This window comes from Strix aluco, chromosome 3 (genome assembly GCF_031877795.1).
Source record: "Strix aluco isolate bStrAlu1 chromosome 3, bStrAlu1.hap1, whole genome shotgun sequence".
NCBI lineage: Eukaryota > Metazoa > Chordata > Aves > Strigiformes > Strigidae > Strix > Strix aluco.
Genome location: NC_133933.1, coordinates 116,772,855 through 116,844,943, shown reverse-complemented (window position 1 = coordinate 116,844,943; position 72,089 = coordinate 116,772,855).

Sequence of the window (72,089 nt, the reverse complement as noted above, 5' to 3'; positions counted from 1 at the left end):
TGACTATCTTGTGTGCCGTGACCTCACAGCTCTTTCCCTGGTTGGCCTTCAAAATCAAAAGAAGGAAATCTACAGTTTATTCAGGAAAAAGCATCAAGTTCATAGCAGTTATTTTGGATTCCAGGCCACAGAGAGTTTCTCTCTCACAAGACAGGTAAAACGCTATCACAGATCTGTTCTGAAACCTTCAAGCTCAACAGCTCCATAAGTCCCATTCTTGGGAAAGAGGGTTACTGTAGAGGAAGTTTGACAGACTTCATCTACAACTTCATCTAAACTATGGACAACAGATTAAACAGATGTATCATACTTGCCTCAGTAAGACTTTCTTCCCATGAAAGAAGTAGGAAAAGTTAGTCCAGCTGTGCAGTGGAGGGCTCCTGTCCGCACTCTTAGTTACTGATCATGGTCACCTCTACTCTGGAAAACATCTGAACACATTTGGGCTACTAATGCCTTGGGGCTCAGCATCACTTACTTGGCATGCAAAACCTGTCTGTAGCTCAGAGGGCCTAATCCCAGCAGCACTACAGGTTGTTCTTCATGCACTGAATAAAAGCAAGATTTGTATTGGGTAGGAAGTTGTATTGTGCAAGTCCTCAGAGATGCACAAGTTTTAAAAACTGACCACACAAATTAAACAGAGAGAGACTGGAAAATATCCATCTTTCTTGTAAAGTTAATGACAATCTTTCCAGCTTCCAAAAACATACTACTGGTTATGTACTTTTCTGCCAATAGCCTGGTTCTGTATTTTTTTGTCTCCATGCTAGATCATAAAGCTGTTCATCCTTAGCTCTTTCTACATCACCCAATGTACATAAAGAAAACAACACAGCAGGTTTTCCCCTTAACCAATCTGTCTTCTGAGTCCTGGTGAACATAAATTAGGATAATCTCCACTGAAGTCAGCAGTGATATATCAGCAAAAGCAGAGATGTGAAGATAAGTTCAGAGGAGAGACAAACAATAGGGGCTGCACCAAAACAGACTCTGAACATTGCTGAGAGTTTAATACCAACATTTCATAAACGTCTCCTTGTTTTAAAAGGCTGGATTGCAGGCCTGGGGAAAGTAGGGTTGGAACAAAATCTCTGGCAGTGTCTGGGCTAATAAGACAGACAAGACTGTGCTAATAAGGCAGACGAAGAGTCTGTTTTCCAGCAATGACAGCCAGTGGCACAAAACTCCTTGTCTCCATAAAAATAAACACCCTTCTGTCCCAAATGTGAACTCATCTATACTGCATAGAGGGATATATATGTCTCATGTTATCCAGAAGTGTATTCTAGGAGTCCGCTCTGGGCACTAAAATAAACTAGTCTAGCATGAACTAGACTAACAATTAAACAATGTGGACAATCTTTTAAATGTTCAGGTTCTTATGTCCTTGTTCCAGCACTATTTAGTTTACAAGCCCAGCTGCAATTTCATAGAGCCCTGCAGTCAATCCCCTGGCCAGTACAAGATCAGCTCTACCACCTATAACATTCCTGAAAAACTGCTGTTTAGCCTTTTCTTTAAAAAAGGTTGTATTGGAAACTCTGCACCTGCTCTAGGCAACCAAGTCCAATGCTCTGTACACACATTAATAGAAATTTTTTTCCTATGGTCCCACCTAAGTCTCCTACTCCCTCAATTTATGCTCATTATTACTCATCCTGTCCACTGAAAGTGCAGATCCAAATATAGACAATTTGCAGCACATATATGCCATGATTCTGGCCCATCATTTGCTTACATTTAAGTGTGGAAATACGATGAAGTAATTCAAATACCATCATAAACACACATTCTCTTACATGCCAAAGGAAAGGAGCAAGTGCTATGCCATTTAATAAAGTCTAGTTCAAAATATTATAATTTAAACAATTCATCCTAAGATAAATAAACTGTGAATGAAAACTCTCCACAGTTCCACCTAGAAAAAAAGATCCAGCACTAGAATGCAGGAATGATCTTTACTTCTGTGAAGCTCAAATGAAACTTTTTGTGACTTTGCTCATTTATAAAGTGCCTGTTGCTATAGCAGTTAAATGCTAGTAACAAACACAGATAAACAAAAATTCTTGTTATCAAAAGTGTGTTGCAATAGTTAATGGCTGATTTTATTCCTATTTCCCAACTAAATATGCATGCCATGATCTGACACATGTGAAAACACTGGCCATTGGGATTGCAAAGGCCATATGTAGGGACATTTTTTTTTATTCCTGTCATTCGCCTGAATTGATATACATAATCCTGTGCAAGTTTCCAATGCTGTTTAGCACTTTAATAGAATAAATATCTGTAAGAATGTTTTGGAAATTTGTTATCTGGATGTATACTGCACTCAGCTCCTGGGATGAAGGACTACGTGCACTATCAGTACAGAACAACTAGTCACAGCCTAATTTGGAAGTGGTGTGTTAAGGAATATAAAAGCATACAGTAATGATCTAGAAGGTCTTCAGGCCAGCATGAGCTTAGGCAAGCAAAATGTCCCAGAAATATGTCCTTCACCCTCCACCCTTGTGTGCATCGAGTCACCTTCTGAACTCCTTCCCAGGGCCATGTCTTTCTGCCAAACTTGTACCTGCACCACTGCAGTGGTGGGAGTACAACCCTGCATAGAAATGACTTCCCAAATGAGTTGCTCATCAGTGCAGACAATTCTGGAAAGAAAAGCAAACAGCATTTGGCAACAAGAAATGGTAATGAACATGGCATTAAGGGATTCAGGGTGCTGTATACCTGACTGACCTCTTTGTTTGACCATCTTTTTAATCAAAATGGTACTTGGGACACTGTCCAAAGCAAAGGCCTTGCAGATCTCCTGTGGCAGATTTTTCAGGAAGCCGCTATCAGCTTCTGACAAAATCAACATGGAAAAATGTCCCATCTGTTCAGATACTGGATGCATAGCTTGAACTGAGCACAGAGCTGAAAGGCAATACAGGCAAGGAGAGGAGTGCAGCAAGGCAGCAGAGACCAGGGGATACGACTCAGTGTCTGACAGCATTTTCTCTGCAAAATAGAAGGTAAAAAGATTTCTGTCTTTTTCTGGCTGTGATTGAAACATAACACTTGGAGCACTCTGGTTTGGCCAGGTTGCTTACACAGCTGTAGGGTACCAGCTCATGACAGTCAGTCACCTCTCTCCTTCACAGGGTCTTTCCACCAACACGTCTGCTTACGCGAGGCTTCCCTTAGCCCTGCGGTGTGACATGGGCTTCACAGTGCCAGCACCCAAGGACACACAAAGCAGGCTGAAGCAAAGCCTGAACACCAAGCCTGTACTCTTGGCTGTGCATCTTGTGAAGCACCCTGCTGTTGCGGTTAAAGGCCCATCTGTGGGTAGCAGAGGGCTTACAGCTGGGCATGGAGTAGGACTGTAGTGACAGCACCTATATTTGCCCATCAGGGGATTGCAAGGCAACTAGTGGGTCTTCTGCTGAGCCTGGTAGCACAGCTGTGCTCAAGAGGAATTCAGCTGCTCAGCACCATAGCTGCAACATAGCTGGGGGACTCTGCTGACAAAATGTTCCTGGTAAGGTGAGAAGTGTCCTGCTGGCACTGGCACCACTCCTCTGACTGCTACTTTCCATGTCACTAATTTGCTCAAGCCACTTCAAATGGGATAGTAGATGTGTGTTGATTTTTATACTATTATACATTATTTTGCATTATGATGTACCAGGCAGGCTGCACCACAGGGACATGAATCCTCAGCTTCTCCTGGATGTGTATCAAAGAGCCAGTAGAGCATGTAACTGGGTACGTTAGATCTTGGATTAGGATACATATCTTTATAGACTATGGTGGGTTGACCCTATCTGGCATCTAATCCCCCACCCAGCTGCTCGCTTACTCCCCCCTGGCAGGATGGGGAAGAGAATTGGAAGAGCAAAAGCTGAAAACTTGTGGGTAGAGATACTAGGTGAGAGTTAATAGTTTAATAGGTAAAACAAAGCTGCATACAGAAGCAAAGCAAAATAAGTGAAAGCACTTTTAAGTGTAAGCACTGCTCAGCAATAACTAAAACATCCCTGTGTTATCAACACTGTTTTAGTCACAAATTCAAAACACAGCACCATATGGGCTGCTGTGAAGAAAATTCGCTGCATCCCAGCCAAACCCAGTACATATCCTCATATATGTTTCTAGCATAAGTCCCTTTGCTTAGTCTCTCTTACTGCTTTTTAGGGCTTTTTTTTTTTTTTTTTTTTTAAACACAGTGATGGTGCTAGTAATGTTGTTAGCTATGGGTTATTAATTCAGCATTTAGTATAGAATAATTAATGCTTTTTCATCAGAAATGCAGAGCTTTTTTCTTACAGAGAGCTAACCAACAAGGGGCTGTCATTCTTTGCAGTATCCCAGCTGAAGACTTATCCACTTACGTCACTTTCCTTTAGTAGCTGAAATTACATGCTATAGAAACATATGGGTAGGAAGGGTTTTGGTTAGGAAGGGCAATGTCTGCAATAGCATCATGTATCAGCTGGGAGAATTAGAGTAAGGTGCACATTATAACAATTAAAGACTCATCACTTAATTTGACCAGATGCACATTGTTTATTTCAAGTGGAAGTGCAAATGAATTAGGTTTGACTCTGATTACTCTGACAGTAGTTTGACAGAGGAATGTTTGTTGATTCATGAAACAACAATGATGTTATTCAGTCTGAACAGTTCGTAGACATACATCAGTAACATATTCCAAGAATAAGGAGTTTAAAATAACTAAATGCAGAACCCAGTCTTAGAGCAGACAGCTGTGGGTAAGGCTGATAGGTTTTTAATCCTTGTATATACAAAAGGGAGAACTTAATTTATTCTTTTTGCTGTCTCTGTAGTGACCCCAAATTCCTTTAATGAGACTTTGGCATATGCAGTTGCATTTCAAGAAGTGAAATACCTGCTGAGGGGGAGCACCAATTAGTGCAATTCTGGAGGAGGACAGTGGTGACAACAGTGCCAAACTCTGTTGCAAGAGGGAAACAATGAGTGGAAAAACCAAAAAATACTCAAAGACCACAGAACATAGGTGATTAATTTTTTGCCAGTTTTGTAGGTCATAGCAGACTTTCTGTTATGGGAAGGTATTCAAGCATTTTGTTGTCCTCAAGAAGATGTTATCAATGGCATTTACTGCCATAATCTAGTCCAAAATATCGTTCATTGCGATAAGATTAATTACTCAGTTGGAGACTACATCTGTAAATGAAGAAGGATCCCAGCGCAGACCTGATCTCTAAAGTGACCACAGAGTCCCTGGTGGCATTTGGGCTCACTGTGGGTATCAGCCCTGCCAGCTGGGTTGGATGGCTGTGTTGGCGAGAAGACATTTGACAGCCAGTCTGTGTCAGCTGGCCCAAAGGCCAAAGCATCTTGTTTCCAAGTCAAGCGGTAGCCAGAGAGTAGCAAACAGAATGTAGCCACCCTTCTCCATGATGGAGACTTGAGTTCATCTCCCTTCACCACTGGTGACTGCCTGAGCTGTGGTGCCTCTTTGGATGCATTTGCCTCCCATTTACGTCATGATGAGACTTTACTATGCTGGGGGATACCAAACAGCACACGGCCTATAGGATTTCCTGCATTGAAACCTCATGTGCTATCACCCCTAAAAAAATACTATTTTTACTGCACTTTGTTATCTGCAAACAGGATTAAGGTCCACTCTAAGTGAAACGAAACCTCCCGCTTCTCTCTGTTGTGTGAAGCTTAAAATATCGAGCTGAGGGTGGTACCTGAGCCAGGGCACAGGGAGAATCTCAGTTCTGCTGTCCACTGAGCAGAGGTGCCCCACGCTGCTGCTCTTGTACAGCATCTGCTCCATCCCCGGGGCTGGGGACTGCATCACACTCACTCCCTTCCCACAGCAGCTCTCTTCTGCCACTGCTCTCCTGAGAGCAAACCTGAGGCTTCATCCCTCCCTGGCTGGTGTGCACAGAGAGCACTGTCACACTGCCCAGCCTTGCTACTCTCCAACTGGCTATTTTGGGTTTGCATGGCAAGGTTTTGGTAGCGGGGGGAGGTAGGGGGGGTGGGCGGTGCTACAGGAATGGCTTCTGTGAGAAGCTGCCAGAAACTTCCCCCATGTCCGATAGAGTTGATGCCAGCCGTCTCCAAGATGAACCCACAGCTGGTCAAGATCAAACCCAACAGAGATGCTGGTTGTGCCTCTGTGATAACATATTTAAGAATTGCAACAGCAATTGAAGCTGGGGAGGGGAGTGAGAATATGTGAGAGAAACAACTGCGCAGACACCAAGGTCAGTGAAGAAGGGGCAGGAGGAGGTGCTCCAGGTGCCAGAGCAGAGATTCCCCTGCAGCCGGTGGTGCAGCCCATGGTGAGGCAGCTGTGCCCTGCACCCATGGAGGTTAACGGTGGAGCAGATCTCCACCTGCAGCCCAGGGAGGACCCCACGCTGGAGCAGGTGGATGCCCAAAGGAGGCTGTGACCCCATGGGGGACCCACGCTGGAGCAGTCTGTTCCTGAAGGACTGCACCCCATGGGAGGGACCCACACTGGAGCAGTTTGTGAAGAACTGCAGCCTGTGGGAAGGACTCATGTTGGAGAAGTTCATGGAGGACTGTCTCCTGTGGGAGGGACCCCACGCTGGAGCAGGGGAAGTGTGAGGAGTCCTCCCCCTGAGGAGGAAGGAGCAGCAGAGACAACGTGTGATGAACTGACCACAACCCCCATTCCTCATCCCTCTGTGTCACTTGGGGGGAGAAGGTAGAGAAATTGGAAGTGAAGTTGAGCCCGGGAAGAAGGGAAGGGAGGAAGGTATTTAAGATTTGTTTTATTTCTCATTACCCTACTCTGATTTGATTGACAATAAGTTAAGTTACTTTTCCCAAGTTGAGTCTGTTTTACCCTTGACAGTAACTGGTGAATGATCTCCTCCTATCCTTATCTCCACCCATAAACCTTTTGTTATATTCTCTCTTTCCTGTCTAGCTGAGAAGGGGGAGTGACAGAGCGGCTTTAATGGGCACCTGGCATCCAGTCAAGGTCAACTCACCACACTGGCGTTTTCCATTATAAACCTAGTAAATCCACAGTGCTGAACCAAAGCAAATGCTGCTGAGTTGATGCCACCTTGGAGTATCCAGATAGCTCAAAGGCCCCCAACACCAATCTTTACTCTCTATATCCTAGCAGGTAAACTCCAGGAAATAGCAAAAGAGTCTGGGAGTCATCATGGGAAAGCAGAGGAAGGAGCTCAAGGAGCAGACTGTTGAGTTTTGCAAAATCCAGGAATTTTACAAGGCCACAGGTTGTGTCCCTTCAGAATGAGCCCAAAAGCGGGATTTCGGCCTGTAATTCAGAGATGCTGTTTCTGTGTCAATATTTTTAAAATGTTTGAGAAAATGGGCAACATCTTCCTAGAATAGTTCATTTCAAAGACTATAGGGGAAAAAAAGAACTGTTCAAACCAAGAGCAGATAAGATTAAGGTGGCAGTTTCTGGTGAGAAAAGAACACCATGAATGAGCAATGCTAGAGTAAAGGATTCAACAGACCGTTTGAAAATCCACAGTGCTGGAAAACCCTTCTTTTCGGTAATTAATCAGAGGTACAGCTTCAGTCTTTCATTTGAAATGGATGTTTGCCTTTTTTTTTTTTTTTTTTTTTTTTGCCTCGTTTGAACAGCTACAAAGAAGTCTGAAGGGTTTTGAATAGTTTATGTTTGTCCTCTTTTCTCCTTTCTTTCCATTTGTGCACATCCCCCTTTTTCTTTCAGATGCTAGGAATATGAAGATTGTTTTTTCCTGGGGCTGCCTGGGGTACTCTGAAATGGTTATTGCAAATTTCACACTTGGGGAGCTGAGGATGCTGAATTCATAACACAGGCTTCTTTTGCTCTTCATTAATTACCAACAACTAAGCAGGCAAACACAAAGACTGAAGTTGATTAAGATCCTTCCTTCTCATTTTCAGTGATTTTGCATGTGCCAGTCACCAAAATATTTCCAGAACAGAGAAGATCCACATTTCTGATGTGAAAAGCAATAGAAGATATTTTGTACAAATCTCTGGGCTGCCTTTGTTCAATTACAAAGGTGAACATAGACACCCTCCACATCCCAAGCCACTTTTCCCTCCTTTTGCAATCCATAACATTGTCCATGCAGCTAACGCATAAAGGGTATAATCTTCTAACAATTGTAGGTAAGAAGGATAAATTAAAGCAAAGTAAGATTTAATTATCATATTTTCCCCTGACCTTTGAAATGGGAAATGTCCTGATACTTCAATCATTCAGCCTATGGTAAAGTGATAAAGCAAGTCCTTCATCTGGGTTCCTGAGGAGTTTAGATATATCAGGAGAGGGGTTAATAACTAAACAAGAGAGAACAATGGTGAATCATGTCCATGTGAGAAGGGAGTGCTGTACTACTCCCAAAGGTTTTTCTCTCCATCTCCAGTGGCTGTCTGGCTGCCCTGGTATTTACATCAGCTAATTTCTGTTCTCATTTGATGCATATATCATGATGTTTTCTGGAGATACAATTTGTTGGGAAAGACCTATAATGTTTGTGAGAGATCCTGCACTGACAGTGTAGGAAATCTTCGTTATTTACTCCAAAAAGCAGGAGTGCTGCAGGGCATTGCAAAGCCAGACCCATCCCTGGCCTTGGCCTCTGTCTGTTATTGTGGAGTGATCAGCATAGGAAAGATGGACATTCAGTCCTTGGGCATGGGAATAGGACATTCAGTAAAGTTCAGTCCTCAGGCTGGTAGCACTAAAAAAGGGATCAGTGAGTGAGGTGGCTTTTTTTAACTTCCATGGCAAGATTATAGAGCAGATCCTCCTGGAAACCATTTGCAAGCACATGAAGGGCAAGAAGGTTTTCGGGAGCAGCCAGTATGGAGCTCCCAAAGGCCAGCCATACCCAACCAACCTGATATTCTGGCATGAGATGGATGCTTCAGCAGATACAGGACAGAAGCAAATGTTGTTTATTTTGACTTTAACAAGGCCTTTGACACACGCGCACAGTATCCTCATAGCCAAATCGGTGACATAAGGGCTGGATTAGCGGGTGATGAGGCTGGTAGAAAATTGTCTGGTCCACCCAGGGTTGTGACCAGCAGGATAAAATCACTTAGGGTATTCCTCAGGGGCCAATGCTGGGTTTAAGACCATCCAATGTACTTATTAATGATCAGAAAGATGGGATGGAGCAAGTCTGTGCATGATCAGAATTGGTTAGTGTTTGATATACTGGAGGAAGTGATGACATTCAGCAAGACCTGGCCAAGCTGGAAAAATGAACTGGCAAAAACCTCCTGAAGTTACGCAGTGGCAAATGCAGAGTTAAGCACTAGGGTTGAAGTACATTATCATTCTGTGATTCTGAGTGAAAGACATACTTAAAAATGAAAAAAAATCCCCAAACCAAAAAAGCACCTTTCTCTGAAAGCTATAAATTGCAGCATTAGGACATCAATTATCTTGCCTGAAATTTCTGCCAGCTCTTCAAGCATCTGATTAATTGTGAGATTTGGTTGTTTTAGTTCGTTGTTAATTAGCTTGTTTTCTGGCAAAAAAAGTAGGATGGCCAGTCTGGTTTAACTGGGGTGCATAGAGGGTTTAGAGAGTTATAGACCTAGGGTGACCAAAGGGGTTTTTTTTAATAGGGGATATGACCTTTTCCTCAGACTAGACAACACAATTTTGCTTGTCTGCACTGAGTTAAGAGATCTCACCACCAAAGCTGGTAATCCACTTCTGTGGCATGATCTTGAAAATGTAACATGTCTTTGAGGGACACAGGGAAAAATCCCATGTCCTGTAAAAAACTGAAACCAGATGGTTTCCCCAAATTTCCCTTGGGTAACTGTGACAGCCATAATATTTTGGCATCCCTTTTTTAGAACTACTTGCTATACTATATCCCTTATGTCATATGATTCAATTGTGGCTGTGTGGTTATAGAAGATCCTTCGAATCATCCACCATTTATCACAAAATAATTTAGGCAGAGGTTTCAGGATTCAAAGCAGGGCCAACTTCTAAATCATGTCAGGTTGCTCCAGGCCTTTTTTTGCTCAACTTCTGAAAATCTCTGCGTATGGTGCAGCTGGCCTTGGTTATAATTTCTAAACACGAAGGCAGGTTTGGGTCAACAGAAATAGAGAACCATATTGGTGCTCCAAGAACTGAACTTCTTGCAAATGCAACAATTTTATATAAATTCATTGCAGTTCAAATATAATACAGATTGTGGGGGGTTTTAATGAATTCATATAACTTCTGCCTGTTGTGCATTTTTTATCCTATTAAGAGTTCTTGTCACCACACCTCTGTGAATTTCATTATTTGGAGCCTAGTAATTTTTCTTTGATAATATAGTTGTATGAGACTAGCTTTATTTTCTTTTTGGATCATTTTCTGTACTGTGATTATTGCTGATGTAACACTTATCGTGCATTGGCACACTGCCCCTAAGTTCTTATAAGGAAAGGTATACAAATATAAACTGGTAAAGCTTTTTCAATGTCCTGTCCTTCCAGGTGGCTGATGGGCTGCAACACTTCAAAGCAGTAGACTCCAGCCAGACTCAGCACAAGGGGACGTTTGGACTGTTAACTCCAGTTATATTGTGTAGTTATATTGTCCAGCTCTTCATATGACTCTTGCTGTGAAGGTGCAAGGCTTTTTGTCGTGTGTCTACAAGTCACTGGAAGGGAAGATGCTCCCTGCTCGTGAGAAGTAGTAGAGAGAGTCCATAGTGAAGAGAAATGGAAGACTTACGTTGCTCACAGCACCACACAGAGATGAGCAAATGCTGGACTGGGCTGGTAATCCACACAGTACAGCGGTGTGCAGAAATGCCAGCTCAGCCCCTTGGTTTGGGTTATTTGCCCAAGCGCTACTTCTAGTTCTGGACCTTGTTGGTCTTGCTAGCTCTGATGTAGACATGACCAGACCAATCTCATGACATGAGATCAAGTACTTTTATTTTCTCTCTAAATGGAATGAAGTTCCCTACACACACATAGGAAAACTAGGCATGCATACACCTATTCTATGGTTTGAGAATATATTTAAATACTCTGAAATGCATTTGTTTGAGCAAATTGTTAGGAGTATCTATCAACTGCTCCCTGAATAGCTGCAGTGCTGTCAGTGAGCTACAGGGATCTGCAGATGGTGGATTTACCTGCCCAGGGCAGATTTCCATATTCTGCCTCAAAATATGTCATTGCTATCAGCCTGAGACATTGCTGGAGAGCCATCACTGATGCCATAGAGTGTGTCCAGCTGATCTGGGACAAATGACAGCTCCCAGACTGTTTTAGAGCATAAGTACAATATAGGAATACAGAAACAGAGGCATTAGACAGAGGCATTAGTGTGCCTCACCTTACCTGGATGTATTTGAATTACACAGCAAAACCCTCCTAAGCCTCCTTGCAGGGTACTTAGCATGCTATAGACTCAGCCAAGACAAGCAAAGGCAGCACTGCATTTATCTTCTTGTGAGGTATCAAATGCAGGAGCTACCATCCTGCTACATTTCAGCACTAGTATTGACAAGGCTGCTGAAAGAAGAAAACGACAACAAAAAATTAATCTTCTCTATAGGGTTTTCCAGTCAATTTCTGGTCCAGCCTGTTTAAGCGGGTCACCTCAGATATGTTTTTCCACATTCAGGCTGAGGACATTGTAACCAGTCACCATGGTGGACATCGCTGTAATACCAGTTCTCCCCGGAGACAGTTGTGGCTGATGGTTATTGCATTTCTCACTGATTTGGGTATCTGTTCTTATGATTAATTCTTTCTTTCACTTCTGGATGGATGACATACTTCAGCCTACCCCTGAGAGTAAGATAAGCAGGTGCTTCATAGCCTGGATAATAGATCTTAGCTGGATGGCAGCAAAACCAGAATCAGGCATCAAGTATGCAGCACTTTGGCACCTCTAAGTAGTGCAGAACACATTTCCTCACCTGTGCAAGTACCAGGACACCACCAAACTGAATTAGCTCCTCACAGAAGGTTGAGACAAGCTCATATTTTCAGCCTGTACTGCTGAAGTGCTTTATGGCTCAAGGCTAAGGATATGCAGAAGGCTGCTTACAGGCTTGTGCAGGCATGCAGATGGCTGTTGCCAGACTTCCTCCTCTGGTACACCACTTTTACGATAAGGAGAAAGCCTATCTGAGCAGAATTCACCAAAAAAATCACTCTGAGACCCTTGAAGCAACTCCCTAAGGGCCAGAGGTGTATCACGGACCTTGTTGCCTCCAACTTTAATGGAAAAGTTCAATTTTTCAGCTGCCTTTTCTGCCTTAGATCATAAATTTGTCTATTTTAGAAAAGTACTTGTAAACCCCACAACACACTCTTTCAAAATAAGTCACTTCACCTCATCTGCTTTTCTCCCCAAGGGAAATCCCAAAAAGGTAAACCCCATATATGAGAAAGATAGTCGTGTTGATTAATGTGCTATGGGAAAACCTTTAGGTAACACAGTGGTGAGTGTGTCAGGAACTTCGATATAGAATGAAACATAAGCTTCTTGTAACCAAATACTTCACGTGCGTTGAAAATATTGTATACAATGGGTTTTTTTTGAATATTCAGACAATTTTACAAACAAATGATTTTAAGAAGCACATTTTGCTCTTACAGAAACTTCCTTTATTATCCATATATACAACAGCACATGGGTATATGTTATATGTATGTTTATTTTTATATCAAAATAGCTCACAAAACAGATAATTTGCAAGTACATAAATACTGTTTTCTGAATGTTTCTATGCCTTTCTTACCAAGATGCTCATGCTTCCCTCTGATTTCTTGTAGAGGAGAAAGGCAACCTGCATCTTCCTCACACTGCTTTGCCCCCTTTCATAAAATAAAAGAAATCAAATACTAACACATAAAAGTAGACCAATTGTATTTTGGACCTCTGGAAGACAATCTTAGCAATATAGACATGCAGATACGTGTAGCTTTTATGGATTTGACTGATTAACCAGCTCACAGAAAAACTTATTTTTCAATGATCTTGTTAACAGATTTGGACAGGGATGGGGGATGGAGGACACATGCTCTGAATAGCAGAGTAATGCAGGTGAAACCACTGGTAAATCTGTCCTGCAAAATTCATATTCCTGGAGATGAGGTTTGGTTGAAGTGAATATTAGTTACTGGGAGAAGAGTTAACTTCACCTTGTACACGTTCTTGTATTTGCTTTCTCGTTATGTATTTGTGAGCTCCTACACCAGTGTTTTTGCAGAACTCCAAAGAGGGTAGAACAGTGTTTTAACAAGTTTTATATCCTGAGAAACAGTCGTGAGCTGTAACAGATTACAAAATGCTGTCAACTGCCTTGGAGTACTGAGTTGGATGGACTCCAGCAAACAGTACAGAGAAAGGCTGTCCCAGCCTCTGATCCTCACCAGGGAAGACTCACACAGAAGATAGCTATTCTCTGCTGTTCCTGGCTCTTTTCTTCTACTGCTATCTACTCACGTATATTGTGAATAAGTAATTTTTTTCAATCTAAATGCTTTGGTTAAAAAAAAAACCCCACAATTATCCCAGGAGAGAAAGATACCAGATTTCCTCTTGTGGCTTCTTTCTTCACAAGTGGATCAAAAATTCCTCACAGAAGATCCCTTGGAGTGACCAGCCAACACACTGGTTGGTTTACCCCAACAAACTGTGTTGGGTTACTCCAAGTTTGCTCCCGAGACGTGCTGAGCACCTGCAGATGAAACTGAAACTAAAGAGTCTTAATTTTTTCACATGTCCTTTTATTTACCAGCAATCTGGTACTTTGTACCCATCTGGTGTTGCTGAAGACGGGGAGTTGTGCTGGAGTGTCTGCAGGGAACACCCTTCCTCTGGAAGGCAGGAGTGGAAGGGGAATCAGGCACTCCAGGCTGCCTCCTGCTTACATCCACTGTCTGCAGAGGGACTTGGAACAGCTCAGGCAGTTGATGGTGCATTGCATTTCTCCACAGCTGTCAAGGTCAGTGAGAATTTGGTGTTTGCTGTGTGAATGCCTCAGACAAGCACTATAAGTAGCTGTATCTTTAAAAAACCTGTCTAAAACATTTATAGTTAATTCTTGGCTGCATGCTGTAACCTTGAATCTTAATCTCATATTTTTCTCTTTCACAGAGTGTAGAAGTCAGAAATGTCCCCCAGGGTGGATGTACAGCTGAGATGGGGTTCCCTCCAGCCCTAACTGCTGATGAGGCGAAGCGAGATTCATGTTCATGTTAGAACAATAAGAGGCTGCTGTAACCTCTCTCCCGGGACCTAGAGAATCCTAGATCCTTGTCCTTTCCCCCTCAAATGGCATCTTTATATCATCAATTGCATTGATGTATACCCGTGGGAAAGTACCTTCTAGCACGCTAGGCTGAAATTGCATAAAACCAGGTTCTGTCTGAGCAACTGGCTCTGTGATATCAGCACCCATGATGGGAGAGGCTCAAAGCTGGTGTCCCTCCTCCAGTTTATGTACTGTGCTGGAAGAGGAGATCAGTGCATGTGACCTTCCCGGTGCGAGAAGAAAGCTGAATCCCAAGTGCTCCTCATCCCCGCTTCTGCTCCTTGCTGAAAAGCAGGTGCTGTTTCCCAGCTGCTCTGGCTCTGGTGTTTGAGTGAAAGCAGCTGTAACATATGGTGGGTCATCTGCAGCACATGAAACGCTCCACAGCATAAGCATGCCTATGATGGCATTGGCCTCCAGGGTGTGTGAGGTTGAAATAGTTCACTTGTGAGTCCCAAAGGGATGGGACACAGGTGGGTGCTGAGCTGGTGGGATCTGCCCCGGTGGTGCTGTGAGGGCTCTTGGAGCTTCCAAGGTCCCACCACCTTCCACTGTGTAGGAAGCTCCTCCAGGTGCTAAGGGCTAGGGAACGGGTATGGGCATGTCAGCAGCAATATAGCACCTCTTTGGCTGTTGCGAGAAGAAAAATCTTGTAGCATCTGAAATACTTTGCTGTTCCTGAGTCAGCGGCTCACAGTACCGACACAACGAATGCCAAGGGTGCAGCTGTATCTTTGTGTGACTAAATACTCTGCCTTTCCCCATGATACTGACACTGCTGAGTCACTATCTGCATCCTACCTCATACCACCTACCAGACCCTTGCCCTGGCCCACTGTTTGTCCTAGAGATAAATATCATCCTTGAGGGTTTTCAGCAGCTGGAGATTCAAAATAGCTGATGGATTAAAAAAGCTGAAGGTATCCAGCATTTTATTTTTTTTTTAACTTCTAGGTAAATTAGCAGAGCAAAATCCATTGCTGCTATGCAATGGCTTAAGTTGCTGTCTTATGCAGTGTGGAAGATATTCCCCTACAACCTGTCAAAGCGACTCTTGAGGAAACCTCAAGGAAAGAGCTATAGTCAGTGGTTATGTATTAGTTCTACAAAGTAAAACAATGAAGTGCAGAGAAACTCTGGGTAAAAGGCCTTGAACTCAACAGAGTTTTAATTTTTCTTTTTTATTTTTTTTTTAATCAACCTTAAAGAAATTGCTGTGAAAGTAAACAAATTGTGCAAAGCTTGTTCCTGGCTGATTTACCATTTAGCGTGTTTTTAACTGTACAATTGCATGTAAATCCAAGAAGAATAAGAAAGACAGTCTAGCCTCAGGCTGAGAGCTGGTTTATAGGCACTTTTGAGGTTTAATGACTGTTGTTATTGCAATGTTTAAACGATTTATGAGATAAATGGCTGAGATAAAATCTAGATATCACTGTTTCTTAAAGCTGTGGGGATACTTACATGCCTAGACAGCAACTTCTTACGGATAGTTTGTGGGGAGTGTTTGCTTTTGAAAACTCACTTAGCGTATCAGATCCTCTGTCTCTGATCCTATTTACCCAAAAAGAGACAACAGAAGTTTGGTGCCCTGAGTAAAACCCTACTATTAATTCATACCCTCTCTACCATGCTAGCTGACTTCTGAAAAAGGTGTTCTTTAGGGTACCATGGAGAACACAATTCATCAAACTTTTCCTCTCACTATACCCCCCTGTAATAAAGGGAAAATGCCACAATGGAAATTTTTCATGAGGTTTCTTTTGGAAGAAATGGTATAATGAGATAATAGGAGAGTTTGCCTCTTGAAATCTCTGTCTAAGATCAGTGCTGTCTTTGAAGCTTCGCTTGGAGAGATGTCACAGTATTGGAACAGGCAACTGCTGTTGTGCTGTCTGCTTTCAAATATATGAGATATAAACAGGTGAAAAATTCCTTTATGACTTTTATCAATGACTTTTCTACAGGAGAAAACCTAAGTTCAAGTTCTATGAATCTTATAGGATTTTGTATGATGGAATTTGCCCAGGAATGATATCTGAGATGTGAAGGACTAGAACTGGGGCTAAGGGCTAACTGCTGATCTGTGTTATTTAATTAAACTGCACTCTGACCCCTGCCCTAGGTCTTGGTTGTTGATTTGGCTCACTTGTGAGACTGATGGTTGCCATTGGTTTGGCCACACCAACTAACTCCCTCCCAAAAATTTCCCAGTCACGGTCTCCAAATAAAAAGATATTTTCCAAGTGCCAGGTAAATAGAGAGTATGAGAAGACTTGGACTATGAGCCCATGAAAGTTGTCATTCAGCTTTGTTCCTGGTGCTAAGGGGGAGGCAGGACTAAGGGTTCATCTTTTTCATGGGAAGCTGTATATCAAAACCACATTAATGTCTGTTACAGTGGTTTCCATTTCTGTCTGTCCAGCTGGGCATTACAGGAAAGACAAAACAGTTTCAAAGGAACCATTTTAGAGGGTCAGCTCTGTTTGAAGAAAATGAAATGACAGCAAAAAATGTGTCTGAGAATCAGCCTGATGCAGCAGTAGTTAGTGAGGCAGACATAGGCTGGAAAAGGAGATGTAGAGCAGCCATGAAAAAGATGCTCTAAAAGACCAGAGGTACTCTTCTCAGCATACAGCAACAGAGCATGGTTATATTGCAGAGTGATGGCAATTTCTGCACCATAGACGGGGTGTTCCCAGCAATAGTGTGCACTTAATGGGGAAATATCTTCCATCAGCCTAAAAATTGGAAGGAAGAAGAAGATTAATGGTGATACAGCAAAGCTATAAAAGGTTATCGAGCAGTGCAACGTTACCATCTTTGGTCTGTCACATGTCGCTGAAAACAACTCTCTAGGGGGTTTTCTCAAGCAATGCAGAGCAACCTGAATGCTGATGACAGCAGCTGAGAGCAGAGAATGCTGTTTTCAACAGTAACTGTCATACTTGAATGAGACACATGAAAACAGTGTGCACTCGCAGCCCAGAAAGCCAACCATATCCTGGGCTGCATCAAGAGAAGTGTGGCCAGCAGGTCGAAGGAGGTGATTCTCCCCCTCTACTCTGCTCTCGTGCAACCCCACCTGCAGTACTGGGTTCAGCTCTGGGCCCCCAGCGTAAGAAAGACACGGAACTGTTGGAGCAGGTCCAGAGGAGGCCATGAAGATGATCAGGGGCTGGAGTGCCTCCCTGATGAGGACAGGCTGAGAGAGTTGGATTTGTTCAGCATGAAGAAGAGAAGCTCTAGGGAGACCTTACAGTGGCCTTCCAATACCTAAAGGGGGCTACAGGAAAGATGGGGAAGGACTTTTTACAAGGGCATGTAGTGATAGGACAAAGGGTAATGGTTTTAAACTGAAAGAGAGTAGATTTAGATTAGATGTAAGGATGAAATTCTTCACTGTGAGTGTGGTGAGGCACTGGAACAGGTTGCCCAGAGAGGCCCCATCTAGGTATGACAAAAGGTGCAGACTTTCTCCAGTAGCTGCAGCTGTTACGATATTACCTCTTTTATGCTGTACTGTATACTAAAGAACTTAGTTAAAAGTGGAAATGGCTCATGCTCTCTGGCTCTGAAGTTGCATTTGATAAGGATCAAGAGGCTTTGGTGATTAAACTATACAGGAGAATTATTCAAAGATAGCATTTCTGATATAAGGTGTGCAAACACTTTCCTGCGTAACTGATGAATTTCAAATGCCACGTGCGCTGGAAAGGAATGTTAGTGTCCGGCCCAGATTCTTCTCAGGAGGAAGATGGAGGGTGAGGCTCTTCAAAGAGCTCTGGTGCACTAGGATGGATGGAGTGTAAAACTCTTACAAACTCTTTTCTTACCTTTGAGAATGCCTTCAGATAATATGTGAACGATAAGAGCTAATACAAACAGATTCTGGCTACAAGAAATGATCCAATTCTGGTGGGTTATGAGCATTGCAAATTACCCATAGAAAAATCAGACTGGAAAATCAGTGAGTATACAGTGACTGTTTCTGAAGTTGTTCCAAATAACCATAATTCCTGTGTAGTTTCTTTGAGCCCAGGTTTTAAAGCATTTTGCAGACATTAATTACTTCCACCTACCATGTGGCAGGGCAAGAGGAAGGATGATGATGCAAGGACAAATAACAGTAAGTGACAGTCTGCATGACTGTTAGAAGATACCCTGGTTAGGCTGAGATATGTCCCTAATGCTTTGTGGCCTTCAGTAAATCAATGCCAACTTCCAATTATTTTCAACTGGATTTCTCAAATGATGTTCACTTCAATGGCACTATATACACATGAATGAGACAAGTACAGAAAATAGAGAGTTCAAAAAGTGTAATTAAAAGCAGTTTTTCTCTTGGAAAATGTATCAACTCTGGGCCCACTTACAGCCAGTTACTTAGCAAGAGTTTAAGTGTTTTGGCTATATGGGACCTGTAGGTCTGAGTAGCCCTAATTACTCTTCATTACCCCTGCCACTGATTATATAATTACCCTTTAAGGGTCATTTATCTACTAAAGTGTCTTCTCACTTTTAAAAACCCCATGTATTAGTGAGTGAAGGGAGAGAAGGGAATATCCCTCTTTACAAAATAACCATGGACAGAATTTCAGTACTGATGGTCTGGGAGCCAAAATGATGTCAAATAAAGCTGTCATGCATCAAAGACACAGCTCTATCCTCCTGCCCAAAGGCAGAGTAACGCCATGTGCCAGGAGCATTGTCCTTGCCCATTTTCTTTCTAGCCTCTTGTAACAGGGCCTGTACAGACCCCCTGTGCAACCTGCTCCCATCCTGCACTAATTTCTCATTCCAGAAAGCTTTTAGCTATTGATAGCCCCCATGCTGCAGTTAAAGCCCATTAAGTTTTCTATGCTGAACACAGAATATGTTCCCTTATGTAAGTGAGCGCTGATATCTCTCCCCTTGGGCCACAAGGTAATAGTAGGTTTCTTTTGGTGTCAAAGCTGTCTAAGAGCAGTTCTGCTCTCCTTCTTGTTGGGTAGTCCCCTCTTCCCTTGCTTGTGCCAGTCCCTGCCTGCCTGAGGCTCTGCAGGGAGCTCAGCACAGTGACTGAGAGCTTCTTCTCTGCTTCCCTTACAGGGGCTTATCTAAAGAAAACCTCAGACCTGGAGCCCACCCCAGCCCTTGAGCCACTGATATCAAACTGCAGTGGAGAGGCCACTTCCAGTGGCTTTACACCTGAGGAAAGCACTACAATATTGATATTCTCTCTTCTCCAGCTTTGAGAGCCCAGCTATGGACTGCATACTCCTTGAAGCACAGAGCCCAAAGCAGTATACGATTTGTCAGTCCCCATAACTCCTCACTGGAGTGCAGATTTTTTCCATGTGTGTTTTCCTAACATGCCCCTAGATATGTCTTTGTCTTCCATAAAAGTGGTATAGACTGAGACACATGCTGTTTGTGACCTACTGTGTTTAAATATGTATCTTGACTGTGTTCCTGTGTTCACCCTACGTGTTCTTGAGTATACAAAGTGTAGTTGTTTTTCTCATATCCTCTGTACAATGGGTTTATTTCTGCCTGAAATGAAACCTGTATACAATACCCCACTATAGTGAAAGAAATGTCCTAAAGAATGCCTGTTTCCTTTTTTAACTAAGTATCTTAAATGTCGAGGCCCGTGTGAATGTTCTACTTGTTTGGGGTTTTTTTCCGGAGTGGGTTTTTGTGGTTTTTGTTTTGTTTTGTTTTCATATGGGGGCAGAGTTTGACTTGGCTTGTTAGACTGCTTAATTATCAGGCACATAATCCATCAACGTCTTTCTGTGAACTAAGTGCAGTCCTGTAGATTCCACTCCTGGAGCTGTGAGGAGCTACCTGGAGACAAGCTCAAAGCCTCTGGCACAGATCTCCCCCTCCTCTGCCCCCCAGTCTAGGAATGATGGGGTGTCACTGGCAGGAGGTACTGCTGTCCGGGGGTGGACAGTGCTGTACAGAAACGGTCCCTCTAAAATCCTGCTGGCCTGTGGCTTACTGCACTCCTGCATCTTAGAGCAAAGCTTAAGAAGAGATACTTGTGTGCTTGGCGAGTCACCCTTGCATTTTGGTGATGTGCTATGAAAGACGAAAAGAAAATCAAAAGCTCTTCTGACAGATCTGTCAAACTGCATTTTTCTCCCAGCAAGAATTTTAGGAGATCCAAGAGCTTCTTGTGGTGTTGATGGTGACTTTATACATTTTCTTTCCTGAACTATATTTGACAGCAGCAGAACAAACTATAAATATCATTTTTTAGAGAAGTGGAAAGATTGTATTCTATTTCTTCGAAGAGATCTACTTGCTACTTGTCAAGACCAAAATACTTTCAGGAATCATGAATCCTCTATCAGGGAAAACTCAAAGCATGTTAGTGCCTGTGATAGTCTGCCTTACCAAGTAAAGTAGAATCACAAAAAGGGGCTTGCTCATATTCTCTGTTGTTGCTAATGCTCGAATCACTTCAAACTGAATTAAGATATACTTCATTTGTGCTTATGTCATTAACAAAATGTTTGTGTGTGCAGGCTGTCATATGAATAAACCTGAGCTTTTGATTCAGGCCTGTCTTTAAGAGGCAGATATATTAAACCTACTTGCCCTGGAGTACTTGAAATCTGATACTTCATTGCCTTGCCTTATATGCCCTTACACAGATATGAAGGTAAATAAGAGACACCTTTTCAATGGAGAGGGTGCTTTGCTTGTAAACCTAAGTCTCACTTCAAATGGCCTGTCTCTTCTACTGTCATTTTATGAAAAGGAATAAAGTCTTAAATATTTTTTGAAATAGTTGAATCATTCCTCTTAACTCACTTAAAGGAGTTTGACAAAGATATTTATAAACGTTTAACCTATTTTCCTTCTGAAACTTATGATCTTGGAGTCTTTGCAAGATGCTTTGAAACTATAGGGTACTAGTAACTTGTACTGGCCATGAAGACTTAATTCTTCACAACAGTAATATGAGTATGTATGCATCCACATATATTCATATCTATATCATTCTGGAGGTTTGGTGTTGTAAGAACTTCAGTGGGAAGCTTTTATTTAAATGAACTGGCTCACATAATTTTGTATACATTCTAGTCTATCAATATTTCTAAAGATGGGCTGAACTGCAAATTTTTGATCTAAGGTTAGGGTGCATATTTGGACCTTCAAATCTAGCTTATTGTTTTAATTTTAGTAACTCAGATATGAGCAGAATAATTCATACACCCTGCTCAATTCACACTACAAAAGTAGCCAAGTATTTAAATAGATCTACTATTCTTTATGCTCTTGTGTAAAGAACTCTCCTCAGTTCTTGGAAGATTAGAAATAAAGCAAAGGACCTAATTTCACAGCAGTGTTCCCTCTCTGAGTTCATTCAGCAAATTCTGATCTTTCACAGCTGACCTACAGCAGTCTTCCCCCTGTAAGTCCATTAAACAATTTGTGATACATATTGTTGTGAGACCAGAACTGAGCTGGGGGTATTTTGCATTCTGTCAAAGAGTTGAAAGCAGGTGAGACTTTGACAGAAGAGGTGGCATCATTCATTAGTGGAAAGCTATCTGAATGAGCCTGATATCTTAAATAATTATAATTGTGTGCCTCTTCAGTGAGACACCTCATATTTTGAAGGCTCGTAACATCAAAATAGAGGCTCATAAAGAATTGTTCTCTATAAAACCGACAAACTTCAAGGATGCATATGAAACAAAGCAGAGGAAATGTCACTCTTCCTCTTTGAGGAGTAACAAACTGATGGAAGATGGTGGCATAAACTTAATGTTCTGGGGTCAAGATGGAATATTTTAGATAATATAAAACATAACATTTAATTATATTAATGCAGGAAAGGTCTTAAACGTGTCCCTTGGACTATGACCATTTCAAGTTAAAAATTGTGGAGAAATTACTAGATCACATTTGATACCTGATCAAAGGCATAAACCAGTGATGACAATTTTGAGACCTGTGGGAAGGATCAGTGCTTATAATAATAAGCACTAATCACTAATAGCAGGGCAAAGTAATGCTCTCTTGACTTGAAACTAGCAGCAGTGAAATAAGAAAATTTTATCAGGTGCCCATCAGTGTATTGCTTGGCAAAATATCCTTAAATTGGTAGAAGAGACAGTGAGTACAGCCACTACTGGCTCTTCAGCAGTTCACTCGCCATGGCCTTCCCCACCTGCCTGTTCCCTTCTCCCACAAAAGAAATTATAGTAGATAAAATATCCCAGATTTCCCAGTGTCATGTGTGAGTGGCCTGGTCATGCAGTTTGACTAGGTCTGTTGTACTAGTAGTTGCCTTGATAGCAGAGAATAGCAAAATGCAGGCTTACGCCTACACCCTTCTTGCCCTCACCCATCCTTTCTAAAAGACATTTCTCCAGAAACTCCTAGTTAGTTTGAGAGTCATTTTTCCACTTTATTTTTCTTAGCTTCATCAATAAGGTCAACAAAACTAACAAGTTTGTATGAGTAAGAGCTGAGAGATTCATCCAGGTATCCCTTGTCACTAATATCCTGGGTAGCAATGAGGAAGGTCAGTTATCAAGTTCAAGTCTGTGCTTTGAAGGAGTACCCCCTGTGTTGACAGCCTGAACGCCACTGAAGCAGGAGAGCAAGAGCCACGTCTTGTATGAGATGGAAGCAGGTTAGTACTGGAAGGCTGAGTTGCTCCAGAGTGTTTCATCCCCCAACTGCTCTTATAGCAGTGCTGTGTGTGCTAAGTTCCTTTCTGTTTCTCACACTGAGCAAACCAGTCATTTTTCTATGAGACTGAGGTTCCCAAGACCTTTAAATCCTATGGATGTTACATGAAATGGACTAAAAAATAAGCCTAATTCTTCTCCCTTTTGAAAAGAATTGGACTCTTATTGACTTGTGAGTGGGATCAGGAGTGGTAGGTGCTTTGTACCAGGCAGAATTCAGCCCATAAGAAATCTGGCTGAAATAAGGGATAAAAGTGTTTGAGTTTGGTCAGAATGTCTGAATGTGCAGTGCAGGCCCTTAACATCCTATCTGGTTTGCTGTATTTCTCTGACAACTTTGAACAATGTTCAACAGGGAAGTAGAGTTGATTTTTGGAGAATAACCAGAAAATTCCTTGGTATTTACAAGACTGAATTCTTAACTATAGTACTTGGTGCTCTTTTCTGTATCTACTGAATTTCTATGGAACAGTCATACTGCAACTTTTTAGACCAGAAACTAATACACAGAATCACAGAACCATAGAATGGTTTCTGTTGGAAGGGACCTTAAAGGCCATCTAGCTCCAACCCCCTTGACATGGGCAGGGACACCTTCCACTAGACCAAGTTGCTCAAAGCCCCATCCAACCTGGCCTTGAACACTTCAAGGGATGGGGCATCCACAACCTCTCTGGGCAACTTGTTCCAGCAACTCACCACCCTCACAGTAAAGAATTTCTTCCTTACATCTAATCTAAATCTACCCTCTTTCAGTTTAAAACCGTTACCCCTCAGCCTATCACTACATTCCCTGATAAAAAGTCTCCACCCATCTTTCCTGTAGCCCCCTTAAGTACTGGAAGGCCACTATAAGGTCTCCCTGGAGCCTTCTCTTCTCCAGGCTGAACAACCCCAACTCTCTCAGCCTGTCTTCATAGGAGAGGTGCTCCACCCCCTGATCACCTTTGTGCCCTCCTCTGAACTTGCTTCAACAGTCTTTCTTATGTTGGAGGCCTCAGAGCTGGACGCAGTATTCCAGGTGGGGTCTCACAAGAGCCAAGCAGAGGAGCAGAATCACCTCCCTCATCCTGCTGTTCACGCTTCTTTTGATGCAGGCCAGGACACGGTTGGCTTTCTGGGCTGCAAACACACATTGCCAGGTCATGTTGAGCTTCTTGTCAACTAAAATCCCCAAGTCCTTCTCCGCAGGGCTGCTCTCAATCCACCCATCACCCAGCCTGTATTTGTGCTTGGCATTGCCCTGACCCATGTGCAGGACCTTGCACTCGACCTTGTTGAACTTCATGAGGTTTGCACAGCCCCACCTCTCCAGCCTGTCCAGGTCCCTCTGGATGGCACATCACTTCCCTCCAGCGTGTCAACTGCTCCACACAGCTTGGTGTCGTTGGCACACTTGTTGAGGGTGCCCTCAGTCCCACTGTCCATGTCACCAACAAAGATGTTAAACAGCACCATGTACAGAATATTATATGAAAGACAATTCCTACTCTTTCTTGTAAAGGTGCTGCTGCATCTGGGGTACTGTGAAAGCTTACTTTTGTGGGGAAAGAAGAAAGAAATCTGCTTGTCTTTTAAGATTATTGGAAGTTCAGCAGTGTGTGAAACCCAGTTTACAATTTGCTGCCATAATTACTTAAATTTAAATTGTAGAAACAATAAATTTTGTTAATATTTGTGAAAAACCTTTCAGATAGGAGCTTTTGCTTTTTAGCAGTTGATTTTGGACTGTCTTGAAACTTTCAGACAAGATTAGGAGCCTGAATGCAGCCAAGTTTCAGAATGCTGTACATCTCCTGTGGCAAACTAGCATTTCTATGAATTTATTCACTTGTCTTGCAGAATTCCAAACAGACTGATAGGCTGTTCTTCTTATGAGCAAAACCATGCTTCTGTGAACTAGAAGTTACTGATGCATAGATGTACCTTCCCTTCTGAAAATCAGCAGTGTGGGAACATATTTATTTTGTTAAGCTCAGGTGTCTGGTGGGAATGACTTAAATGCCTGCTAGCAACTAAATTTCTTAAGTGGGAATAAGATGATGTCTTTGCGTGACTTACCAGTGAAAAGTTATCATCAAACTGTCCTGTAGCAATCAGAAAACCTTTTGAAAATATTTAAATTTTGGTAATAACCTAACAGGAGTTTATTCTCCATTTAGATGCTTAAACAAGGCTTATTTTGAGCAAGTTCTTGGAAGCCTCTTGAACCTCTTCGTTCCCTTAACCAAACTCCCCTTTTTCAGCTCTCCTGTGAGCTGAACTTAAGCCTCCCACATACTCTGCTGTATTACCTGTGATCTCATAGACTCGAGGCAAAGGACTCTTTCTAAAAAAAGGTAAGGAGAGCTAATAAGGAGCAGCATGTTGAAAAATGGGAGGTGCATGCTCTGGGAAGTAAAAGATGATGAATAATGAAGGATTAAACTATAGCCAAGTCCCATTTGATCATGCTGGTTGGGCTTTTTGAGCATCTTCATGTACTGAGATATCTTGAGAAAAAGTGGTGTGGTGAATTGACTCCAGCCAGCAGCTAAGCACCCAACAGCCACTTGCTCACTCCCCTTCCATGTGGGATGGGGAGAGAACAGGAACAGGAAAAGTGAGAAAATTTGTGGGTCAAGATTATGAAAGTTTAAAAATGAAGGAGAGGGGAAAAAGAAAACAAATGATGCAAAAGCAATTATTCATCACCTTCTACAATTAATGTACCAAGCAATGGCTACCTTGGAAGACAAAAGTCCTAACCTTTTTATTGCTGAGCACAGTGTCATATGTCATGGAGCATCCCTTTGGCTAATTTGGGTCAGCTGTCCTGGTTGTGTTTCCTCAACTTCTCGCCCACTCCTGACCTACTCACTGGGGTGACACAGAGTGAGAAACAGAGAAGGCCCTGTTCAGCAATAGCCAAAACACCAGTGTGTTATCAACACTGTTCTGGTCACAAATCCAAAGCACAGCACCATATGGGCTGCTATGAACAAAAGTAATTCCATTCCGGCCAGAGCCAGAACAACAGCAAATTGGGAACTGCATACCTGATAACATAACTTTGGTGAGCAAGCCAGTGCCAGGTGGATTTATTTTTTCATATTCCTCATTTCCAGCAGGCAGTAGATTTTGCATGAACTGAAGCACTCTTGCTCAGCACCCATGCCTTGTAGAAGATAGCATATACAGAATTGCTAGACAAAATGGTCACACTCCTATTTTTCTCTAGAAATCTCACTTTCAAATTACTTTTTTTTTTTTGAGAAAAAACACTGATAGGATTTCTCACACATGTTACTCTAGATCTTTAAAATTTGTTTAGCTTGATTTAAACTCTGTCCCACCTCATTTACACAAGCATGCCCTTAAAATCCCCATGTGCTCCATATAAAGTACTGATGGACTGACAAGGTAAATAGAGTTTGAGTTTTCTATCTGTTGGGGTCAATGTGAAGGGATCATAATATTTTCTTTTAGGAACCATGATAAAGTCCCCATCTCATGGATAATTTGCATTCCTGTTGGTTGCTCTTTGTGGGTTGCCTGTTTAGTGCAGTGATGTTGTAAAATGTGATTGCATTTACTGAAATTACAGTGCTGGCCTCCAGCCCTTTCTGTAAACTCTGGTGCAAGACTTCCAGTTACTGTTTCTTGCCAAGTAGGAATAAAATTAGTTCATAATGTGATGCTCTAAAGCAGTTGGCTCCACAAAGTCATTTGGTTAATCACTCTAACGAAATAAAAAATGGAAGCTTTTCTGTATTTAAAAGTGAATTTGGAAAGCTATTCCCCTTGAGGTAAATGCCCAATGATTAGACATGGATTGAAGTGAAGAACCTGGGGGCAGGACACTCCTGGATTATGGGAGGGCTCTCCCTGCTCCCTAAAGCATAAAGAGATTTCAAGAGGTTTTAAAGGCCAGTGTAATATCCAGCCTCACTGCTAGATCCAGTGCAAAGGACACAGCTTGGACTGAAGTTGCAGGCCTGGAGGAGCACACCAAGTGACTGATGAGGTAAAAGTTGAATAGGTTAATTTTGCGCAGTCTTTGTTTCATAGATGAGGTCCTGGTACTTGGTGAAAGCTTGCCTCTTAAAACCCACAGCTTAAAATCCACAGACAATACAGAGGCTTACCCATAGCCTGCAAACTGAAGCTAACTAAGCGTTCATAAGGTCACTGGATGACTTGTCTTGCTTGTTTTCACCTGGTGTTCTTTTCATTTGTATTGTTGTATCTCCTGCAGTGCTATGGACAACTGCATGGACCTTCTGCCCAGGCAAGGGCTTCTACTGGTGCTACATAAAGTCTGAGAAAAAACAAAGTTTGGAAGGGACTTATCATTCGTTCAGAAGCACTGGAATCCTCCCTTAACAGTGTGTGCAAATAAAAGGTAAATCAGCTTTGACTCTGTGCACCTTACTGTCTTTTTGTCACCTCCAAAATTTGAATAACCCCAAAAGGGCTGTCACTTCCTTTTGGACTTGCCTAAACTCTGTGGGTGTTCAGCACCTCTGCAATTAAATTAGATTAATTTCTTAGGGGTGTAAAAGATGAATTCTGAGTCCAACACAACCCAACTCCTGAAGCAGAGTCTTGAGGAATGTATACATGCTCTCTCTGTGAATATAGCATGGAATGACTGAAAATGAAATTATTGACTTGTCAATCCTACATTAACCCACTATAGAGGGAGTTTTCTGGGATATGAGGAAGAAGTATATTGGATCATTATCCCTGCCTTCTTTGGAAGAGTGGACTATCCTCTGAGTTACTGCCTAAAGGAGTTATCCACCAACAACTTTTCACTTTGTAGAAAGGGTTTGCATAATTCTTTTTTGTGTTGTCTTTGCAGCAATGGACTTTACATGCCTCATGGCAGGAATGAGGCAGAATTTAAGACAAAGCAATTGTCTCATCATCCTGTCATAGCTGCTAGCTGAGAGCGCCTATTGCTCAAATGCTGCGTAAGAACTTACCTTGTGATAAGTATAATATACAAGGTTGACTGACCACTACACATGGCAACATCTCACTGCCAGCTGTTTGATGGAATTTGAGCTCCAGGTCGAGTGCTTGGCTCCTTCACAGCACCGTTGTTAGGCCAGTGCCCAACCGGCTATATCAAACCCAGCCATCAACTGAGTCAGTAGCCATGCTCCTCTAGCAAATGTCTTGGTCATCATTTTCTGCTGAACAATGCTTTGTTCTTGCTTTTCCTTCTGTTTGAGTAAGAGTAAGCAGACTTGTAACTGTAAAAACTTTCAGGAAGAATATGTCTTTGCTATGTGTAATTCCTTTGAAGGTTCATTTTCAGGGTAATTCCTGGTTCTGCAAGTCGTCTTTGGCTCTTATTTATTCCAAGGATACTTTTGAAGTAATCTGGAAGTCATCTGAGACAATGGGTAGGGCTCATGTGTCCTATGTTAATAAGTAGGTGTTTATCAGGTAGACCCCTAACACTTCTGGTGGGAGATCAAGCCTAGGTTAAGTCCCCTAAATACAAGCAACTACACATAAAATGTCTAAGCTCTCATTACCATTAATGAAGATCTAGTAAAAGCATTCAATGAACGATTCAGCTGACCAGCCACTAGGTATCTACTTTATGGTGAGCTGAATTGCTCTTCAGGCTCCAGTGACGGTAATGGGAGCTTAGAAACCTAGTGCACCCAAAAGTATCTAAATTTAGGCTCTTGTGTCAAACTGATTCCTGAACCCAATGTTCCCTAGTCAATGAAGAACAACAGGCAATTTTAAAGAGTGCTTCGTCTGACCCATTTTAGAAATCTGCCTTAGGGAATGCATTAATTTCCTCTTATCTAACAGGAATGTAAGGCTATACCTTTAAGATAGGTATACAGTTAGGCAATCCTAAAACTATCCTGTTGGTTGAATCCCCATATTGCTATGACCAGAACCTAAACTAAGATATAGTTCTTGATACGTGTCAACTATTTCTTCAAAAAACACCTGGAATAGAAAATATATCTCTATCTCTATCTCTATCTCTATCTCTATCTCTATCTCTATCCCTATCTCTATCTATCTATCTATCTATCTATCTATCTATCTATCTATCTATCTCTACAGCTTCAGACTCAATCAAGGGCAGAAAAAACTTTGTTTTTCTCCTATATCCATATTTAGAACAGATTTTCTTTTTTCATAAAATACATTATTAGTGTTGTGCTCATTCCTGTAAGATGTCTAAACTAAAAGTTCAGTAGAATACAAATTGTTGGGTTTCTATGTGTCCTGTACATTTAGAGATAAAAATATGTCTCACTTCTGTATTATTAATCAGAACTGTTTAGTGGTAATATCTCTTTAATTCCTAATGGGAAGGCAAGCCATTACACAAATTAAAGATGTGAGACCTGCATAGAACTCTGAATAGCAGCTGTTAGAAGATGAAGGACTAATAAGTTTCGTGGCTCTGGCCCAATAAGGCAATTCACCTTTTATTGGGAAATCCCTTCTTTTATATATGGAACATAGATAAATGAGCATGGAACAATCTGACTTCTCAATTTTTTGTATATACTAATCTAAAATTACTTTCATTACTCCTTTTGATACAAGTAGTCTTCAAGATATTGTAAAATGTCAATCTCTATTCTTCTGAAATCATGAGCAAAAGGTATGTGATGAATAGGACTTTTGTAAGGCAGTCAATATAAATGAAACAGTTTTTCATTTAATGTAAAACCTGTGTCTATATCAAATGATGCAATGGAAATCAAACATCCTAGAGAAGTAAAAATTCTTCACAGTCTGTCTCTGGTGTTCACTCACAGGACTTCAGTCACTGATGAAATGATGCTGAAGAATCCTTTTAAGCTCTAATTATCAGCATTCACTTAACATTAATTCCTCTTTATTATCTAGTAGATGCATGATTAATTTTACTGCTAGGCATTTGCTTGTCCTTGCAGTTTAACTGTTTCTTCTGGAATGCACATCAGAAAGAATCAGCCAGTGCTGGAAAACAAATTAACAAGCTTTATAGGAGCTTAGATTTAGGGGAGCAGAAGTCAGATCCTCTGGTAGCTGTTTCCCACTGAGAGTGCAAAAGTTTGCCTGAACTGAATAAAGTGGATAACTGAGCTAGAGATGCTCAATTATTTCTTTGAGGAAACTTCCCTGTTCTGACAGAGATCCCAAAACTGATCAGCTGCAGAAACGCTGCTGTCTAACTCTACTGAAGACTGCCTACGGAAACAACCAAGCTCTACTCAAGAAGGAAAATAAGTATTGGCTACCTTCCAAAAACACTGAGTTTTACATTATGTTCTTCTGTAGATTGTATTTCTGGTCACCTTGTGACTAGTAATACGATGTGGACACCTAAATCTTGAGGGTTTCAGACACTCACCAAGAGCTGCAGTGGTACCACTTTTTCTGTCTTAATCTTCATCTTCTATAACACCCTCCTGAATATAAATTCTGACATTTTAAAGTGATAGCCTATCTCACACCTGACTTTCCCACCTTTCAGGACCTCTTAAAAATAATTATTTTGGCTTCATGTCAGGAATGGCAGACTTTGTTCTTAGAGAAATACCTCAACAAGTTCACCTATCTCTTTTTTCCTAATAAAAGGAAAGTGTTGGTAAGAGAGTGCACTTTGGTGCTTGGGGGTTTTTTTCGCTATATATTCAATTTATCAAGACTTGCATGTTTGTATGTTATGCACGCACATACACACAAATCTATTTTGGTAACAAAATAAGTCCCTGATAAACATTTTTAAATGCTTTTTTTAGCGAAGATTCTATTTATATAGCAATGACAATGTGAAGATAAGCCTTAAAGACAAAATGAGACTTCCAGCAGAATAATTAGTTTCCTTGGAACAGCAGGCAAACTACTCAGCAAGAAGGTGTGAACTAGGGTTGCAAAAAAGGGTTGTAAAACGTTGCAAAAAAAGGTTTTAAACTACAGGCCTGCAAAATAAAACAAAATACCCCCTTCCCGGCTAAACTGGTGAGGCAACGAACTCTAGTTCTTCTTGTAATGCGTATGACTCATCAGGACTTTGCATTACCACTACGTATTGTATTTGTCTGCCATTACTTCATAGGTCTTCAATTATGCAGGACCTCTTGGATTCCAAAATCTGCTTTAGGAGTGATGTGATTGCAGGATCTTTTTATAGACCTGGGTTTGCAGTGTTATCAGATGGAGACAGGCTCAGTGCTTGTGCTTCTCAGGTGGGCAGTGTCACCACTACTGAGCTGCACCGGAGCATGTTTTCAGAGTGGAGAATCCTACCAAGCCAAGGTCCACACGATGTGGGGTTAGCAGACTATGGGGAGCTCTGTGAGTATGTGTGTGTGTGCTTAAATGTGGTTGAACAAATTCAGAGTTGCTAAATATGGAAAGAGTAAGTCTCTGCATAAGTTTGGATGTGATAAGGCTGCATGATGCTGTTGTACACATAGGTTAACTCCACTGGCTCATAGTAATTTTTAATTTGAGGCTAAGACTGCAAAACAGGAAGAAAGAACTCAGCGTTGTGCTTTGGCATCATTGCCTGTACACTTCTGTCAGTGATTACTCAGATAATTGCTCAAGTGCACAAAAATATTTTAGAGTAATTCTGCTCTAATTGTTAATAATGATATTTTGTCTCAGCAAATGTGCCAAAGATCAGTGCCAAGATTTTAGATGTTAGCTTACAGTCAGTGAACAAGCACTGATTAAAGAAATCCTTTTATCCGCTTGCTAAAAAGAATGCATGGATTTTTATCATGTGGAAAGGCTAATATTTTATTTCTCCGATTATAATCTTACACCTACCCTAACTTCTGGTTTTATAGGCTGGATTTAGCAAATCACCTTTTGCTCATTAATAAATGAACTTCTGAGACGTTGCCCCAGAATGGGATGTGATGCCTTGTCTCCTTCATAAGGCATCTTAACAGCAACACACGAAGCAGGAGAGCTGATGGTTGTGTTTCTTTATACCTGATAGGAGATGTGAGTCTGCCTGGAGTCCAGGCACAGTGTTTCAGATACAGAGTAGCTAGAAGTAATTTTTATTAATGAAACTGCAAAGAGCTCTGCAGCTAAACTTTGCCATGAGCATTATTTCAGCAGCTTCATTTCTTTTGCAGAATGACCTTTTTCTTGCTGCAGGAGATCTATATCTAGTAATTATTCAGTCTTTTCATTTCTAAGGTGTGTTACTATGTGCGTGCAAGTCTCTGTGCATTGAAGCCTAAGCTCAAGCCAGTTTTGCGTATGTATGACTTGGAGCCATCCAGTGTGGAGAAAACAACCTGCAACATCTATTCCCACCAATAATGGCATTGAATTCAAAACCACCAGCCTAATAAGCTTAGGGAGAACAGGAACCTGAATACCATCCAGCGGTATACACTTCACATGGCTGCAGCTCTTGCCAGGTTATCACCCAGGAACTCTGGAAGGAGTGGGGCAGCCCTCCTGATGTGCCACCTCAAGGATCTGTGTGACTGTGCAGTGAACTGGGGTGGGAGGTGGCCCCGTCCCCCTGGCACTGCATTATGCACCTTGCTTTGGTTTGGCACCCAGACAGCCAAACCTCTGCCAGCCCTAGGCACTGAGCAGAGCTGGGCCTGGGGAGATGGGAGTTCACCAGCTGCTTTAGGGATGCGGGAAGTTCATGCTGTCTTAAAGCAAGTTTTTGAACAGCAGACTGAGGCTATGGCTCTGAGAACAGTATTTTTCCCTGTCTGTCTCTCTGGAGGTCACAATGCAAACAGGGGCAGCAAGCAGGGAGCAGGGGGACAGGAGGTGTGTTTGCATGTCTGCAGGAATCTGCAGCACAGCTGGGCTGGCACAACTGGTGTATCACCTGGGGATGGGAGCAGATGGGACAAGTGTGCTGGTGCTGCTGCAGGAAAGAAGGTGAAGATAAACCTGGAGCTTTGGAAATGCATACCCATGGGCTGTGTCCGTGGCTGAGCGGGAACTGTCTGCGGGCAAGCAGAAGACATGCCTGTTGGCTACTTCTGCTCCCTTCCGCAGGCTCTGGAGAGATGATAGGTGCAAGAAAGTAGTTCCTTGGTGACCCCTGCCCAGGGAGCACTACCTAAGGAGCAGCATCTTGCCCTTGAACTCTGGGTTTCTGCGAAGTCTTCCCTGCTTTGCAAGAAAGCTGTGCATTCAAAGCACTGGAACAACTTCTGAGTTGTGACTTTGGGACCCCCTGGCAGAGCATGGTAAAGGGCTGCATCTGTGTCAAATGCTGGAGCTGGCCTCTGCCTTTAATTGGGTTTTTCTCGTCCCCTCTCAGACCATCCTTGGTCACAAATGTGGCACTACGCCTGGCCTTTGCTGCTGATGTTGCCTGCAGGCAAAGGGTGAAGTGGCATGGAGCTGCTGCAGGCAGCACATGCTTTGTTAGGTGACGTTCTCTTGCCACAAGGCAGGGGCAAGAGCCAGTGAATTACAGTGAGCAGCACGTCGCTGCAGCTTGTTTGGGATGCACCCAAAGCCCATTAAAGGCAATGGAAAGACTCAATTTTTTCATTGTGTTTTAAAAACTATTAGCTTTTATTTCTGTCAGGAGTCTTGTTTCACAGTAGATGGCATGCCCTGTCACAAATCACTCAGAAGAAGCAGCAAGCACATAATATAGGGTACCTAAAAGTGCATACTCAAATGTGTCTTATCTGGCCAAAGCACATAAAGCTATTTCTGGACAGTTTTCTGCAGACTACTGCTCTGTGTTTCTCTCAACAGTTTATAACCTTTCCTTCTGAAGTCAAAATCTCAGGATTTACTGGCACTCTAAAAAATGTCTGTTATACTATATATATCATCTAACAAAATAATGACCAGTGTGTCATTAACTTTCATTTAAAGGTATTTCAAGCAGGTCACAAGTTAATCAAACAAGTTATGGCTCTCAAGTGTGTGAGTTATTGCTGTTAGTTACCTCTCAGCTAACGAAGAGCACAGCTGTGTGGGTTTTAAAGTTGAATAAACCTGTCTGTTGCTACATGTCTAATCCCCAAAGAAGAGGGTGAGCCCAACCCTGTGTATACTAACCAGCTCCTTCTCAGCTGCCCATTAAAATACTCTGTACTATAAAGGTGCAAGTACTATCCATTAAGGTGCTTGTTCTTTTGGGTCTCTTCAAGTCACATTGATCGGTAATAGAAAACTCCAGCTAGTTTAAATACCAACTATTTTGGAACAGAAAGCTAAGATTGAGCAACCCAACAGATACTTTTAGCTAGAAAAGAGTATATAAAACAGAAGCACTGGGAGATGAAGCTGTCCCCTCTGTACTGAGCTGTGTGATCTCCAGGGGGCCCATTTGCCATGTGAGCAGGGGCAACATGCTTGTATCTTGGTGCAAATCCCCAAAATTGTCTATTTGCCCAGTCCTCCATCTGAGTGTTAATATTCCCTCTTGCCAGTTGCTCACTTGAAAGTCAACAAGAGAAACCCCCTTCTTCAAGCAGGGAGTGCCACCGGTGCTCATTCAGGGTTATATCTCTCTCTCAGATTCTGTTGCAGTTCTCAGAAAAACCATCCCTCGGGTTAAATGATAATTCTGTTTTAGGATAGCAGGAAGGACAGGTCTTTTCTGCACCACAGGCAGTCACTTTGCTCCCAGTCAGGATGAAGATTAATCCAGAGGGACAGCTGAGGATACTCTGCCAGTAGCAGAGGAAAAAATGTACCTGATATTTCAAACAGTGAGACCAACCCCTGGACTGGGATCCCTTTGAGCCCAAAACTAACTTGCTGTTTGGCCTCCAGGTGCTGGCATCCATTGCTGGGTACCCACATCCCCTCTGGACATGCAGTTTTCTCTCACTTCTGATGAGGAAAAAAAAAAAAAAAAAGAGGCATAAGATTGAGCAGAGAAAGGGAAAATAAGAAAATGCAAAAGCTGCAAGGGAAGGAGGGACCACCTGGGGTTGACCAAAATCTTGCAAGGCCAGTGCCCTTCTTCCTGCTCATCCACAGTGGGCATGAGAGAAGCATAAAGACCCAGCTTACTCCTTAGGTTTGTGCTGGGTCCCCTGTATGAGGGAAGATGTTGCTGGTCAAGTAAAAAAGTATGTCAGACTGAAGGATCCCAGCTGAGACTGGCATGGAGTGATGGCCACTCAGGCTGTATGAAGTGAATAAAGTCTTCCGAGTACCTTTCTCTAAGCCTGTAACCTGTATGTGATGTGTTCCTGCCTGTTGATCATAGCAGAGACACAAAGCCTTATTCACATAAAAATTCATATAATACAGAAAGACAGTTTTGAATAATTTACTTTCATATCTTAGGTTAATAATTTCATTATTGTGTTCCCACAATACAAATGTAGAGAAGAGAGAAGACCTTTGTAACAATTATTGTAATAAATACAACTTTTACTTTTTCCTCATAAAACAATATGTTTTGGGCTTTGGTTTTCTTCACATTCCCTCTGGCTTTCTTGCATGCACTGAGAACCCCTCCTCCTTACCATTCAGACATGAAACCAGAAGGTCTACCTGAGGTCAAGTAGATTAGCTGAATAAATCAAGTTAGGAAATGAAGAATCATCACTCTTCAAAGCAGGCTTGTGACAGAAGAAAAACATTTCTCTTCATTATTTGATTTTTATAATCAAATACACTCAAAATGCTAGTCTTGAAAAAAAATCAATCACCTAGAAGTCAAGCTAAGTTTCTGCCACTATTTTGTTAAATGTACTTGCATGGGTAGGACACATGTGACTTTGAGTTTTACTTAACTGTATCAGCCGCAGCAGCAGTTAGAGCCTGCAGAGACATGCAGTGATAACAGGGGGGTCTCCAGGGGATGGAGAGCTGACACAGGTACTTGTGATACCTTCTGAAAGACTGGTGCACTGGCACAGAGCTCTCTGTTTGAACTGGAGCCTATTTCCACACCTCTCCATTCCTATGAGAGACATAGCTGATGCCTTTCGCAACCCCTGGATGTGAACTATAAATAAGCAGTCAGCTCTGGGATTCGTGCTGCCTCCCATGCAGAAGTGGGAGAAAAGGCAGTAGCTCCCGGCCGTCCTCATGCAGGAGCTGCAGGGTCTACCCTGCCTGGCTATTGCTTTTCACTGCAAACTGTAGCTGGAGAACTATCTTGACCCAAATATTTACTGTTTTAAATTGACAAGGCAAGATTGTCAGGAAACAGAATGAAAATGTTAGAAAATTAATTTTCATTCATACCCTGGGCAAAGGTTTGGTTTCACCTTTCTCAGACATATGATCAATTATACAACTTTAATTATTTGATAAGACAAGATACTTCTTGTACCAAGAAGCTTACAATTTTAATTGACAGAACAGAAAATAATTAGAAACTAAGTTCCAGAGAGATTCACTGGTAGAGACCTACAGGTCTTTACTTAGCTGAAACCTGGTGTCAAGAAGCTCTGTTCACTGCCATAAACTCTGCTCCTGTGTGCAGAAGGGAGCTTTGAGGACACTAGTGGAAAGAGAACTGGACTTTTTCTTGCACAGGCATTATATACGCAGGCATTTTGCAGGTGCAAGTAAAATGTCTCTGCTGTTGGATTTCAATATAATCTTGTCATTTTCTCCTCTGCTAAAACCCTTGGGGTTGGAAACTAATAGTCTTATTATTTGGAAATTTGGGGGTTTGTGAGCTGTGTCATCATACTGCCACAAAATAAAACTCCTTTTGTTCTGTGAAATACAGAACAGATGCAGAAAAGAAATATGCTTACTTGAAACAATTTGTGTTTCATAAAATAATTTACAAGATGTTTATTTTTAAGCATGGTATAAAGCTTTTTCAAATTTAAAAATGAGAAACTGGAACAAGTGGCTCTGCTTTTAAAGGATCTGTTCATTTGCCCTCCTCCTACCAGAAAACCTGAACAGAATGGGAAGCATCCTCATAACCTGAGGCCAAACAGTGAAGACTAGCAGGGTAAATTTGCAAAGCTCTGGGCAGAAGAGAAAGGAAATTTGCAGTCCCCAGATGAGGTGGCTTTGCAAGAACCAGTTACATGTGCAGCCCTCATTTCCTGACATATAAACCTTCAGTCCAGAGAGATCTTGCACTGCAAGTGATGTTAGCTCAGCTATTATCTGTACAGCTCTTCAGTATGCAAGTCAAAGCTGCCTTTGGTATTCACAGCTAAAGTTGGTTAATGAGCAAACCCCTTGATCTGTAGCATTTTCTTTTAAGAGTTTAAAAGCAAAAGAGAACTCTGTGAATGAAGCGATCACTCCCCTCTACTTTTATCATGACCGCTTTCTCATCTCTCCTCTGCTTACCCTCTTATTCTGCTGCTCCTGGTATAGTTGCACCCTAGAGATTGCAAACATGAAATGGGAGAATCTCCACTTTTGTTCACCACTGTTGTGAATATCTGCTTTTACCTTTCTGAGCATGTGACTACTTATGCAAAATTAATTATCTGGTAAGTTTGAAATTTCTCATTATATTCTGAAATTAAATTTTATTTCTGTATTTCAATGGGAAGTTGAAAATCTTGCTTGTGGGATTCTAGAAAGCTGCAAACTGCTTACTGAAGAATCTTTTTGTAACCATCAGTGATTCTCACTGCATTGCAATATTACTAATTCTGTTAGACCTAGTGTGTATCTTGGTACAACTAAGGAGAGGGGGCCTGACTCTGCCTGCCTTTGCACCAGCCTGGTATGGATATAGTCCTCATTGCTGCTGGTGCTGCTGCGCTGCTCTAGAGCTGCCTTTGGGAAGGAATGAGTAGTACCAAAGAGAGGAGCTGCTGCTGTTCAACAATCTAAATATAAACTCTTTATAATGGCAATTTCAAGTGAAAAATTATTAATAACAAGAAAAGAAGAATGAGAAATATTCATTGCATTTACCATTAGATTAATAATGCTGATTTTTCATTAGAGTTACAGAAAACATTGAAATGTAAAACTAATTACTTCCATTTGACCCTTTCTTCATTTTTTATTTTTCACATTTGCAAAATATGGAGGGTAAATTTCTCAACTGGAAGGACACCAAAATTCAAGTGTTTTCCTAGTTTAAGTGATGAGTTTAATTCATGCTTTTTGTATACGACATGAAAATAAAGTGCCTTAATCTGCACAGTAAAAGAAGAATTGGCTACTAGGTCTAGTTCTGCTCTGTCACTGTGAGCAGAAGTGGCACAAGCAGTCCAAAAGTTCTTATTTCTTTTACTGCAGTGTGCACATACAAGTGACAGGGCACAAGAGGCTAGTCAAAACCCACCAGATTAAATCTCCTGTTTGCTAAACAGATTTTTATTGGATACTTGGGCTACAGATGGCTCAAAACTGTCATCCACAGTCTGGAATAAGGGTGACTTTCCCTCTCCCCAAAGCATCAACACTTTGGAAACAGTCTAAGTGTTGTTCCCACAGCAATCAGCCCTGTTTTCATTTCACTTTTTGGAAGGAACTCCTAGTGACTTCAGGACAAGCAAGACATGCCTTCACAAAAAGAATTTCATCCAAATACCCGCTTCCCTGACACTGACAACCACTCTGTTATGACCCTAAGGAAGCTACCCTAACTTCCGTACCTCTTAGAAGCAGTCTATGGACCCTAAAGAGTTTGTGCGCTGTGGACTAGAAGTTCCTGCCCTTGGTTGTCATTGACAAGCAGTTCACAATGGTTCGTAAAGACCAGAAATGCAATGTGTTGGTATAGTACAGTCCATCTTGTTTGATGTATTATTATTATCAGGTATTATTTCAACATGTATTATTAAATGCTCTTCATTGTGCCAACTGTATTATCAGTGATTTTATCATCTGTCCTCATAGTCTTCATAGTTTCCTTTTGATTTGTTGCTAAATTATGGCAGTTGGGGCGTTTCATATGGACTTGGCATTTTGTCAGTATCAAAATAATGTTCTGTTCAACTTTAATTGTGCAACTTCTTAATATCTGAGTCCACGCCTGAAAAGACTCTCAGGTGGAGACCCTGAACCCCACTTTGTGTCCATCACTACTCTGGCACGTTCTCTTTCTCCAGGGAATCACACTTTTTAAGTAATGTGCATCTTACTGAGTGGCTGGAAGATGAAGTTCCCCAGCACTGCAGGAGCTCACTTAAAGGGATAATAATTGGTTTAATGTTAGATATTAATTTAAAATTTTCCCCAGACTGCATTAAAGACAAAGTTTTCCTTGATTTTTATTGGTTTACTGCTAAAAGTTGATCCTGAGCCTCTGTTTTCATCTTCTTTAGTCTCATTTCATTCTGAGTAATCAAATTTCAGGTGGTAAAAGTTTTCCCTTTATCAAGTTCTCTCTGCCAACACTCATGGGTGATTTGATGCCAATAGCATGAAGCTGCCAAACCACACAGAAAAGCTGTATCCTCTGAGCAGCCTCAAGCAGTGAAGCTTTGGTTTCAGTGATGACAAGTAACATATTGCTTATTAAAGATAATATCTTGCCAGCTCCCATCCCTCACTCCCTTTTGCTTTCTGCAGTTGCAGAGCTAGTGAAACCAGGCTTGTCTGTCAGCTAGACAGTCTTTTTTGTTGGTTTTTTTTTTTTTTTTTAATCTGCTTAGTTGTATATCGGAAAGTTTCAGGGTGCAGTAACTATGCATCAGAGGAGCAGGCCAGTCAACTTGGCAGGTTGTGGCCATGCTGCTAAAAACAGCACCAAGACCTGGATGTAGACGCTGGACCATGACTGCCTTTGTGGTTAAACTGCTGAAGCCATTCCTGGCATTTGGGACCATTCTCAAAAGGTGGTTTGGATGCAGCCACACTGCTTTGAATGTTTAGATGCATGGTGATGGCCAGATCATTCCACCTGGCTGTGTAGAATTAGCCTCTGAGTAGGCAGGGGTGACTGATCTCTTGCTCAGCCTTTGGTAACTCCTTAGGGCTGAGCACAAGGGACCCTCTCAGAGGTGAGGACCACAGCTGAGGAGAACTCATTCATTTTAAAGCCTGCCCAGCAATGACATCTGCTTTTCCATATTGGCATCAGGAAGTTGAAGATCTGGGTTCAGTTTCTACCTCTTCCTGAATTGGAGGAGATCTGCATCCCCCTTCCCACTTTCAGCTGAGCACCCTGCCCACCAGGCATGTATGCCAAGCATCCACCTTCCTTGCTTCTGAAGCAAGGTGCCTATGCAGAGATCACAGAAGGAGAACCTAATGAGATGGAGGTGACACCACATCATAGTCCTTCAGAGCACCAGCCTGATGGTGTGGAGAACAGGGAGAGCTGAAATCTGCTCCCCAGGCCCACCTTCCAGGAATGAAAACACCTATAATGGCTGTGTTCTCTTTGGGCTGGAGCTTAGGCTGACAGCATGCAGTCTCTGGGGGTTAAGCAAAGTTAAAGCAACTTCTCGCCTTATTCCCAGATCACAACAAATTTCTGACAAGAGCTGCCTTCTGGCTCCTTAACTTGTGCACTCTGGGTTGCATGTATCAATGCCTAGGCTATCAGACCACTTCATTTTCCAGGCTATGCTGAAAATTACATCCAAGTTCTGTCTAAAGCGTTGAAGAGGATTGTTTGAAAGTTGAGAGGAAGTAAATGGGAACTTTATGTGACTCGCTCAAAAAAAAAAAAAAAAAGTGGGAATCATTGGACACAGAGAAGCCCAAACAGGACATTAAATGTCAGCAAAGTAAACAGTCCTAGAACTCACCAAACCTTGGAGGTCTCTGGCTGCTTCCAACATGAATATATTTGCAGTAAAATGTAGGGCTGCTGTTATGATATGCTGCTTTTTTTTTTTTTTAACTTAGGTTTGGGAAAGATTTATTGGCAGCTACTTCTACTCCATATTGTTGACATTTTGAAATAGAGGAATGTATTATTAATTTGGGTCATTGTTATTAGTTCAACAGCTTACTTACAAAAGACACTACTGAGACTATAAAACTGAGCTGCACAAAAGTTATTTGGGAATTGAGCTACTAAACTATAATAGACCCTACCAAACCAAATTGAATAACAGAAATGTTTGTCAAAGCCAAAAGTCAGGACTTAATATTACATGCTGACAAAATAACTGTACATATTTACACAGTTGATTCATTGAGAAATAGTAGGGAAGGATTGAAAAGACAATCATAAATATTTTGAATTTTTTCATAGAATCATAGAATTCTTTAAGTTGAAAAAGACCTTTAAGATTATCGAGTCCAACCATAAACCTAACAATGCAAGGCCACCTCTAAACCATGTCCCTAAGCACCACATCTACACATCTTTTAAATACCTCCAGGGATGGTGACTCAACCACTTCCCTGGGCAGCCTATTCCAGTGCTTGACAACCTGTTCTGTAAAGAAATGTTTCTAATATCCAGTCTAAACCTCTCCTAGTGCAACTTGAGGTCATTCCTCTTGTTCTATCACTAGTTACTTGGGAAAAGAGACCAACACCCACCTGTCTACAACCTCCTTTCAGGTAGTTGTAGAGAGCAATAAGGTCTCCCCTGAGCCTCCTTTTCTCCAGGCTAGACAACCCCAGTTCCCTCAGCCACTCCTCATACAACATGTGCTCCAGACCCTTCACCAGCTTCGTTGCCCTTCTTTGGACATGCTCCAGCACCTCAATGTCTTTCTTGCAATGAGGGGCCCAAAACTGAATATGGTATTCAAGGTGTGGCCTCACCAGTGCTGAGTACAGGGGTAAAATCACTTCCCTGTCCCTGCTGGACACACTATTTCTGGTACAAGCCAGGATGCCATTGGCCTTCTTGGCCACCTGGGCACACTGCTGGCTCATGTTCAGCTGGCTGTCAATCAACACCCCCAGGTCCCTCTCTGACTGGCAGCTCTCCAGCCACTCCTCTCCAAGCCTGTGGAGTTACATGGGGTTGTTGTGTCCCAGGTGCAGGACCCAGCATTTGGCCTTGTTGAATCTCATACAGTTGTCCTCAGCCCATCTATTCAGCCTGTCCAGATCCCTCTGTAGAGCCTTCCTGCCTTCAAGCAGACCGACATTCCCACCCAACTTGGTGTCATCTGCAAACTTACTGAGGGTGCACTCGATCCCCTCATCCAGATCACTGATAAAGATGTTAAACAGAACTGGCCCCAGAACTGAGCCCTGGGGGACACCACTCATGACCAGCCACCAACTAGATTTAACTCCATTCACCAAAACTCTGGGCCCAGTCATCCAGACAGTTTTTTAGTCAGTGAAGAGTATGCCTGTCCAAGCCAGTTTCTCCAGGAGAATATTGTGGAAAATCATGTCAAAGGCTTTACTAAAGTCTAGGTAGACAACATCCACAGTCTTTTTCTCATCCACTAAGCAAGTCACCTTGTCATAGAAGGAGATCAGGTTAGGCAGGACCTACCTTTCATGAACCTATGCTGACTGGGCCTGACCACCTGATTGTTCTGTACATGCTATGTGATGGTACTCAAGATGATTTACTTCATAACCTTCCCTGGTGAGGTTAGACTGACAGGCCTGTAGTGCCCTGGATCCTCCTTACAGCTCTTCTTGTAGGGTGTCACAGTTGCTAACTTTCAGTCAACTGGGACCTCCTCAGTTAGCCAGGACTGCTGATAAATGATTGAAAGTGGCTTGGTGAGCACTTCCACCGGCTCCCTCAGTACCCTTGGGTGGATCCCATCTGGCCCCATAGACTTGTGTGTGTCTAAGTGGTGTAGCAGGTTGCTAACCATTTCCCCTTGGATTATGGGGGCTTCATTCTGCTCCCTGTCCCTGTCTTCCAGCTCAGGGGCTGGCTATCCTGAGAAAAACTGGTCTTACTATTAAAGACTGAGACAAAGCAGTCACTAAGTATCTCAGCCTTTTCCTCATCTGTTACAGAGGCTCTCAAATAAACAACCAACCACCAAAAATAAAAAAATTAATTATTAACACAGTTAACTAGCTCTCCACAAATTACAGGTTCAAATGTCTGTGAGAGAAGAACAGAACAACTTTCTAGGGTTTAACGGCAACCCAAAATGCATAACAAAGAACTCCATAGGGTTTAAGGGCAACCCAAAACACAGAGCAAAGCACCACTCCCTAGGGTTTAACAGCAACCCAAAACGCTTTATCACTCACCTGATAAGTGAGGGCTCTCAAACTCAAGGACCTGCTCAGGGCAGCATCTCGACCCAAGGCACCTCGAGGAGTTTCCTTGGGCAGCATCCTGACCCAAGGGGAGAGTCCTTGACTGCAGTGTGCTGCTCCAGGGGACAAGCTCCAAATGGCTCCCCCAGGGGACTCCATTTATACCCAGGCCAAATCTGACCTGTAGTCAATATCGTCTCCCATTGACCAAAGGCCCCAACTACCGTGAAGCCCTGAGAACAAAGGCAGCCAGGAGCTGCCACACCTCAGCAGCCAAGAAGCTCTGTTTTCATTGGGTGGATGCACCTGCCACATCATCCTTTGTCACTGTTTCCCCCCGCATCCCATAAAGGATGGAGATTGTCCTTAGCCCTCCTTTTGTTGTTAATGTATTTATAGAAACTTTTTTTATTGCCTTTTACAGCAATAGACAGATTAAGTTCTAGTTGGGCTTTGGCCCTTCTAATTTTCTCCCTGTATAAATTCACATCCTTGTAGTCCTCTTGAGTTGCCTGCCCCTTCTTCCAAAGGCCCCAAAAATCTCCTTTTTTTTTCTGAGTTCCAGTCAAAGCTCTCCATTCATCCAGGCCAGCCTTCTTCCCTGCTGGCTCATCTTTCGGCACATGGGAATGGCCTGCTCCTGTGCATTTAAGATTTCCTCTTGAAGAATGTGCAGCCTTCCTGGACTTGATTGCCTTCTTGGACTGCATCCCAAGAGACGCTGTCAACCAGGTTCCTAAACAGGCCAAAATCTGCCCTCCAGAAGTCCAAGGTAGCAGTTCTGCTGACCCCACTTCTTACTTTCCAAGAATCAAAAACTCTACATGATCACTGTGCCCAAGACAGCCTCCAACCACCACATCACCCACAAGTCCTTCTCTGTTTACAAACAACAGGTCCAGCAGGGTGAGTTCCCTAGTTGGCTTACTCACCAGCTGTGTCAGGAAGTTATCTTCCACACACTCCAGGAACCTCCTAGACTGTTTCATCTCTGATGTATTGTATTTCCAGCAGACATCTGGTAAGTTGAAGCGCCCCATGAGAACAAGGGCTGGCAATTGTGAGACTTCTCCCAGGTGTTTATAGAGTATTTTGTCTGCCTCTTCATCCCGGTTGGGTGTCCTATAACAGACTCCCACCATGATATCTGCCTTGTTGGCCTTCCCCCTGCTTCTTACCCATAAACATTCAACCCTATCATCACCATCATCAAGCTCTAGACAATCAAAACGCTTCCTAACATACAGGGCTACACGACCGCTTCTCTCTCCTTGTCTATCCCTTCTGAAGGGTTTACAGCCATCCATTGCAGCACTCCCCACCATGCTTCCATGATGGCAACTGTATCATAGCTTTCCTGGGGCACAATGGCTCCCAGCTCCTCCTGTTTGTTGTCCATGCTGTGTGCATTGGTGTAGATGCACTTCAGTTGGGCTATTGATCCTGTCACCTTTTTTGGGGGAGAAGCCCTAATTCCTATGTGATCATTCTCAGGCACTTCCATGGTTTCTAACACATCAATAACTCTTGTGTCTTTGCTGCCACATGGATCTCCAACCACTACCTCTACTGAGAGAGCAGACTGAAGGACCTCATTAGCATTTGTCCCTCAAACATTGGCATGCTGCCCCCAGGCTTATGTCTAGTGAGCCTGTTTTTATCCCTTTCTCCCTTCGAATTTAGTTTAAAGCTCTTTCAATCCCTACCAACTCCTGCTCAAAGATCCGTTTCCCCATTTGAGACAGGTGTACCCTACCTGTTGCCAGCAGGCCTGGTGTCATATAAACTGACCCATGATCAAAAACCCCCAAATTCTGCTTGTGACACCAGGCTTGGAGCTACATATTGATCTGCTGGCTCTTCCTGTTTCTTCCCTCATCATTCCCTGCAACTGGAACGATAGAGGAGAACACTACTTGTGCTCCTCATCCCTTAACCAGTCATCCCAAGGCCCTGAAGTCTCTCTTGGTTGTCCTCGGACTTCTTGTTGCTGCTTCATCACTGCCTACTTGAAAAATCAATAATGGATAATAATCTAAGGGCCATACCAGGGTAGGAAGCTTTCTCTTCACATCCCTAACTTGGGCCCCATGGAGGCTGCAGACTTCCATAAGAAGTGGGTCTGGTCTGCATACTGGGCCTTCCATTCCCTTCAGAAGGGAGTCTACTATGACAATGACTGAGATTTTTTTCTTTGTGGAAGCAGTTTTGACCCAGGGCGTAGTCCAACTTAACCTCGGTGACACCTTCAGGCTAGATGAACCACCCTCATTATTGTTCTTCCACTTGCAGAACCTATTATTCAGGGGCACTTGGAAATGTGGGGTGGTCACAGAGGAGTCATAGCGCTGAGAGATATGGTGTAGATGGAAACTGTCAGTGTTAGGTTAATGGTTGGACTAGATGATCTTCAAGGTCCTTTCCAACCTAGCTGATTCTGTGATTCTGTGATTCTGAGTTGAGCCTGCTGTGCTGGGCAGGAACTTGTCACCATTGGCCCCTGTCCCTGAAGTCAGTGTGTTCAGCCAGACGGTGAGAGGATAGGGAATCCTCCATGTCATGCATCCTGTCTGCCTGTCTGGCCTGTCCCAGGGAAGGTAGGGTGCTATTCCTGTCATCTACCTCTCTCACGCTCCCTGATACTCCTCAATTTACCTCCTCCCGGAGCTCTGTCACTAAGTGGAGGAGCTCCTTTCCCTGGGCACACCTCCCACAGCTGTGCTCGCTGCTGCTGTCCGGTACTGGTGTAAGGGCAGGGCCCACCCTGCAGCCTGGCACCGGGTGGCAGTGTGTTCCCACCACAGCTCGCTCTGGGCAGCTGCGTCAGTCATGGCGGGTGCAGAGTTTAGAGAGGCCATGGCTTTCTGCAGGGCGGATACCACTGCTCCCCGGTTTAGCTGGCACAGCTTCAGCGCCCCTCCTGCACGCCCTGCTTGCGTGAACTGCTGTGCCATGCTGTTTGCCCACCCTGGTCGTGGCACTCCTTGTTGCCTGTGCTCCCTAAGGGCTTCTTTTATATGTGGTGGGGGACTTGGCCACCATTGCTCCTGGCCCTGCCCAGGCCCTTTCAGCCACTGCGGAACGAGCTGCGGACTCCTGGAGGGTCTCCCAGCTCCCCCTCAGATTCCCCTGGTTTGGGAAACCCCCCTGTGCACCATGCTGGAGCCCTCCGCTTTGGATCCTGCTGGCACCAGAGCTGCTCACCCCTCAAATATCAACATACAAAGAGGCAAAATACATAGGATTTAAGTCAGACAGCAGGAACAGGGATTAATTGCAATTTTCAATTAATATATGGGCCTGAGTCTCTATAAACACTCAGAGACTTGATTATCAGGTGGAAAACTTTTGATGACAATCTCCACTGAGATAGAACAGCTATTTTTCCCTGTATGTCTCCTGACCTAATGGGACTGCACCAGCACAAAATACAGTTCCTTGTTGAAGGCTGTAGGGTATCTAATCACATTTCCAGTGACAGGGGCTGTGGCACGATAGTATCAAAACGCCATGGGCAATGGCAGTGATAACAAACACGTGCTCCATGATCGAAGCTACTCATCACATGCAAATCACTGAACAACTCAGTCACTTCATATAGTAAACCAACATCTTTTATAACTTTAAAAAATACTACTTTTTCTTTGTTTTTACAACAGAGGATATCTGACCTCTTACTTGTATGCTTCTAGTCAAGATGAACAAACCATTCATTTCCAAAAGGAAATGTTGCAGAGCAAATGAGGGTTGGAGAGGGAGAGTATATTGTATGTTAGCTTTGCACTGCCTGCTCCTGGGGGGCTCAGGGAGGGCTCAGGGGACATTTAAGAGCTCCTCAGGTTTCTTATGCCAGGAAGGGGCGATAGACCTGCCAGGATTTATGTGTGCAAGGAAGTCCTGCCCATGTTCTCCTCCTTCCCTGAACACTTTCCTTAAGGCAGGTCCCAGAATAAATGCAATATGACAGCTGTCCTGATGGCCACACACCATGTGAAGAGCTTCTCTAATATGGGAATGTTTTCACAATCATATAACCAGCCTCAGGAAAAAACAGCCTTGGTAAGCCATGTTTGCCCAAGTCCATGTGCAGCCCTGGAAACAGAAGCACACCAGGCAGCAGAAATTAAATAATGTACGAGGTTCCTTTGATGTAATTTCTCATATTCGGTTTAAGAGGAATAGCACATATCTTCAGCCTGTCTTCCTGCAATCAGCCCCAGTAACATCAGTAAGCATGAATCCAGTGAGCAGAAGGGATTAGACTGTGCTTCTCTCACCATCCCCTTCCTTCCTCCTCCAGCCCTGTGAACTTCTAAACAACTTAAAGCATGGGAAAAAATGCAAATGCAAGTTCTGGCCAGTTCTGAACTCTGTCTGGGTTTCCTTTGGAGAAATTTAAGCTTTGGTACTGTTAACATACCTATTTCTGATGAAGAGTGGAAAAAAACTTCTGTGAAAGATGTTACATATTTTCTATTAAGGAAGAATGTTTTCAAAACACAAATGAACACAGGAAAAAAAAAGGCAGTCTATCACTACAAATGAGGTCCAAAATGAACAGGGAATCCTACAGTTCCTGAGAAACTGAATTCTGATTTAAGAATCTAGCGTGAGAAAAGCTACATCTGAGGAATGGTAGAAGGAAAAGGGAGACCTGGATACATGCGGCATGGGCCTTCGTTCTAGGAGAAATTTTCAACAACACTAGAAAATTCAGGTACATACCCAGAGAATTTATAAATACTAAAGTGCGCTTCTAAATTTTACAGGGTATATGGAACATTTTTCCCTATGTTATCACCCCTTACTGTTTGCAGAGCTATTTCCTTTCTTTGTGAAGAGTTATACTAGGGATTATAGGAAAATGTGGTAAGTCCAGTCTCTCTATTAGTCTTGCAGTTTGATAGATCTTTTAGGAGGGAAAAAAAATATTTTAAAAAGATATTTTTTCAAAACATTTCAATAAAAAGAGCCCATTGTCCTACCAAAATGTGCATAATGTAGGAAATATATAAGGAATCTTATGCCTTCTTATTTTAAGCTTTGAACAATCTGCATTGACTGTGGAAAGATAAAAACCTTTATAGGTATCATCTACCCACCTGACAGCTGTCTATCGTGAAGCTGCATTAAAACCCATCACTTGTTTTGATTTCCCCTCATAAGGGGAACTTGGATGTCTTTTTAGAGGACTGATAATTAAGAAAAATATCTTTATGCTTGCACTCTGGAGACTGGGAAAGTAAGCAACTCAAATGTTAAGTTCTTTCCTTCTTAACAGATTTGTCATCATGAAGGTGGTTCCCTAACTGGTTTGCAGGTGAGGAATCTGGGATATCTTTTGTCTCTTCTGTAGTAAATGAGACTGCTCTCCATTTGCAAGACTATTCACTGCTATCACTCTATAGTGTTAAATTTAGTTATAATTATACTTTTTATGGGGATGGGACCATTGGTCACCTAAGGGAACGGAGAGACTTTCACTGACTCCAGTGGGTGCCAGATTGGTCTCCTTACAGATCATAGTATGAAAAATTTGCTTCAGACGGTTTGGGCTGAAGTGACGGTACAACACAAAACCTACTGTAGTCATAGCTAACTATCAGCAAAATTTACTGGATATCAGCAATGACATTTTCATTAGTTCGGTGAACACATTGCTTACAGTATGTCACTGGCAATGTTAATTACAAAATTACAGCAGAAATATAAAAATAATTTCAACTAATTGAATTCTCAAATGGCTAATGGATCAACTGGGAAACAATGAGAAATAGATCATGGCCTCATGGGAAAAGGAAGGAACTCTACCACGCACTGAGTACAGGAAATAATAAAATAGAGAAAAGGGCATTTGCAGGCTAGTAAGATTAGCAGGAAACTGTTGAGGTTGTTGCAGTGGATTGCTAGTTTATATCCAGCTAGGACAGGCCTTAAGATGTGCTCTGAGGTCCTTCTGTGGGCTGTAAGAACAAGAAGGTAATGGCTTTGTGCCAGTCCCATTGAACAAGTTGTCACAACAAGGGGTCAAGTTGGAAAGAAAGACCTGTGCCACCATGGTCTTTATAGGAAGCTCAGTACCAGTCCCTTCCTGATGATGCACCATGCCACGGCCACCTTAAAACCTCTTTGTGCTATGTGCTTACACTGTGGGTTAGGACTTGCCCCTGTGCAAGCATTGTTTCTTGTATTGGACCTTGCATTGGACCTTGTATTGGTCTCATTTAACGTCTTGGTATCCTGGAATAAGGGGCCAGTTTGCAATCCATACTGAATAAGGAAACACTGCAATGCTCTTGGGACCAGAGGAATAAGGCAAGAGGATGGAGGTCAGTGCTACAGGTAAAAAATTACTTAGCAATGTTGCACTTGGAAAATGCAAGTAAATATGTAGGGGAAATGTTTGTATTAAATAAGATAGCAAAACCTAGAAAGAGTAAATATTTATATGTAAGTGTTAAAGCAAAAGCTGAGAATGAGCTGATAATATCTATGTCAGGTTGGACATGATGGTGGTGACAAAATTGAAATTTCAATGTGGTAGTGCTGCAAAGGCAAAGATATCTTGGACTGTGTTGCCCTGGCAGGACAGGACTAAACATGCCCCAGAGACCAGAGGATGGGTGTATACCCTCTGCATCGTGTGCTGTGTGAAGAGGCATGAACGACCCGCTTCTCACTCCATTCTGTAGCCAGACCCAGTACAGGAGCACTGATGAAGCTCAGATCTCTCTGTATTGGTACATCTGTAGTCCATGGGGCTGTACTGTTTCAGGAGCTTAGCTGACATCTTTGTTACAAGAAGTGCACCCAGAGCAAACCTCATGAAATCTGCTCTGTTTTCTGCTCTGGTGTGGTAATACATTATAGTCTGCCCACAGAAACTCAAGACAAGAGCGCTTTTTTGTGTCTATGTGGTCCTAGTATACGGATGCCAATGATGTGATGCTAGGATGTGGGTGGTAATTAAAGTGAATTGAAAAGATAGGGAAGTAACAAAAAGGAAACAAAATTATTATTGACTGAAAAATGACCTGTGGTTATTTAGTGTGGAGCAGATGAATCAGAGTTAAGAGACAATGGAGACAACATGATGGCAAACACTTAGAATCATAAAATCATAGAATCATAGAATAGTTTGGGTTGGAAGGGACCTTTAATGGTTATGTAGTCCAACCATGTAGCAGTATAATCAGTCATGTAGTCCATCTTCAACTAGATCAGATTGCTCAGAGCCCTGTCTAACCTGACCATGAATGTTTCCAGGGATCTACCACTTCTCCGTGCACAGGTTTCACCATCCTCATTGTAAAAAATGTCTTTCTTATATGTAGTCTAAATCCGTCCTCTTTTAGTTTAAAACCATTACCTTTTGTCCTATCACAACAAGCTCTACTAAAAAGTTTGCCCCCATCTTTCTTATAAGCCCCCTTTAAGTGTTGAAAGGCCGCAATAAGGTCTCCCCAGAGCCTTCTCCATGTTAAACAACCCCAACTCTCAACCTTTCTTCATAGGAGAGGTGTTCCATCCTTCTGATCATTTTTGTGTCCCTACTGCTCCAAGAGGTCCATGTCTGTCCTGTGCTGAGGACTCTAGAGCTGAACACATGTGCTGGGTTTGTGTGTGTGTGTGGTGGTGGGGTTTGGTAGCAGGGGAGGGGGCTACAGCGGTGGCCCCTGTGAGATGCTTCTCAGAGCTCCCCTGGCTCCAAGTCGGACCCACCTCTGGCCAAGGCCAAGCCTATTAGTGATGGTGGCTACACCTCTGTGATTACATATTTAAGAAGGGGAACCTGAGAGGAGGAGTTGGAGTTGTGAGGAGGAGTTGTGAAGGGGACACCTATGCAAACATTGAGGTCAGTGGAATAAAGGAGGAAGAGGGGTAGGTGCATCAGAGAAGAGATTCCCCCTGTACCCTGTGGTGAGAGGGCAGGCTGTGCCCCTGCAGCCCATGGAGGTCACTGGTGGAACAGATGCCCACCTGCAGCCTGTGGAGGACCCCATGCAGGAGCAGGTGGCTGCACCCGAAGAAGGCCGGGACTCTGTGGGAAGAAGCCCCTGCTGTTGTAGTTCAGCACTGGGAGGACTGCAACAAGTGAGAGGGACCCACATTGGAGCAGTTTGGGAAGAGCTGCAGCATCGTGGGAAAGACTCATGTCAGAGAAAGTTCATGGAGGACTGTCTCATGTGAGAGGGACCCCATGCTGGAGCAAAGGAAGTGTGCAGGGAGTCCTCCTCCCGAGGAGGAAGGAGCAGTAGTAACAATGTGTAAGGGACTAACTACAACCCCATCCCCTGTCCCTCTGCACCACTGGCGGGGAGGAGGTAGAAAAATTGGAAGCAAAGCTGAGCCTGGGAAGAAGGGAGGGGTGGAGGGAAGGTGTTTTTAAAGATGTGATTATACTGTTCACTATCCTATTCCGTTTGTTAAATGTTGTTGTTAGTGTTTGAATTAAATTAATGTTCTTCCTCTAATGAGTCTGCCTTTTGCCCATGACCATGGTGGGTGAGTCATCTCTCCCCATCCTTATCTTGATTCCTGAGCCTTTTACTTTATTTTCTCCTCCCCATTGTGGAGGGGGAAGGAGTGAACGAGTGGCTGAGTGGTGCTCAGTTGTCCTCTGGACTCAAACCATGACAACACAGTACGTCAGCTGGGGTCTCATGAGAGCGAAGTAGAGGGGCAGAATCACCTCCCTTGACCTGCTGGCCAGGCTTCTTTTGATGCAGCCCAGGATATGGTTGGTTTTCTAGGCTCTGAACAGACATTGCCAGCTCATGTCCAGCTTTTCACACACCAGTAACCCCAAGTCCTTCTCAACAGGGCTGTTCTCAATTCACTCATTGCCCAGCCTTTATACCCTTGAGAAATTGCAGCAATAGAAAGTCATGGTTTGTGTAGGATGACAATAGGATAGGGAAAGTTTTGAGGAATATTCCCCAGAAGAGTTGCTGAGAATCTCATTATCTGAGTCAATAAAACTAGGGAGAACAAAGGGTTTCAAAATATTTCTTAGGGAAGAATGCTGTCCAGATGGAAAGATGTACCTAGAGACATGACATTTTTCTTCCATTTCTGGATATGGCAACTATAACCTTCAGGGCTGCAAAGAAACATATGGCGTGTCATGTTCTTTTCTTTTGGAAATGAAGTGATGTAAGTTATAATTATAGAATCATAGAATGTTTTGGATTGGAAGAGACCTTAAAGATCATCTAGTTCCAACCCCCCTGCCATGGGCAGGGACACCTTCCACTACACCAGGTTGCTCAAAGTCCCGTCCAGCCTGGCCTTGAACACTTCCAGGGAAGGGGCATCCACAACCTCTCTGGGCAACCTGTTCCAGTATCTCACCACCCTCACAGTAAAGAATTTCTTCCTTACATCTAATCTAAATTCACCCTCCTTCAGTTTACAACCATCACCCCTTGTCCTGTCACTACACTCCCTGATAAAAAGTCTCCACTCATCTTTCCTGTAAGCCCCCTTTAGGTACTGGAAGGCCTCTATAAGGTCTCCCTGGAGCCTTCTCTTCTACAGGCTGAACAACCCCAACTCACTCAGACTGTGAAATAATAATGAAAGGATAATAATAATGAAAGGATATCAAGGATACTTTTGACAATTATGTGTTTAGGGTTTGTTTAAATAACTGATGTATAGAAACCAGTAAAGACTGATGAGAATGGAACCTGCAGTTGTGTAATAGGTAAAAAAAAGTTTTATTCATATGTTTTTCAGTTCACAAGTGATGATTTACTGCAAACCTAACCATAGGTGTAATTAGGACTAGTGGCCTATAAGATATTTTTTCAGATTGCTGAAGTAATTGATTATAACTGAAATAGAAAGAAAAGTTCAAATGAAGCTGTCGAAGATGTTGCTTGGGCAGTACACATAAATTTGTTAAGCTGTTAAATTTGTTAAGCAGAAGGAGAAGTGTACCACTCCAATTGCACAGTCATCTCCTCTGGTCTGTATTCATTTAAAATTACAGAAAACAATAGAGAATTAGGGTTTGCTACATGTTAAGAAATTATTAACTTCAAAGATCCATGAAAGAACATGAGGTTGCCGTCAAAGGTTGTATCTGCAGGATCAGGACCAGTAAGTCATGCCTTTCTAATCTTTCACTTTTGGCACACCATTCTGACATCTGATGAGCAACACTGTGAATTTCTAACCACCTAGTAGCTATACTTGTCCATTTACTGCATAGGACAGTGGCTGGTATTTGGAAAGCTTTGCATCACATCCACGTTCTACCCAAGATTTTGTGTCAATCATTTCTGTGGATGAAGACAGTTACTTAACAACTTAGTACCATCGTTTTCACCTCTACCCTGGACAGTATAACGCATCCCAGGCAAGCTTAGTTCAAGACTGAGACCTCCATTTCAGTGTCCATGTGTGAGTGCCTGCAGGCATATGCAGCTCAGTTCAGGTGACCAGAGGAGGTGCCTGGAGCCTTTTGAGATACTCTAGGGTACCTGAACACCCACATGAGGTTCATAGTTATGACACAGAAAATGTAGGGGGCTTGTGGTGTGTCCTAGGGCATCTCAGATGGTTCTAGACACTTATGTTTAAGGACCTGAATCACAGCCTGGATCTGTGTTGACTGGAATGGAAATCTAGAAGCACACACAGACACCTACATGCTGACTCCTCTGTTTAGGTGTCTTGAACCATAACCTGCCCAGTTTTTCACACTTCTCTAACCCTTTGAAAAAGACAAAAGCATACAATCTTACACATTTACATGAACCGCCCACCATGCTGTTTCTCCTGTTCCTGTCACTATGGTACTGACCACCTTCCTTTGACACTCTCCTTTGAGTGATCCCCAAAGCATTGGGACAGTCTGGAGCACACAACTACTTTTGTCAGACATATTAAATAACCCTTGATGGGTGACCTCACACAGCATAACCTGTTGGAGAAAATCCCCTTCTTCAGAGAGAAAGAAATAGTTGCACAGGGAGGAAGCAAATATTTGAAACATTAAGGTTTGGGCTAGTTCCAGGCCTGAATAAAAGTTTGGACCATTTCCTAGTGTAGCCAACCTGGTTTACACAGTGCTTGTTACTTGCCTGAGGGAAGCTGATATTAGATCCCTGCTAACAGAGGGCAGCTTAAATTTAATTCCGCTTAATACAACTAGTAGTAACATAAGTGATGTTTATCCAAGATAAGAGATGAGTACAGAGGCCAATTTACTTCTTAGCGATCATATTACTGTAGAATTCTAAACAGCAAAAATTAATGGTGATTCTAATGTGCTTTCCCTGAAAAGAGAGATGCAAAATCAGTTTTTCTGAAGAAGTATCAGGACAAACAAGAAAATATATTCAGGGCAAGTCCCAGGAGATACCTAATTACTTCTGGGATTAAAAACGGGTATCGCAGGCTGCATGACAAATTACTGAGACAGTTATAGTGTGATGAGGTCTTCCAAAAAATGCTTTCTTAATTATGCCAGAAAAACATGTTTAAATCACGATCATGATAACATGTCTGGTGGGCATTGGGAACACTGATCTGACTTTCCATGATGAACACATGTAGCCAGTTAATCTGTTATTCCTAAAGACTCTCATATGCAAAATCCAGACCTGCTCCCTTCCAAGGGAGGAGGGAAGTCTCTGGTACACTGTTCCATTTACATGGCACACTGGAAAGAGTACAGAGCCAAACGTTATATTCAAGAGCTCTGAAAAGACAGATTTTTTCGTGTTTACTGTAATCATTCCTCATTAACTTGAAATAGGGTTATAGAAGCACAGGACAAAGGAAATACTTTGTGTGGGATGAAGTCACAAGATAAAATTAACCAAGGCAAATACTTTGTTTCCTTGGTTTCCTATGTTCTTAAATTTGTAAGGAACTTGGAAATGAATGGAATATGCAATTCCATCATCATTCTGTAGAAACATACGAGTGACAGTAAAAAGGGGCTTCTTCCACAGGTGATTTAAATCATTTGTTTTCTCACCCACTTAGCTTCTTTATGTTTCACTTAACAAAAATGTTTAAAAGAACTGAGCATCTTTCTGTGTTTTGCATTTACACAGGCAAAATACCCTGGAGAAATGAAGGCAAATTGCCAAAATCATATCAGATAAGAGTGAAAACTGACTGAAGACAGGATTTTGGATCATGGTTAAGAGATGCTTTCCAGCATTGTACTCACTGTTTTGTAACTGATTTTGACTTGTTGAGTGTAAGTACAAAACTTTCTAAGATAGCTTGAGCTGCAGGTGATACAATAGCTCTTCCTTTGGTGAAAACAGCAAAACTGCTCAAAGTCTTTTGATGTGGAGGTGACACACATTAGTCAGGGACCCGTCTCATGTTCAGCATCATGCTCTGGCTGAATATTCCCCAAACCACATTTTTATTACCTAAAAACTGACTTTACAGGCTGAGTTCTTTCTAAGGAGCCTAGGAGATTAAGCCTCCTCACTGAATTCCATTGCACAGTCAAGTGTCTGTACATGTCAGTGTGCTCCAAGTGCAGAACTAGTGCTCATCATCATGTGTTTTGTTTTTCTTCCCTTGTGCAACATTAAAGTCTTCTATGAAAATCCTAAGGCTGTCTCAGATCACTGTTGGATCTTTTATGAATCCAGTGGAAGCAATCAAAACCAAAATACCCCCCTTCTGCTGATGGCTGATCAATTACCAGTTTGGTCCAGTGCAAAGCTAATACCCGCCCTGTTGGAGTTCAAACCCTGCTGACTTTGCATTGGTGTGGATTAGGGAGCACTCAGGAAATCAGGTCATGCAGCTCCAAGATGGTCACACTGCCTGGAGGATTGTCACTCATTGAATTTTTACAGCTCATAAAAATGTAACTTCACCTTAAAATTTACTACACAGGAAAAAGACTTCTTGCTTGCTGCTAATGTGTTGCCTTACCTGAAGAAAAATAGGCATTTTCTTAAATATATGGCACTGAAAACCTGGCAGCTGTGTTAAATTACAGTTCAGGATCTCGCTGATCAGTCTAGTGTAGTGGACAGCATTGCTTGTTCCAGCGGATAGACTTGCTCAGGCAAGAGTTTTCCTCCCCACCCTCCAAAGCCCCAAAATCTAACTCAGCTGCATCCAAACCATCCACTTCATCAGGGAACCTGCTAACGGTGCATCTGGTGTGGGGTCCATGGCTGAACACGGGACTACAGTTGGATTAGGAGCAGAGACTTTGTTGCTAAGGCTGGCATTAAGTGTCCTGCTAACACCTAAGTGATCATTCCAGTGTCCTCGTGCCAAGCTGCCCATGCTGATGCTGTGTGGGGATAAAAGGGATGATGCATCTGCTCGTGCACCCTGTCAGGCAGGAGGAGGAAGAGTGTCAGAGAACAAGAGAAATGGTTTGTTCATGATAATGCCACCACCCCAGGTTGCTCACTGAAGCTGCCAAGACTAGCGCACATGTTGAGAAAAGTGACTTTCTCCATTTTAGGAAATTTGTATCACTTGCCAATAAGCAGGTTCAGCAGAGAATTTCCATGAAGATTTTGAGAATATCATTTTCCAGAGGGTGATGGGCAATTTAGAATTTTCCCCTTCACCCTTCTGTAGAGAAATAGCCAGGTCCAACAGAGAGGCCTGCCTAGTTAAGCTGCATTAATTTCCACAGATCTGAAGAGATTGCCAGAGGATATTTAAGATTAAATGAGAAAGTCCACCAAAAAACTTACAAGACAGCAGTGATTTTGCTTTCTGGTTTTCTTCTCAGTTACAAAAAGAGAGGCCCACAAGAAACCATTAAAATTCTCCTCCAGCACTGAAGCCAGCTTGTATGAAAGGATAATTGACTTTTCCATCTAAGTTTGCACTGGAGAGCTTTTTGAGTTGTGTATTGTCTGGTAAATTAGTGAAGGTTCCTGAAGCAACCTGTCCCGTTTCCAGCCCATGATGGAATAACGCAGCTTCGCCCCACTCCTTGTTAAGACAGGTTTCATTCTTGTGTTTGTGTATGAATCTATCACATGCTTCAACTCTTCCCCTCCTTTCTGTAGGTCTCTTGGTTAATATTTGTGTCCCACATCATAATTAACACATCTGGCTTCAGGCAGCTTGTTCTTTTTTTTTAGCCACCCGAAAGCACAGTGGTGTAACTTTTAGACACATTGTATTGTAATTGTAATTGTAATAAATGATTATATAATATTTAATTTGTCATGAAGATTGAAAAAAACTGCTCACAGCATATTAAAAACATAAGATAATGAGAGTGTCAGAGCTGTGGAAACTCCATTCATCTTCTTAAACTTAAGAGAATCTGGTGGCAGTAGATCACAGCTTGTTCTACTTGAGAGAAGGGAAGATGCTCTGAAAATTGTGGGTCAGCAATAAGACTCCTTCAGCAGTGCAGTTGAAATGTGTAATCCATTAAACTGTATATAGAGCCACAGTCTAATGTTCAGAAAAGGTGAATCCTTTTTTTTATTATTTACTGTGCTAGCAGAGAAAACCTGGTTTGCCCTCTACTATATAGAGCAAGTCCCACATCCAGCCTACACATGCAGAGGATATCCTGTACTCACATTGATGTACTGGACATAATAATGACAGTGAGTAGATTTTTTCCCCCATTTTCCCATTCTCTTTTCTTACTGTAACTTTTAGTGTATTTGCCCTCTTTTTGGGGACCCATTTTGTTTTAATGAGGTAGTGCAATGACAAAAAGCCTTGGCTGAGCAGCTCGTGGGACAGGTCATTAACCTTGTCTTGTTGGTAACATCTCATGTCATCTCACACTGTCACCTGCTGGCTGTAATTTACACTTTAACATGAAAACATTTCTGAGAGAGTGAGCAAGACACTAAAGTCTGCCCAGACTAACAGCTCACATCGCTGCTGTCAATTGGCACTTGGTACCTCTTTTCTGGAAGTGTACCTACCTCTCTGGTCACACCTTCTCTCTGATGATGATACCTCTCCCCAAAAGGCTGGGCTGAGACACTGGGAAAGCAAAGCAGCAATGAGGACATTGCCCAAGGGAAGGACAAATCACAGCATTTTGTGTTCTAGTTTAATAATGGTAAACAAATTCATTTGAAAGGCTTGTGTCATTTTGTTTGAGAGTTTGTGGGATTTCTTTCTTCTTTCCTGAGTTTCTCCACTGACAATTTTGCATCTGAGATTTCAGCACAAAGTTATTTTTTCAGTACGAACCCTTGCTAAAAAAGCAGGAGTTGGTGATTACAGGAACTAATTTACAGTCAGAGGATATGAAAATTATTGCAAGATAAGTAGAAAGGGCTGGACATGGAAAAGAAAGCAGCCGTATAGTTTCCTGATTTAAGGGCTGCTAGAGAATAGCAATGTAGATAATGTGCACATACAAAGGAACTTGGTTCCTAAGTCAGAGGAGACATGGAAAGAAATTGTATGGTCTGTAACAAGAAGCTATGGGAATATGACTGAAGAATTTGGCTGGAGGAAGAAACTAAAAAAGATTGATTTGTCATGGGCAAATTTAATCTGGATTGGCTGTGGCAATTTAGCATCTGCAAAGTGTCAGTGACTATTTAGAAAATGGTTTTGATGAAATCTTCAATTACAGCTTCAGGATGGTTAGTAACTCCTCAAAAAAGAGGAGTTATTAACCATCTCTTGAACTCTGCAGGATATTTTCCCACCTTTCCAGGTCCTGCTCTTACTCAACATGAGGGAACATTTTGGGAATGGATGTTTGATTTGTAGAAGACACAGCAATAAGAATACTAATGAGGCACAAAGTCAGATAAGATGAGTTTCTCTTATTTACTCTGCTGTTGACATTGAAACTTTTGATAGTTCCTTTAATCTGTCTTTTCTGTGTCATGTATAGGTAGAACTGCAAAAGTAGAGCTTATCTCAGGAATACTTTCCATGTGGAATTATAATTTTTTCCATGAGAAGAAGATGAAGACATGAAAAAGGGATTTTTCTTTTCCCACACTCACAAACTCTCACTCTCTTTCAGCTTTTGTAGAGCTGAGAAATAGTAAGAAAGTGTGAAGAAGAGAAGGAGAAAAATATATTTAATTTTTAAAAGTAACACCTTCCCTTTTACATGCTTGACAATGATTTCCAAGCACAACACTTTCTCTTGAAAAGTATCACATCTAATCCTTTCCTACCATTTCACAGCTGGTAAGGCTACAGGTGAAACCTGCATAGAGAGTACACACACTTCTCAATTCTGCAACATAAAACTTTGGCAAAAATCTTCTGACACTTTTATTTTCATTTTTTTTTCTTTCCATTTTTATAAGCTATGCCTCTGTCTGACAAATAGCTTCTCCTTTAAAACAGGTTTTTGGTCCAGTTATACTTGCAGTTGAAGAGTATGTTGCAAAAATGTTGGCCGTCTCTCATCGCAGATGTGATGATGTTCTCTGAGGGCTCCTGTAAGAGGCTTATTGCTTATAAAAATTTCCTCCACCCTACAGGAGAAGAATTAACCTTAGAAGCCCAATAGCCACAGGTTCAGAGAGCCAAATTATTGAACCAATAGAAAGCACTGAAGAGCAAAAGCTAAGACTCAGGGTAAGGTATAGGATTACATGGGCCCCCATTGCATCATAGACACAATTTGGGTGCCAGTGTTCAGGAGAGCAGTCCAGCTCCTGATTAGATCACAAGGGGCTATTTTATTGTAAAAAATCCTTCAAACACATAATGTTCTTCAGCTGAGTTTGCCCAAAAGTGCTTCTGTCTTGACTGGTCTGGTTGTTTAGACACATATTGCCTGCTTAAAACAGTGCACGGTCCCCAGCCAAAGTTTTTCCTTGGCTACATTGCCAAAGGACTTAGTGTGTTGGGGTGTGCATGGTGCGTAATGAAATATGCATAATCATAGGACTGTGATCTGCTCTGAAGTTGGTATCAACCACCTGATTTTGAACCTACCATCTTGCTGGCTGGCTGAGACACAGGGTAAACCCTGTTGCTTTGGAGTGCCAGTGCCTGGCCATTATGCTACCAGCTGAAGCAATGCTTCCTATTGAAATAAAAAGCACATCCTATCCCTGTGAAGCTGGGACTGTGCGTGATGCATGTGGATGTGTGAACATGTGGGCTGACCTGTGACTGCACCTGGACACACCAGGGGTGCCTGTAGCCTTCCCGAATCCTATAGCCCTCTCCTAACCAGGGTAATAATGTGTGCGTCTAATTTAAGTTTACTTACTGAAGCTAACATAACATGATCGAATATGTGAAGATATCACCTGCAAATGCTCCTTCAAGCTTCCTACACTATATATTGATAGAGCATTTTGGCTGTGGCCAAGTGACTTGGCTAAAGAAATATGTTAGAAAAATGCCTCTTTTTGCCTATCCAGATAATGCAGAGTTGGCAAGTAACTATCTTTCTTCTAGACTGGGATTTACATAATCATTTCAATGCTCCATTTTAATATGCCTGTGCATCTATGGATGAATCTTGATTGTTCTCATGTGAAATATTGTAAATCAAATCATGATGACAGAATCTTCACTATTTAATTAATGTGTTAGCATGTATCTGTAATGCTTAATTCCTACAAATGACAAAATTAACAACTTCATTTAACTATGTTGTTCTCAGTGGCAAAGAGCACACTTAAATGCTCCATGGTGCTGTTTACACCTGCTTAATTACTTGTATTTACAATTTGTCTAAATTACCTTGCCATAGAGGAGGATGGGGACCACAGCCCATGAATAAAATCAAAACTTCAGACTTCAGATGCTTTTGTCAGAGGTGATTTGGAGTCTGTTTGTATGAGGAATAATCCACGGCTATTTATACATCTTCCTCTCTTTGACCTGCAGACACCTCAGTTTAGATCAAAATTGTCATTTTATGTCATGTCAGTAGAGAAAGGGGGAATGTTGTTATTATTATTGTTCTATTTTGTGGGACCGAGCAGGAGGCATTGGAATGGTGGGTCCTCTGTCATCTTTGGACTTGGCATATGTGTCTCATGGTAAAACCACTCTTGCCCATCTATTTCCAAACACAGTGCTGAAATATGTAACCTCTTCCACTTGTCACGGCGAGTGCTCTTATTTGGATAAGGGCTTAATCTGGACTTGGATTTTAAGTTTCTGACTCCTGCACATTTAATGGACCAAACCAAACTGTAGCTCTACACTGTTGAATACCATGCTGGGATCCAAACTTCATGGCTAAGTTTGTGACCCAGTGGCTCTGCCAGGCAGTCCTTATCCCCGTTCTGTACCAAGTACCAGGATTAGGTCCTATTTATTGCCTATGGAAATCAGGACTCACAGACTCATGGCCTTTTAAAGCCAGTAAATTTCTATTTGTTTTAGAGAGGGCAATGGTTTTAAATGAGGTGTTTTGCATACCTCACACTTCAAGTTCATGCAATGTTTTATAAAGGGCTGAATTCACCAGTAACAGTGGGAAGGAAAACTAGCACCTGGGAAATTATTTCAGTGGAAAAAATGAAAAGCATATGTAATATTGAATGAATTTTTTCATGTGATATACTGATTTTGGAATTGGGCTAGACGAATATAAAGGATTGACCAAATACAATGCAGGCTACAAATAAAACATTGTTGTATATACATAGAAAGTAAAAGTATACTAATAAATCTCTAGACAATTTGTTATTAACTGTCCCATTAAGTACCCCAAGTCATCTGCTTTCTTCTTGTTTCTCTTGGTAATTCTCAACTGTTTCTTAATACCCTATTTGTAAAAGAGTGAAGAGCATTGAACAAACATGGTTCATTCATCTTGATGAAAACCAGAGAATCTCTTTAAAGTCAAAAGTAGAAGAATAGCTGTCCTTTTATGCCCTCTCCCTAGAAATTGTGTATTAAAAAGTACAGCTCCTCCTCATGGTTCATTAAGAGCAATTATATTCTGTAAATGTATTCCAAGATAAAATTGAAGTTCACATATATTTTAAAAATTTTAGTGAGTCCTAGATAATACTGTTTTATTGATTGAAATCCTCACAGACATAGACATTGATTTATTAGTCTTATTAAAAGATAAAATTATTTTCTAAAATTATTTTCTATATATCAAAACAGAATGTATATAAATGTAAAGAAATCACGTAAAAAATTAAATGTAAAAGTTGCAATAAAAATCTTGTGCTTTATTAGATTTTTTTTAGGATTCACAGATATGTTTGGCATAGCCTGCACAGCATTCCCTTTTTTTCCACTCGTGTGAACAATCACAACTATAACATCTGTGCAAATTGAAAAAATAAGAAGGATAACCAACTCTGAGTTGAGTAAGTGAAATTTCTTCAGGTGAAACAAACATGAAAAGCACAACTTTAGTCTCTGAAAACAGATAACAAACAGATAAGTTTATGAAATGGTGAAGATGATTAAAACTGGCATATTAGCCTTCAATCTGCACTGCCAGAGGCAGCTCCTCCTGTACTGGAATCCTCTGTCCAGGACTGTTATCTGCAGAATGGAGAAAATTCTTTGCTCGGTGCAAGTTTCTGGATGCATGTTAAACAATAACAGCATTAGTAATACTTAGGGCTCATGTAAGATGATGAAGCATTCAGGGCCTTTTCCGTTCCTTCATTCATCCTTGCAACAACCCTTGCAGGAGTCAGGAAAGTATTGTTATCTTTATTTTTCAGCCAAGAAAATGAGGAAACGGGGTATTGAGGTGTAAGTGCAGGCAACCCTGGGGGAGCAAGGAGGTGCCAGACCAATGAGACAACCCTGTCCTCCCTCTGAGCAGTCTCGGCACCCTGTGTGAAGCTGCCCTGGTCAGGGTGCAAGCACTTAGCACTCAGGCAGTTTTGGCAGCTGGTGTTAGCTGGGCAGAGCCAAATCTCCATGGACATCTCTATCGATTCTTCTTCCTCTCTCTTATCTAGATCCGTATCTAGATCTTCTCTATATACAAAGTTATTTTTGATTTATCTTGTAAGCAGAGTATCATGTTCCACAAAATAACAATAAAGCTCTCTTACTCTAAGATGAGGGAGTCTGTTGTGCCTGTGTAATTTTACTCTGGTTTTATTCCACGTTTCTTCCTTGTACAAACAAACTTGTAGGTGCTTGTGAAAGGGATGTGGCGCAAGGCTTAGGATCTGTGCTCTGGGGCTTCTTTTTTGTTTCTTTCACACTGGAGCTTTTCTATTTTGTATAAAGCAATTAATATTTTCTGGACCAGCAAGGAATACTGGTCAGGAATAAGAGACCGACTTGATAGCTACATGGTACATTGGGGTTGTACAAAGTAGAGTATCAGCTCTTGGCCCCCAAACAAGCAAAGTGCTGCTCTCAGAACTGCTGTGTTTTGTTCTGGGGAAGTACCTCAGAATGAAGACAGGTCAAAAGCAGAGAAACCTGCCTTGAAATAGCCCATAGTGAGGTGGTTGAAGAAGGGACGTGAGTTTGAACCTGGATCTTCTACAAGCCTGATAACTGTCTTCACCCACAGAACTGCTGATAGCTTTTGATTTTTGTTATGGGTTTTTTTTTAATCTGATGAGAAGTTCTAGGCTGAATCCAAGAAATGGTCTTGATGAAAGTTTTGTCTTTTTATTGACCTATTTGTCCCAATAATTTTGGCAAAGTGGCAATTCACAACAAAAAATGTTTCGTCAAAAACCCTCAGGTCAGCTCAACTTTAAACCCCCACACTGAGGTTTATGGCATTTGGCTTAGGATGCCCTACAGTAGGTCATTTTTCTTCCATACTTACAGTTAAGTGCACAATGCTTTTAAAATACTACAGCCTCGAAAAAAAATCATAAGTTGCGTGTGCATCATTACAGGCTCCAGAAACTACCTGCTTTCGAATGAAAGTATTTTTTAGAGGGCCCCATTTAGATTACGGGTCATCATGCTCAGCAGAGCAGGGAGCAGCCACCAAGGACAAGCAAGGTCACAGCACAGAAGTTATTGGTGGCTGGAAAGAGATGGAGGCATAAAATGGCCTGATTTCATCTCCAAGACTAGTACAGTCTGTGCCAAGTTTCCCTGACGTTTTTTACTGACTAGCCTCTAAACTAATAAACCTGTGAGGATTAAAATAAGGCTAAAAGGGTGTAAACAGTAGGTGTCCTGCCCTTGTACACAAGATAATCCCTGCAGACAAGTTCCTGGGGGGTTTTGTGTTCAAGGAAGTACACAACATGGTGGAGGCATGATGCAGCCTGGCAACACTAAGCAGCCGCCTGTTGCTGCTTCAGAAAGTCACAGTAAAAAAGACCAGTAGCAGAATAAACTGGTATGGAAAATGATTGTGAAATTACATGATATTAGAGCTCCAGCTCTGCCTCCAAGCATGCTTTGGTGCTCCTGCTTCACCATTTTCTCACTGAAAGCCAAACTGTGATCTATAATGATGCTCTGAGAAGGATTAGAGCAGACAGATTATCACCAGCCCCATTTACTTCCCCCAGCCATTAGCAGGAGGGGAGTCCATAGAGATAGCTACCTTTTCTTACATATAGGGAGGTCCTGAAGACTGGAAATAAGCTAAAATAATTCAAAGTCCTCTGCAGAGGTGGTCAGAGAGCAAAAAACATTTCTGATAAACATATGGAAATCTTGCAATCTAACTCATATATGGCTGAACTCTCTCTGAGTGTCATTTTTTCCAGTAGGAACGCTGTCTTTGTATTAGTATTAACTGAATACTGAGGTTTAGAGTATGAATGAAATAGTCTTGAAAACCAAATAAAATAGTGTGTGGAAAGAACTAGAGTGTATTTTTCGTAGAGATCGTCCCCCCCGCAATCCAGGAGGAGACAGTCAGTGACCTACTGCATCATGTAGACATACACAAGTCTATGGGACCGGATGGGATACACCCGAGGGTGCTGAAGGAGCTGCCTGGGGTGCTCGCCAAGCTGCTTTCCATCATTTACCAGCAGTCCTGGCTGACCGGGGAGGTCCTGACAGATTGGAAATTGGCCAATGTGACGCCTATCTATAAGAAGGGTCGGAAGGTTGATCCGAGAAATTACAGGCCTGTCAGCTTGACTTTGGTGCCTGAGAAGCTGATGGAGCAGCTCATCCAGAGTACCATCACACAACACATGCGGGACAACCAGATGATCAGGCCCAGTCAGCATGGGTTTATGAAAGGCAGGTCCTGCTTGACAAACCTGATCTCCTTCTACGACAGGGTGACCTGCTTATTGGATGAGGGAAAGGCTGTGGATGTTGTTTACCTTGACTTTAGCAAGGCCTTTGACACCGTTTCCCACAGCATTCTCCTGGCAAAACTGGCTGCTCGAGGCTTAGATGATCGCACGCTTTGCTGGATAAAAAACTGGCTGGATGGCCGGGCCCAAAGAGTTGTGGTGAATGGAGTTAAATCCGGTTGGCGGCCGGTCACGAGTGGTGTCCCCAGGGGCTCGGTTTTGGGGCCACTCCTGTTTAACATCTTTATTGATGATCTAGATGAAGGGATCGAGTGCACCCTCAGTAAGTTTGCAGATGACACCAAGCTGGGTGGGAGTGTTGATCTGCTCGAGGGTAGGGAGGCTCTGCAGAGAGATCTGGACAGGCTGGAGCGATGGGCTAAGGCCAACTGTAGGAGTTTCAATAAGGCCAAATGCCGGGTGCTGCACTTGGGCCACAACAACCCCCAGCAGCGCTACAGCCTTGGGGAGGAGTGGCTGGAGAGCTGCCAGTCAGAGAGGGACCTGGGGGTGTTGATTGACAGCCGGCTGAACATGAGCCAGCAGTGTGCCCAGGTGGCCAAGAAGGCCAATGGCATCCTGGTTTGTATCAGAAATAGCGTGGCCAGCAGGGACAGGGAAGGGATCTTACCCCTGTACTCAGCACTGGTGAGGCCGCACCTCGATTACTGTGTTCAGTTTTGGGCCCCTCACTACAAAAAGGACATTGAATTACTCGAGCGTGTCCAGAGAAGGGCAACGAAGCTGGTGAAGGGTCTGGAGCACATGTCGTACAAGGAGCGGCTGAGGGAACTGGGGTTGTTTAGTCTGGAGAAGAGGAGGCTGAGGGGAGACCTCATCGCCCTCTACAACTACCTGAAAGGAGGTTGCAGAGAACTGGGGATGAGTCTCTTTAACCAAGTAACAAGTGACAGGACAAGAGGGAATGGCCTCAAGTTGCACCAGGGAAGGTTTAGACTGGATATTAGGAACTATTTCTTTACAGAACAGGTTGTTAGGCGTTGGAATGGGCTGCCCAGGCAGTGGTGGAGTCCCCATCCCTGGAGGTGTTTAAGAGTAGGGTCGACATAGCGCTTAAGGGTATGGTGTATTTGAGAACTGTCAGTGCTAGGTTAATGGTTGGACTAGATGATCTTCAAGGTCTTTTCCAACCTAGACGATTCTGTGATTCTGTGTATTGTCCATCTAGGGATGCTGGGCTGGAACAATAGAAAAATACAAATAGAAGAAGACAAGTAGTGGACCATGCCCCAGGTTGGGGGAAACATAAAGCCATTCATTTCGTCATCCTAATCATTAAGAATTGTAAGTTGAGGACAAGAAAATATACATTCGATCTGTGGATTTTCTTTGTACACAATAATATAGGAAAAGCTACATTTAAGCAAGCTGTTTTCCCTCCTTGCTTGCTTTCTACATAAGCACTCCAATTAACTGAAGTGGACATCCCCATGTGTCAACTTCACAGTATATTTTTTCCTGACAAAGTGAGTTTCTTTATGTAATTAATTAAAACTCTTTTCTGATATATAAACAAGGGCATTAGCTGTGTTTAAAACTGGTAGTTTAATTATATATTTTAAAAGCGCTAATTTGTATTTGGGTATTAAACCTGACTGCTAGATGCAGTGTAAATTACTCATGTATATCAAAAGCTTCCTGGAAGCCTCTGCGGTTCTCCAAGGCCAGGTCTGATGGTCTTTTCTCCTCAAATTGAGGGCCTTGCTGGCTAATTAGTTTTGCTGTTCCTTGACAGGGGTTTAATTTTCATTTTGACATTCTTAACTGATCTTCCACCTCTACCATTATTATCTTATGTTAGGATCTTTATTTCTTCTGAAATTTATTTCTGGATTTCATATCACTTGGAATGCTTGTTCTTGAAGTTCCCCGTTTGACACTGCATGGGAAATGCATGTATGGGGTATATTTCTTCTCCATAGATCATGCGATTTAGCAGCCAGCACCTGTTCAGGTATCTGTTTTGTCCTGGGTTTGCCCCGAAATGCGTAAGAATTTCTCCTTTTGCAATTCTTTAAAGTGAAGCCCAGGTATTTCCTCTCCTGTGCTTCAGCTCTTATACAATGAAGCGGATTGTATCATGGATTTAAGGACCTGAGTGAGGCTTGAGGTGAAGATGTTTAGAGGACAAATTGGAAAAAAGGAAGGGGGATGAGAGAAGGGGGATGAGAGAGAGAAGGGGGAAGAGAGAGAGAAGGGGAAGAGAGAGAGAAGGGGAAGAGAGAGAGAAGGGGAAGAAAGGGAGAAGGGGAAGAAAGGGAGAAGGGGAAGAAAGGGAGAAGGGGAAGAAAGAAGTGGGAAGAGAGAAGGGGAAGAGAGAAGAGAGAAGGGAAAATGGAAAGGAAATGGGAACGGAAATGGAAAAGTAAGGGAAGAGGGAAGAGGGAAAGCAAGGGAAGGGAAGGCAATGGAAATGGGAAGAAAATGGGAAGGGACAAAAGAAGGGAAGGTGAAAATAACCATCTCAAGTGCTTGTAGAAAGAGTCTAAATGAATAAAAAAGACTCCATATATACACTGGACTCTTCAGGCTAGTTTTGAGAACTGTGAAGGTCCAGGTCCCATCCCTGTGCCCCTTTGAGACTGGTCTAGCAGCTGTTTTTATAATAATGACTCCAGAAGTGCTCCTTTGTTGAATCCTGAAACTGCATGTGGTGATACTCTGCCCCTGCCCCAAAGAACTTGTGGTCTTAATTGGTAAGGCAGGTGAAGGAAGTACAGTATTCCTACTATTGCTTTTTGAAGGCAGTCAGGAAGTTAAAGGAAGTCTTACACTTTTATTCAAATCAATTACTATGCACCTTGCTTCCTTGCGCATACCTAAACTCCCCAGTTCTATCCCCTTTCTTTTATTGAGGAAAACTTTCCCCTTGGAAGAGCATATGAAGCACTAATTAGCTTTCGAGGTTGGTTAAGTGCCAAGCTTCTGCCAAAAATGATCACATGTCACTTCTTAAAAACAGTTTAACAATGATCAAACTACTTTAGTCCAGCTATTAAACACATTTTAAACAGCTTTTTAAAAGTTATAAATAACTTAAAGCCAGCCAAGTAAATGCAGAAAATGGGAGCAGAAATCAGAATAAGGCCATTGTCTTTCACATATCACAGTGCAAGAATGAAGCTGCAACTGTTTAAATTCACATCCTAAATTCAAGCATGACAGGCTTCTTTAGCTTCACTGTTCTCTAGTAACTTTAAATAGGTTAACTTTTTTGATTAAGTTATATTTAAAACAGCCATTTAATTTTATTTTTTTACCAAGCTTATTTCATTAAAACACAAAAAAATAGAGGAAGACCAAACTGATAAATACCAATTGGCTGTTCCAATTTTAAAAATTTTGTTACCAATTCCTGTTCAACAGCAAGACGTTTTTAGCCCCATTCAGGTAATATAAAATGGTGCCTATGCTCACATATGATTAAAAACCAGTATTGCTGCTATTACCTTTACAGTGTTGTTTTTATACCAATGAATCCTCCTTCACAGTAAATACACATGCTGTCTACAGTGTGACATAGAAATGCCACACTTGCAGGAGTGAACCACAGTCCCAGACCAGCTCTGAAATCTTTTGATGTGCCTAGAGTAATCATTTTCCAGTGTCAGTCTCTAACTTACATTTTTTTGAGAAGTTGTACATTTCTGGCTTCTTGTTAACATGACATTTTAGTAACGGGTACCATTTCATTAGTCATGGGTATAATTAGCTACAGCTGGGGTTATCTGAAGACATAGAGTAGGCCTTGCACCTGAGATAGCCTGAAAGTTAGAAGCATAGAATAGTTTGGGTTGGAAGGGACCTTTAAAGGCCATCTAGTTCCAACTCCCCTGCAATGAGCAGGGACATCTTCAACTAGATCAGGTTGCTCAGAGCCCCGTCCAACCTGACCTTGAATGTTTCCAGGGATGGGGCATCTACCACCTCTCTGGGGCAACCTGTGCCAGTGTTTCACCACCCTCATTGTAAAATTTTCTTCTTTATACCTAATCTAAATCTCCCCTCTTTCAGTTTAAAACCGTTACCCCTCTTCCTATCCCTACACTCCCTGATAAAGGGGCCCTCCTCAACTTTCCTGTAGGCCCCCTTTAAATACTGGAAGGCCGCTATAAGGTCTCCCTGGAGCTTCTCTTCTCCAGGATGAACAACCCCAACTCTCTCAGCCTTTCTTCACAAGAGGTGTTCAATCCCTCTGATCATTTTTGTGGCCTCCTATGGACCCACTCCAACACATCCGTGTCTTTCCTGTGCTGTGGGCCCCAGAGCTGGATGCAGTACTCCAGGTGGGGTCTCACGAGAGCAGAGTAGGGGGGAGAATCACCTCCCTTGATCTACTGGCCACCCTTCTTTAGATGTAGCCCAGGATATGGTCGGCTTTCTGGGCTGCGAGTGCACATTGCTAGGTTATGTCCAGCTTTTCATCCACCAGTACCCCCAAGTCCTTCTCAACAGGACCCCTCTTAATCCACTGATCCCTCAGACTGTACTGATACTGGGGGTTGCCCCAACCCAGGTGCAGGACCTTGCACTTGGCATTGTTGAACCTCATGATGTTCACATGGGTCCGCTTCTCGAGCTTGTAAAACACAAACTATTTATTGCATTTGCAGAAAGGATGCTTAGAGAAGATGGAAATGGGTGCAGCATGATGAGCTCTGTGTTTGAGAGACACAGGCTCAGTGGGTCAGCCACTAACTTGTGCTGACAAAGTACCTGGCTTGGCAAAATGTTGATCCCTTTTGCTAGTGGTGGTAAAACCAATTCACTGCAGTGAGACCAAGATTAAATGATTGAAGCCACAGGATTTTCCTGACTACTATCCTCCTGCATGTTGGCATATGTGAATTTAATGGAGCTATACCAATTAACACTGATAGGCCCATAACAAGTTTAAAAGCAAACAAAAGGTGTCTGATAGAAGACACAGCTTGAAGCAGTATTATATTATGATTTGGTTTCTCCTTTTTTAAAATCATTCTGCTGATAGATTTTTATATGCCCTTTGATTTGCTGCGCTGTTAAATTTCCTATTTCCAAAACTAAATGATTTCTCTAGTTACTGCTATATAAAACAAACAAGAGGGTTTTCCTCCTGTACCTGTTATTATAAAAATTATTTTTGTCTCAAGGAAGCTTCCAATGCCTTCTTCTGCATTGTAATTATCATAATTATAGAGCAGTGACATTTGCATGAAGTAGCAATTGCATCAGGAATACCTAACTATTCACCCCACCCACGGAAATGATGAAATGAAATAAAACCGAGTTGTTCTCCTGATTTGAAGTCATAACACAATTAAAACGACCGGCAATTATTATGGTGTAATTGAGAACAGGTGGGTAGCAAATGCAGGACTCCTGTGCCAAAAGGACTGGATGTACTTACCCATGCTTAGGTCCAGGTAAGTCACTGGGACACAGTGGAGACGGATTTGGCATAGAGGCTGCCAGAGGGACCTCCGTCTATCTTCAAACCTCCTGCCATCCTGGAGGGAAGCAACACCACCCCAGACTTTCTAAACTCTTATTCACGTACGCAGTAATTCTGTGTGTCCCCAGATGCTCCCAGGTCCTTCATATTCTGGTGCTAGAGGTTCAACACACGCTCTCAGCTGTGGTAAGGATCAACTCCCCCGTCAGCTCATGGCTTACTCTATCAGGCACCAGTACACAAGCATGCAAACACTGCACTAATAACTCTATCAAGAGCACTTTTATGGAAAGGCACTTCTATTAACAATGTCATTGACATAATAACAGCTGCAGAGCCTTCTGCAAACATTGGAGGAAAATGACAATTCACTATTTATCCTACTCTTTCTCCCTGATCTTTTTTCTCCCCCCAGGATTGATTGGTTGTCAACCACTTCGTGAACATCGGCTGGGTTTATTTTAGTGACCAAATAGTTTTTCACTAATCCTTAAAACCTACCATGTGTGAATTCATGTGGGTCTCCATAAGGTCTTCAGGCTTTTAAGCTAAAATAGAGGATTCTGCCTCACCTGGACATGACCAGATTGCTCTGGGACATCACTTGATGGTTTTACAAAAGGTAGAATTTTTCCCTGGAGAAAAAGGATGGCAATTATCCAGTTTTGCTCTGTTTCCTTCCAAGTCATGCAGCCAGCCTTCTTCCTGGTGTATTATTAAATAATTTATTGCCACAAGTAAAGGCAAGTAGCAGGAAGGGAAATTTTAACTCAGTTGTAGGAACAGAGTTGTAAGAGACTATTTCAGTGGGGGGAGGGGAAAATGCTTTTTATCCATGCCCTGGGCATGGATTATTGAAAAAATTGGTCAAAACCAGACTCATTTGAGAAACATCAGTTTGCAAATTCTACACTGCCAGCTCAGGTCTGACAGAACCATGGGTGATGTTCAGCTCTGCCCTGACTCTGCTGTGCCTCCCTCTAAGCTGTCTGCTACCTCCTCGCCCTGTGCATAGGCTGTGGGCAAGAGGACTGAGCACCAGCAATGCTTTGTGGTTGGGCCAGGAAGGCTTCAGCACCCTGGCAAAAGCAGACACTTGGGACCTGAATTTGCATCACACAGGGAGGCTGTGCCTCCTTCAAACTTTTAGGCTCTTCAAACAGCCCTTCACTTGGGCTTACAACTGCAAATGATATCAATCCTCAGCCAGAAACGGGCAGAGAAAAATTATCTTTTTCTTTTAAGATTACATAAAAGTAATCTTTTTACCTTCTGCATTTAGCATAGTAAAGGCTGCAGATGAGAACATTTTTACAAAAGACGCTTTCCAGCACTGTGAACTCGGCTTCAGAGCTCATTTGGCACTTGATGTCTGCATGTGATTTGCAACTTCAGATGCACTTAAAAAGGAATGAGATTTAAAATAATTGGTACAGAAGCATTT